Genomic DNA, 65,452 nt, shown 5'->3' with positions numbered 1-65,452 from the left:
TTTCATCATTCCTCCACTATTATTTTATTGACCGAGCGAAGTGAGAAGATTCAAGTCGACGGTTTTGTATTTCTCTTTATGTTTATATTTATGTTCCGCATTTACGGCGAAACGCGGCAATAGATTTCAATGAAATTTGACGGGTATGTTACTTTTGGAATTTCGCGTCGACATAATTATGTATAAGGTTTTTTGAAATTTTGCATTTAAAGGATAATACAAAAGAAAAAGAAGTCTCGCCAATATTACCGTAAAAATCAGACTAGAGAATTATTCATCATAAATTAGCTGTCGTGTGGACTATTAACTGAAAGTAACATAGTATTTTCTCTAGACCTTTCTCTGCTTCCAACTCGGGCTGACCTGTTGCCAGTATGTCTTGATGGAGATTAGCTTTTGATGTTAGCATTTTTGATACACCAACCCCAACAGCCATTAGCCGTTTTCACACCCATATCTTGCCGACACGTCATACAGACAGGATTTACTCTGATGGGCAGTATAAGACGAGCCTGTGGTCTACTGTTCACAGAACTACTAGTTAGAGGGTAAGTTGGTCCAATCTTGTCAAAAGAGGAATTTTCAAGCACCAGAACAACTTGAACTCGCTAGATTTCTTGCTGAAGTTCAACCTTGAAGCAAAACCTTTATAACGTTGTTTTTATTTTTACGTCCTATGAACAATATTTAGAAATATTAACAATATTTAAAAATCAGTGGTTTTTGACAATTTCTTAGTCTTTTTTCATTCAATATTTAGAGGATTCGTTAAAAGCGAAAAAGTTTGAACAAAGGTCTGAAAAAATTTAGAACCAAATAGAATGGAAATCTGAAATCTCAAAAGTGGTTAATCAAGTTCTGATGATATTGAATAATTTAATTAAGATCATAATTATAAAATATTGACAATTACAACAGAATACAATAAAAAATGACTTGACATGACATAAAAATATGACAACTGAATAGTTTTATTTCCTTGATAGATACCTATTAAAATAATATTGTACTTTCAAGACTGGAATGATGAGCCCTAATGTCTGAAAGGGAGAGAATAAGTGATAGAACCTAGTATTATAATGATAATTTTTCTATATTTATCAAGCGTTGAATACAAAGCTCCACTCAAAGCACAGTATATTTTTCATTTACCTATAATATCCGTTTATAGGCCAATGTTCAGCTGCAAAGATAGTTTAAGTGTCATAAAAATGGGAACCAATAGGTTTATACGCCAAATTGAATATAATAATAGCGTAAACCAAATTCACAAGAATGTCAGATGATTGTCAAATGAAAAATTAATGAATGAAGAAAACTTGTATGCAGAAATACTCCGAAACGTTAACTAATCTGTAATGTTTCAGAGGAAATATTGCACTATAGTGAATTTCATGACTAAAGATCTCAGAGCACAGAGACGGAAACTAGCGAATCAGTCGCTCAACTGGCAGCTTAATAGCTTCAACTTTAATCTGAACACTTTATATAGGCTAGCAACGTTACGGTACTATTCAGGTATAAGAGCGCTTTCGTAAGTATGTGATTATTTATTTGAAATTTAGACTGCTAGGCCGTTAAAAAAGTGTTGCAATTGATCCATTAAAGTTCTTTTTACATTACGCTACGCCTTCGGAAGACGTAGCCGTCATATCTCCCAACATTGAAAGCTTCAGCGTAGCTTTCAATGTTGGGAGATAGGAGAGCTACATCTTCCGAAGACGCATTTCAGCGTAGTGAGTGTAATGTGAATAGGCCTGTACTAGCTCGTAAATGAATGTGAACTTGAAGAATTTAATTAACATTCAGATGATTATACCAATATCAATTTTTTATTACGCTGACGACAGAATTATATCTTGCTGAAGGCGAACACACACAGCAGTAGTAGTCCAGTCACTATATACATTGGTGCTTGCAATTCATATCCATCATTCCAATTTGAACCTGATCCGATAAAGTATTGAAAAGTTAGGTTGATTTTAAGGGTAAAATTTTCGAATAAAGGGCCGCCATCTTGAAACGGGGATGAGTTTAAACATTTTAAATATATACGTTCCTGCGCCTTGTTTTAAAGTACCTGTATACCAAATTTTATCCAAGTCGGACCATAACTGCGACTGTAACTGCAGTACAAACAAACAAACAAAACAGACAAACGCCGATTGACTTGAAAAAATAGAATTCGCTTCGCTCATTCAATTATTTGGATACTTGAGAGAGTCCAGAACGAATTTCTTAATGCAAAATTTCCTTGTGCTAGTTACAGAGTGGCCAACAACCTCTTATTTTCAGTTGATTTTCCAGTTTTCAGCTATTTCTGCCAAATCCAGTAATCGTACAGAAAAAATTGCTCTTGCCTTTTTTTAGATTATAACATTTTGCTTAAAATGAAATCATACGGAACTCTCTATCTCCAATGAGTACTGAGTTATGATTTTTCAAAAATGAGTAATATTTAAAGAAAAAATCAATTCTGATGAATTTTAGTTTTTGATCAACAATATCTTCAGATTGTAACCATTTAGATGCATAATTCAAAATCACTCTGGGCGTATTTTTGTGATCTAAAATCTGCGATCAGGTAGAGCGATCTCTCATATTCCCAGGTACACCTGACAACAATGCTCCTTGTATTGTGAAAAACACCTAATTTTAAAGTTCTTCCGTCATCACCAACTACATTGTCCTCACATTTCGCACAATGACATAAGTTCATGAGATTATGCTCTATGAGAGTCAACTGTTAGACACACTTCATTTTAGTATTTCCTAGTAGAGAGGCGCGCATAAGGACTTCTCATGGATCAAAATTTCAAACACTCAATTTGCCAATTTCTATATTCAAAGCTGCATATCTTGTGAAATACTTCTGGTAAAATTTCTAAATCTAGTTAGGAAGTGGAAATTTTCCCCCTCTTCTCACTCCAATATATAATATTTTAGATTCCAATACCATTTGAAAGTTACAAAAGATTTTAAAAATGGCGATTTCAGTTTTGACATTTTTTTCATGATTCTATTGTTGATAAAGAGTTCCTGGATCAAGTCTGATGCATCATAGAAACTCACGATTGAATCCAAATTATAGAAAATTCATCCTCTACGAGCTCAGTTGCCTGAAATCCATTTTGAATCACTTTTCCCTATCATAGAACTGCCAAAACCGTTAAAATGAGAAAAATATCTAGAATCTCCGGTTCTTTCTCAACAATCGAATCTTACTTTACGAACATATTTTTCCATAAAACGTTTACAGCAAATGAAGGAGAAGGGTCTATTGTACATTTCAAAATCAAGTAATGTTTTTTTATAACAACGGGTTACCGAGATACATAGCTTTGAATATAGAAATTGACCATTTTTTGGTAATTGGAATATGGGCTTAAGTACACTCAAAAATTTTCCATTTTTCGACCGAATTTGACTTATGATACGTGATTTTGGACCGCCTTGACGAGCCGAGAAGAATAAAGTGAAGTACGATGAAATCCGAGCTCTGTGTCAAAAGTTAAAAGTGTTTGAAATTTTGATCCTTGAGGTGTCCTTAAGCGCGCCTCTCCACTAGGAAATACTGAAATGAAGTGCATCTACCGGGTGATTCTCATAGAACATAATCTCATGAACTTTTGCCATTGTGCGAAATATCAATGTGAGGACAATGTAGTTGGTTATGAAGGTTGAAGATGAAAATTAGGTGTTTTTCACAATACAAGGAGCATTGTTGTCAGGTGTACCTGGAAATCTATATGAGATAGAGCGCTCAACCTGATCTCAGATTAAAGAGCACAAAAGTACGCCCAGAGGGATTTTGAATTATACATCTAAATGGTAACAATCGAAAGATATTGTTGATCAAAAACTAAAATTCATCAGAATTTTTTTTTAAATCACTACACTTATATATGGGCTACTTTATTCAAATTGATAAAAACAATGTAAAACTTGTAGTACCCTTTTTTATTTAAAATTGAAAAAAAAAAACAAAGACTAGTTTTGACCTACTTTGGCCATTTTCAAGTTAAAAAATGCCCAAAGTAGGTCGAAACTAGTCATTGAAATGTTTTAAAGTTTTAAATAAAAGAGTACTAAAAGTTTTATATTATTTTTATTAATTTGATTTTTTTTAAATTTTAATCATTTTTGAAAAATTATAACTCAGTTTACTCATTGAGATAGAGTTCCGAATGATCTCATTTTATTCAAATTTTATATCTAAAAGAAGGCGAGAGCAAATTTTTCTGTCCGATTACTGGATTTGGCAGGAATAGCTAAAAACTGGAAAATGAACCGAAAATAGGAGGTTTTTGGGCCACTCTGTATCTAGCAAAAGGAAATTTTGCATGAAGAAATTGGGTCTGGACTTATCTCATGTATCCAACCAAATAATATATTTAAATATCAGAACTACAATATAAATTGCAAGCACACCCCCTTTTTTATGTATATAAAAATTGACTGGACTATAGATAGACGGAGGAGAAAACTCTCCGCCGGTGTTCAACTGTTGCAACGCACACAGATATCCATCTGTCTGTCTGCATATGTCTGCTCTGCTCACGTCTGCATGCTGACGTTTGATTTTTCTCTATCTGTCTACTGCTTTGTGCGTTCGCATCAATAAGCATGCGTTCCCAGATGATGAGGAGTTCTATTGGATTACGCACCAAACAGGCAAACGTTTTTGAAACGCACTTTAGTATTTTGAATTGATTGGCATTATGCCCGGTTTCTCAGTCGTTCAATGAACAACGCTAAAGCTATTGATTCAATAATATTGGTTTCTTGAACATATTTATAGAATTCATAACTATGGAACGATTTATCTGTTCCATGAATCTTGCAACATGGCATGATCCCAAACCCGGCCACTTTCGTAAACAAACTTTGTGCCGGTTGCACAAAAGCAGGTTAAATTTTAATCGTGATTAATCTCACGAGAACCAATCAGAGAAACAGTCTTATCAAAAATGGCTTCTCTGATTTGTTCTCGTGGAGTTAATCACGGTTGAAATTTAGCCGGCTTTTGTGCAACCGGGCCTTGATGTTATGGTAACCAACCAAATCTTGGTTGTTTATTCCATGCTGCTTGTTGTGAGGTAAAGTTGAAGGTTATTTCCGACGGTACTGACATCTTTTGGCTGATGTCAACAAAACAAGATTACTGACACCAGATAAGGGCTAGCAATGCTAAATATAGTGAAACTTTGAATCTTTTTTATTTTGAAAATACTGGTGACCTACACTTCATTTTTCAATTGCAACCGAAAATTTGATCCATTCCGAAAACTTTACACATTTATCCATTCCATAGACTGGATTTTGGCACTATAGTTAATCGAGAGATTTATGGATTTAATAAAGTTTATGGAGCGTTCTAGAAACGCATTTCTCATGTTTATCGGTTCAATAAAGTTATAGAATGGATAAACAGTTTATTGAACGACTGAGAAATTGGGCATAAGAGATTGAACTAGTGATTGGAGCAAGCTAATTGCCTTACATCTGGCCTCGAGTGGAAAACTCCACATCAACTAGGTATAATATGTTCTGCGCACACAAGTAAGCGCAGATAAAAGGCAGAGGTATCTAGCCATAGAAACTGATGTGAACTAGGTTTATAACTCAGATTAATCACCCATCAGCGCTAAGGCCAATAGAAAGTCAACAACCAAATACCAAATCACTTCAGCATATATAATATTTTGGTCAATTCACAAGTAAAGAGAATTGAACTAAGCGAGCTAAACTTAAATAATGCTAAATTAGCTTCAAGACGTCTTTTGAAATCATTTGGTAGGCATGAAGATGGTTCTTGTTTGTATAATATGAAAATAAGAGGCGAATTGAGCCAAGCTGAATTGTTCTTTTTAGCACATAATAGTCAATTTTCACAGGAAAATATTGCATGAATATAGCAAATTAAAATGTCCAGAAAGGACAAGTAGCTTGAGCCAACCAACTTACCAACTTTCCTTCCAACTGGCTTCATATGACCAGAGCTATTAAGATTGTGTTAATAGCATAGTATAAACTTCATTAGGCTACTTTGCTTTTAGAAGTTGACAAAGTACATCTAATATAACATGATGGCGAACCAACTTACTATGCAACCAGCATTAGTTTGGTCCAATACCGTTGTAACTTGAAAAGCACTAAATCCAGACTTGAAACAGCCAGGTCAAACGAGACGGTTGATGGTCTGATTTTCATAGGCTAATTCGGCATCGTTTATTAATCTATTGTTTACTAATTATGATTTATATAATAATCAATTTATTCAAATTTAGCTTAATGAACAATATCGACAATATCAAAATACCAGAAAAATAGACGCAGCGGTGTGGTCAGTTGTGTGGCGGATAGTAGGGCGCTCTCACTGCCCCGCCAGTGGGTGGCGCGGGAGGTGGAGGGGGGTAGTACTGGGTGTGGTTGTAGGCGGGGGGAGGAGCGGCGGCGTAAGGGGGAGCCGGGTAGCCGTGAGGCTGGTAGGTGGGGGGCACGGAGTAGGGGGGTGCCACTGGAGCACTCGAGTACTGGTAGGTGGTGGGTATGGCCCCTGGCACCGCTGGAGGTGTGCTCTTGTCGTCCAAACCCTGTAGCACTGCCGCCTTATCACTGCCGTTTGTCATCATCGCCTTTGCGTCCACCACTTTGGACGACGCTTTCACTGTTGTCTGCGATAGCAGTGCACCTGCAATTACATATTACATTACGTCACAACTACTGTAAGGCTTGTTTACTTGGTATTATTGCTTATGCTCCAAACAGAGTTGAGAAACAAGTTACGAAATAGTAGTTCATACAACACTTTTATAATAAGGGTCTCTAACGCACGAGTTGGATTTAGAGTGACAAGTGAGCGAGCGCAGCAAACGAACGCGTGTCTTAAACATCTCACAAGTGCTTTTAAATAAAGACCATAGAAAACTGTTGTTGTGTACAGTATTTTTTCTACTACCATTCAAGCAAAGTATCACATTGCCAACTTGTTGTAAGGTTAGGAATCAACCAACTAGCCTATATCGTAGAAAGATTGAAATAACAATAGGTAAAAAGCTACTCAGAGTAAACAGTAAACTGAAAACTTCATAAACTGAGATCTTGAAATTGAATTGAAAGCTTGTCAAACTGAATACTTGATTTAGTGAAAACTTGACAAACGTAAACCTGCTGCCAGCATCAGAAAGCGTGTTTTAATGTTGATGCCACCAGCATCAGAAACCGTGTTATAATGTTTAAATCGTTGCATAATGTTTGCATTATAGTATAGTATTGGAGATGCATTGCGAAAAGACCCCTGTTAAGGGATTGATTGTGAGGTTGTAAAGTTTAAATTACAACATGGTCCAAGATAATAGTTATTTGTATATGAGTGTAAAATACAGCTTTTTCTCCCTGAGGAGAAAGTTTGATACCCGAGGCGAGGCCAAAGGCGACAATTTCGCTCAGGGTGAAAAAGCATTTTTCACTCGTGAAGTACACACATTTTTCCTCCACCTACATTAATTATAAAAGCTGCAAATAAAATAATTTCAATAACTAACATGACCCGTAACAATCTGTTACAACATAACCTAAAAAGTAATCTGTCTTGGTGGTTCTGGATTCTGGCAGAGTTCACTGCCGACAGCGCTAGCGCTATTTGTCAGCAATGAATGATTTGTTGTAACAATGAAGGGATTCAGGGCCGTAGAGAGCCGTGGCGGGCCCCACGACTAGACCCATAACGGGCCCCTACATATTTATACAATAATTGATATAGTACTTGATCATTTAAATGAAGCCCCAAATGGCCTACACACGAGCACAATGTTTTACAACGTTACTTATGATACACGCATATTCTCTCTTTTCATTAGGATAATCGAATTACCTAACACTTATTTTATATTTTAATTCAAGTAGGTGTCTATATTTATTACACATATATTTATGTTCCATGTAATAGCAAAAAATATGTTGAAGGATTAAAAACACAGAATACCAATTTAATTATTTGAAACATATACCATATATTTATTTACAAATTGAATTTCCTTGCTTTACAACTAGCAAAAATATCAATGGCTTTGCTGAAGTCCAACTTTTGCACTAGTTCACTTTCTAAGCTGACCCCTAGGCTTGAAAGGCGATCTTGAGCCATGGTGGATCGTTGAACATTTTTCACACGTGCCAGCAAACTGAATGGCCTCTCAGCCTCAGCAACAGTTACTGGCGAAGTAAGAGAATTTTTGAAGCAATCATTACACTGGGAAAAGACTGGAAATCTTCTGTTGAGCGAGGACATTCAATAATTCTAAAAATTCAGGTTGGCATCAAAGTTTGCTGGCTAGATGCATTTGAGATGTCCCATCTCTGAAATGAGCTCTTCTTCAACAACATCATTTTTACTTTCCTTGCCCTATTACTATAGGTAAGGAAAGTATTGCTTTCCGAGAGAAATTAAGGTACCCCAATTTCTACATTTTTATATGTTTCAAGGTCCCCTGAGTCCAAAAAAGTGGTTTTTGGGTACTTGTCTGTATGTGTTAGAGTGTATAAGTGTATGTGTGTCTGTGTACACGATATCGTATCTCCCAATTAACGGAATGACTTGAAATTTGGAACTTAAGGTCCTTACACTATAAGGATCCAAAACGAACAATTTCGATCAAATGCAATTAAAGATGGCGGCTAAAATGGCGAAAATGTTGTCAAAAACAGGGGTTTTCGCGATATTTTCGAAAACGGCTTCAACGATTTTGATCAAATTTATACCTAAAATTGGCATTGATAAGCTCAAGTCCCATATCTGTAAAAAATTTTGGAGCTCCGTTGCTCCGTATGCAAACTTTGATTTTAGATTTCCAATTATCAGGCTTCAGATACAATTTGAACAAAAAATTTCAAGTGGAAAAGATTGAGCATGAAAATCTATACTATTAATGTTCAGTAACATTTTCACCTGAAATTGAAAATAAGCTCGAAATTCGAGAAAATGTGATTATTCAATTGCAAACTGTTGATTCTTTTAAATCATTCACTATGAAGAGATAGCAGACCTCGTGTGTCTCCAGCGTTATTGTCCTGTCACCAACTGGCTCAGATCTTTGAATAGTAGACTTGAGATGCGCGTGATCACTAGCGTCAGGTTTTCATAACGGCAAGGAAAGTTGTGTGAGTGCGCCACACCAGATTTTTGTACAGTGCAGTCCATGTTTTAATCTGGTTACATAGCTCATCTGTTTGGAGCTTCGGATACATCCACAGAAAACTGAACATTTTATTGATTTTATTAACAGCTGTAAACCGAGAAGTCACACTTCCAATGATGGTGTCCATTAAGGACCGAATTCGCCAAAACGAAAACTTGGTTTGAACGCCAGTTGATTCTAAATAAACAAAAAATCATAATACGAAACCAATTCAAAATCATCTGACTTAGAACCAACTGCCGCTCAAATCTAGTTTTCGTTTTTGGTGAATTTAGGCTTAAAACATGAACCTTGAACTGATCTTCTGGAGTTTTATTCAAACTGGGTGGCTATACTGGCCACCCGACCAGTATTATAATAATAATAATATCGAGTGACCTGGCTGGCTCAGGTCTGGTGTCAGAGTTTTCAGGTCGCAACTGATCAATTTCAGGGCCTCTGACATGACCTCACGACTGCTTTTTAGGCAGCCGGGACCGACGGCTTAACGTGTCCATCCGAAACACGGGAGTGGCCCGAGATAAATATCTTGCCCGGGCCGGGATTTGAACCCGGGCCTCTGAATCATAAAGCCAGCATCTGATCCACTCGACTACGGCCACTCACCAATATTGAATCAGGTGCTATCAAATAGGAAAAGTTTCAATACAAATTATTATTTGAGTTAGGCTGCGTTTGTATTGCTGCTTCAGTCATTCTATCAATAGCTCATTATAATAACTCCAACTTATTCGTAGTTGTTTTTATTTCTTACACAGTTACAAACAAAAATATATTTCTTCATGGATGGCCGCCGGGCCCCCCGGATCCAGCCTTACCTGCCGTACCCTCTCTACGGGCCTGAAGGGATTCAAAAAAATTACGGCCGACTCCAAGTTTCTGATTTTATTAGCTGATGAGAAATATTCGTTGGCTAGTATTCTGAATAACATGAAATTTTTAAAAATATTTATATATTTTCATAATCTACTAATATTAAGTATGTAGCCTAATACGTTTAGCATACAAACATATATTTCATAACTTGATTAAATTTCTGGTTCAGCTCTTGAATTTAGTTGGCTCAATGACAACACTCTATATGCTTCCTCATCGGAGCTTCGACCTTCCAACCTATTTCTAATGTGAGTTTTAAAAATAGCGTTGCTTCCCATGCTATTTAAATGGTGTTAATTTTACTCCCTTGGGAGTTTTTCTTATTTTTAGACTAAAGGGCGAAAAAGTGACATTTTAACAGTATGTTCGAGGGAGTAAGTATGTGGCGAATCATATGATTGCCACTGCCACCCGTGATGTTTTCAACTAGCATTGTTTATGACTTGTAACAATTTTATTTTCATATTTATCCAAAGTTCAATTTTGTCATTCCAACATTAAAATTAATTCATCAATCATTTAGTTCCATTTAATCAATTTCAACATAGGAATAATCAAATTAAATTCGTATAAGTTATTTTGGACAGTAGGTGGAGGAAAAATATTTTTGGTCATACTAATGTAATAATAATAATATTTGTATGGATTTTATTGGTGGGGAGTCCCTGATGGGAGTTCCACCTCGCCTGAATTAAGCCTTACGACTGTCATACTTCAGCGGGGACCGACAGTACTTTTTAGATTTTTGACTTCAACTCTGACAACTCTTTAAGTTAGAATGACAACTGAAGAAATTGTAATTATCAAAATTGCCCTGGTAATTAAAAATCTCAAATTTTAACTGTGTTTTCTCATCCAGTAAAGTGATAAACTTTTAATATTGTAGGAGCTTCTGTGATGAATGAATAAATGATTGGAAATACATTTTTCGAAAATGTTGTAGAGGCAGAGACTGACCTGGAGCTAGTGGCATTCCAACAGGTGTGGTGGGCAGTGGTCCAGGAGGCAGAGGAAGATCTTTTTTGGGCGGAGCTCTAGTCATTGGAGGTGAATCGGGAGCTGAATTGGTTTGAGGCTGTGAATACAGGTCCAAAACCTGATGACAAATATCTGCAAAACAAGCATGAAATTATCAACAACACTAATTCATAATTCATTCATAAATGAATTATAGTTAACAACTAATTATTATTAATTTATTGTCATCGTAACAATATCATGAACAAATTAGACATGTTGAAACATGGATGAACATAATAAATTATCTTTCCCTTATTTTAATTTTGAATTTGAATTATTTATCGTGAATTATTAATAAAAGAGTCAATGTTGCACCCCCTTCAACCTAAAAAAGGACAGAAATTACAACGGTACTGTAACATTTTAGTAGAAGTACAATTTTTCTCAAAAGCTTTAGAAGTAATATCAAATCAAGAGATTGGGTCTCTTCTAATGTATTCAACCTTCTTGAAGGTTGATTTATTGGATTGAGAATGTCCGGGACTATACTCCAAAATGCATGAGAAATGGGTAGTGCCACGAAAAGAAACTAGAGTTATGTTGTTCAAGGGAAAGTTTTATATCTACATTCAACTAAATTACATTTTCATAGGTTCACCGACATTCTATTTGCAGGAAAATAAAAATCTCACATGTCAGGCATTTGGAACAGAGAACCGGAGATAATGCGATTTGTATGCAGACAGAGGTCATATGCAAGCACCATAATTACTGGCAAGCATATTGATTCGATAACCGTAATCAAAAGTTTATTGACAACTCTGGCAATACCAATACTAATTCATGTCTAACGAAATGTTCCTTAAATTCAAAGCTTGATAATAAATTAGAATAGCCGGGACGAACCTGCAGTCTGCTAGCGCTACCTTATCGTAGGGCTAACCACAGAGGTTTGATTATCTCATAGAATCACAAAAGTACTTCACATTACCCACGCACAAGCTAAAAGCTCATGTGGGCATCATCAATACCTACTATTACTTAGTAGTAATAGTAGGTATTGGCAACATCCGCAATATAAAAATAAGATTAATGCCTCTAGATGGTCGGTTCAAGTATTCACCGACTAAAGCTAGGCTCCCACATATCAGTGACAGTGAAAATATGACTCCCACCAGTTCTCATTGGACTCAACGAGTTCCCATTCAGCTCAGCTGAGCGTATATGAATAATCCCATTGCAACTTATAGAAATAATATTTTCACTGCCACAGAATAAACGTCTCAGCTCGCTTTGGCTGCGATCGCCAATGTTCAGGCGAGGGCCAACTCTTCCAGAGAGCTTCCTTGGCTTCAATTCACTGCAATGAAAAAATGAACCTACTTCCTCCAACCCGACCACTCCTTCGAGAATAGCAATGCCGTGATAGGCTACTGGACTGTCACTCAGAAAGAGCCAGGTCTGGATAGGCCTATTTGGCCTCGTCGCGTCACATCGTAAACGCTCAATTTAATGTTAAGACATGATAAATTATAAAAAGTGATGAATGTTGTTGGTTACCCTCGAGGAGATCCATTGTGACATCCTCAATGAACATGTCCCACCATCTGAGGTGTTTGGAGGTGCGGCCAACCCAATCCACCACTTCGAATTTACTCAACTTGCCAGCCAAGTACATCAACGCCACTGCTATGATTTCCGGCTCCCATTGCAGGCACAACGTCGTACATAAACTGACAATCAATCCATAAAAAGCTTTCAACAAATATGTTCAAAAATATCTCTAGAAAAGAAATTCATATAATGTAGAAAGATTTTAAATGTATGAAAACCTTATCTACTGGTTTATAAACTAATAGTAATAAATTCAAATGAGCCTTCTTATTTCATAGAAATTAATTTTTACTGTTTTATTTTAAAAAACCTATAAAATCATTCATTTTATATCAAATGATTAATAATTAGTGCATAGAGAGAACAGTAAATAAATAATAATTTAGAAAACATAACATAAAACTAGGAGACTATGAAACTAATGAAAAAAATGAAATTGCTGATGAAAATTGTTGCTTAAAAGTGAAGTTAGGGTGAAGGGTGAATATAGTGAGATTCACGTTACAAAGTCAGCACCTGATTAACATTGGTTTGCTGTCCTTGTATGTTATTGGTATGTTATCAAATTGTAACGTAGTTCTATTGTTTCCAACTCCGAATTGCTGCCAAGTTGTTTCTACACTATGTAGAAATATGATACATCAATAATAATTATAATGACAATTTATTATTAAATCATGAACAAATATCATTTATTGGCTAATAAAATATACCCTGACAAAGATATCATCATTACTAAAAAGAATATTCGCTCAAGTCCCAACATGACTACACAACCAGGAGCTCAGTGAACGTTGGCATTGTTATTCCTAGAGTATCCAAATCAATCAATAAAACAGATTCCTTCTATAAAGTAAATATAATATACTTAAAACTCCCCCAACACATTAAAGACATTGAAGCAAGGTACATAGGTGTCTACAAACGCCACATTAATAGGTGGTTATTGAATGTTGTGGGATAAGAATTTTAGACTTTCTTAAATCAAACTATACTTTTTGATAAGACTAGCCTCAATGCATGCAGAGACGGTTGGTCATTGTTCTGATCCGTTTCTCTTGTTCTTGGCTTGACAGTGTGTTTTCTGCCTCTCATTCATTTTTCTCTCTTTTATTCTCCACATCATACTTCATTTTTCCATCTCTCATTTCAATCTCCAAAATATTTGGATATGTGATTTTGGACAGATTGATGAAGCATCTTAAAAAGGTCAATATACTGTCACAGTCTCAATTTGGTTTCAGACCAGGGCACTTCACTTGTGATGCTCTTTTTTCTTTCATTGATGAAGCTCTATCTAGTCTGGATAAAAGTGAAAGGGTGTGTGGGATCTTTGCTGACTTGTCTAAAGCATTTGATTTCATTAATATTGATATATTAATATCCAAATTGAAATTCTATGGTATAGAGGGAACTGTGTTCAGCAGGTTCAAATCGTATTTTGAAGACAGGTTTCAGCAAGTTGAGATTAACTGAACTGCACATTTTTAGCTCAGGATGGTTGAAGGTTAGGTTTGGTGTTCCTCAGGGCTCTGTCCTGGGACCCATCCTATTTCTCTTATATATAAATGACCTTTCTTTTTATCTAAATCCTACTCATAGTGTAATGTATGCAGATGATATGAGTTTTCTATTAAAAAGCTATTCACAATCTTCTCTAATGCTGAAAAAATGCATTGCGTCCAGAGGCGAGGCGTCCGGTCATCTCTGGATTCGCCGATGACTGGACAGAAATTTATATGCAATGTGTATATTATTAAATTGGAAATATTAAAAATAAATATTAAAAAAAGGTGAAGAAACCAAAAGAGAAACGTTTTTTTTGCGAGCGCGCCAAGCTTGAATAAAGTAGACTACTGCATCATCAGATCCATTTGTTCAATGTGATTCTCAAAAACATGCGATTCCACTAATGCTATTTAACATTGGTTACCACCACTCTTCTGCATCAACACTCTCCCTCTCCCCGTAAACGATGGTGGAGTAAACGGTCAAAGACATCGCTATTTTCTGCGATTCCACTGTTCCGCGCCAGTGTTGCAAACCGTACGATAGTTATTTTGTTTGCATTTTGTGATTGATAATTATTATTATTTCTTCTATTTTTGGTTTTGAAGCATCTAAATTTAAAAATCTACTTTGTGAAAATAATCAAGAACTGAAAATTTAGTGAAGTGAACAACTACAATTCTTGACCTATTTCGGACTGTGTGTAACCTTATCTAAATTTGAGAGAGGAATAGCACAAGGTTACCTTATTTTTTCTCTCCCTGTCATTTTTGATGATGTACTTGTTGTATGAATCAATAAAGAATAAAGAATTTCATTTCAATTTTTTTAATTAATTTGAGGGCCAGTTTCCGAGCTTGAGATTTAGCCAAGTTCTAGACTTTTCAACTCTGGGATTTTGAATAGTAAGCTTATCTTATACTAGATGTCATCTTGCTCGATAAATAATCGTCCAAAATGAAACATAATCTTTAAAGTAGGAGAGGGGGTGCAGCTTTCATTCAAACTTTCAACTGAATTGTTCCTGGAGATGACTGAGCCAAAAAGTCACGCCTCGCCCCTGATTGCGTCAGTGAAGAAACTTGAAAAGTTGCTTGCAGCAATAATGTTGATTCTTAATATAGATAAGACAACAAAATCTCCCTTTCAGATCTACAGACAGCTTCAATGTTGAATTGCAGGACCACACTATAGAACATGTAAGTGAAATAAAAGTTCTTGGTATAAATATTGACAACAAACTTTCTTGGAAGCCTCATCTTCAGCATTTGAAAAAAAGGTTGAGTTCAGCCATCTTTGCATTAAGGTCATTAAAACAATTTCTCAATTTGGAGTCCCTTAGAGAGATCTATTTTGGTCTTTTCCATTCATTACTGTCTTATGGAATAGTTTTCTGGGGGAGTTCATGTGACTCTGTTGAGGTTTTCAGGATTCAAAAATGGGCTATCAAGGTAATGGTTGGAGAGTCACAAAGGAATAGCTGTAGACCCCATTTCAAAAGTCTGAAAATTCTTCCTTTACCCAGTGCCAACATTTTGGAGGCCCTTTGTTTTGTTAAGAGAAATCAATGTTATTTTACTCGTGGTGATGATGTTCATTTTCATAATACCAGGAATAAACACTTGTTGAGAGATGAGATGCATCGCTCCACTTTCTATAAGAGAGGCGTCAGAAGCTCTGGTATCCAATTATATAATATTTTACCTGATTTCATAAAGAGTATGAATGAACGCGACTTTAGATCTCAATTAAAGATAGATTTTTCCAAGAGTGCTTTCTACTCAAAGGAGGAGTATATTCAATATTACTCCACATGAATGGTATAATGCTTACTTTTCCTGTGTCTTGTGTATTTGTTACTGTGGGCTGTCTTTTTTTCTTCGACCATATAGAGTTTTTGACTAGTTCCTGATCCCCCTGTTTTAGGTGGGCAGTGGATGCTATTTAATCTATCCATCTGATATTTTCCAAAATTCAATTTTTGCTTTCACATACTGTATAAATTGTCATGTTTGTCATTATGTTAACTTCAGATTGCTACTCTTTCCTGCACACAGACATTTTGCCCATGCATGGAAAATGTTTTTTAATTATTTTCAATTGAAATGTATTTGTTTTGTAACATAAATAAATAGATCATCAATATAGACCGTGATTTAAAAAGAATACCACAACTTTGAAAATCTGTATTTAATCAAGGAAACATAATAGAAACTTGGGTTATAAATCAAAATGAAGAGTATTAAAATAAGTTTTCCCCACTAGAAAACAAGTTCACAAATGTTCAATGTGACCCCCCCCCTCCAGACACTCGAGTGATATCAATGCGATACTCGAACTCGTTCACACCCTCAGTAGCATATCGGGCGTAACAGTTTGTATAGCTGCTGTAATTTCTTGTTTGAGCTCCTCAATGTTAGCTGGTATAGGCGGTCGATACACATTATTTTTAACGTACCCCCCCCATAGAAGAAAAATCGCAGGGGGTGAGGTCAGGGCTTCTTGGAGGCCAGTGATGAAGTGCTCTGTCTCGAGCTGCTTGGTGGCCGATTCATTGCCTCGGATAGTTTTCATTCAAATAGGTACGGACAGATGAGTGCCAATTGGGTGGTGCTACATCCTGCTGGAATATGGAACTAAAAAAAACTTTAGAGCTTCCTCGAATTGATGACAGATAGTGCTCCACTCTCCGTTTATTCTTTGCAGAGTTATTAATTTTCAAAGTTGTGGTATTCTTTTTGAATCACAGTGTAAGATAAAACAGGATTAACTGAATCACAGCAACCTGCTATAGAAGGTGGTGGAAAAGGAAAAGTACCATCACTACTACCATTCTATCATTTCCACTTTATAACATGAATCTCACAATAAGTTCAAAATTTGATTATGTATACCTCAAATGTAAAGATACACCGATGAAGTTATAGTATTATGTGTGGTTATGGTTAATGAAAGTATGATGATAAAAGACAAATTGTTATAATTTTCAGTGGATTCCGAACCACCAGCGATTGGTTTTGGAGATCATAGATGTCTGTTATCATAGCTGCTCTCTAGTTGATACTCTTCCAACAGGAGATCGGCGCTTACATAATAAATAGCCGAATGCCAATAATTGCTAGTACTAACAGTTATAAGTTACAAAAATTATTTGAATTGAATAACTTTAAAACTGTAGTAAGTTCAAAGGATCATTGATAGGTATAGAGACGAATTAGCACTAATTTTAAATCAATAATTATTGCATACCACTATTGTCATCTACCATGCTACTTTTATGTCTTGAAAGTTAAATTTGTTTTCTATCAAATGTCTGCCAGTCTGGTAACCATAGTCAAAACAAAGGTACACAACATTTTCGGTGTACTTCACATTCTATTGCACAGGAAAATTGACGGTACAATAATGATAAATAATCGATTACAGTATATAGCTTTTTACAATGTCATTCTAGTCATTATTATTATTATATATAAAATTATATGCATAAATGAAGCATGAGAGTTATTGACTGTTCCTATGAATGGTTGGTTTATTGATTATCATGTCAAATTGTGACTAAAATTGATCAATTTAAACTATTTTAATGGCCGGTTTCCGAGCTCGGGATTTAGCCAAGTTCTAGACTTTAAACAGCTGGAGTCAAAAAATTGGTTTTCCGAAACGGTGAGTAGTCGCAGTCCACGTTTAAATTAAATTTCGAAAAACTAGAAAATTGAACAGAAAATAAAATAAGGAGTAAATAGTGTAAAAGTTTCAGCTATTTTGAATTATTTAGGAATGTTTTATTTTGTCAACGAAAAACGTTTCCAATTAGGCTATAGAAATAAGTAAATAAATATTATCATAAAAACTGTAACTACGCCCCGTTTCGGAAAGCCAATTTTCTGACTACAGCTGTTTAAAGTCTAGAACTTAGCTAAATCCCGAGCTTGGAAACCAGCCCTAAAAGAAATTCAAACATTCCAACAAACTTATAAAATTTCTTGTCTATAGTGAGGTCCACGTTATAATGACAGTATTTGATCAACTTTGGTTTTGCTATTCTTGTCTATCATTCGACAAAGACGATGTTACTATCCTTTTCTAGGTCCTCAACGATGCCAATTATTTTATTATGTTTTTGACAGTGTAGAAATACAATTAATTATTCCAGAGAATCGTCATCGCTATTCTTCTATCTTTATCCACTGCCATTATAACGTGTTTCTCACTATAGGGAAATATTCCCAAATCATAAATAATGTTCCTTTCCACTGGGAATATTCCGAACTTCCGAACCAACATCACTACTATAGTGACGTCCACGTTATAATGGCAGTATTTGATTAACATTGGTGTTGCTATCCTTGTCTATCACACGACAAAGAAGATGGCGCTATCCTTTCTAGCTCCGCAACGTTGCCAGATCGTTTATTAACAATGTAGAAATATCAAGGACGTCCACGAAAACGCTGGCTGGAGGATGTAGAAAATGATCTTCGGAAAATAGGGGTTAGGGAATGGAGACGTAAGGCTGCCAACAGAGAGGAGTGGAGAGGCATTCAAGAGGAGGCCAAGGCCTTAATGGGCTGTAGCGCCATTAGTCCAGTCACTATATAAATTGGTGCTTGCAATTTATATTGTAGTTATGATTTTTCAATACATTATTTGGATACATGAGAGAAGTCCAGAACCGATATTTCTTCATGCAAAATTCCCTTGTGCTAGATACAGAGTGGCCCAAAAACCTCGTATTTTCGGTTTATTTTCCAGTTTTTAGCTATTTCTGACAAATCCAGAGATCAAACAGAAAAAAATTATCTTTTGATTGTTACCATTTCGATGTATAATTCAAAATATTTCTGGGCGTATTTTTGTGCTCAACAATCTGAGATCAGGTAGAGCGCTCTATCTCATATAGATTTCCAGCTACACCTGACAACAATGCTCCTTGTATTGTGAAAAACACCTAATTTTCAGCTTCAACCATCATCACCAACTACATTGTCCTCACATTGATATTTAGCACATAGGTTCATGAGATTATGTTCTATGAGAATAACCCGTTAGAAGCACTTCATTTCAGTATTACCTAGTGGAGAGGCGCGCTTAAGGACACCTCAAGGATCAAAATTTCAAACACATAACTTTTGACACAATGCTCAGATTTCATCGTACTACACTCGTTCTTCTTTTGTTCCCACTTTGTCGTCAGCCCAGTTTGTCATCGTCCCAGAAGAACAAGTGCGGACGATGACAAACTGGGCTGACGACAAAGTGGGCTGACGACAAACTAGGCTGACGACAAAGTGGGCTACCGACAAAGTTGCACGCCGTCAAACTGGGCTGCATTCCTTAGAGTGCCAGTTTGGCGGTGCATGCAACGACAAACTGGCACCCCTGAGATTTTGTCACTAAACTACAAAGTTGCACGCCGTCAAACTGGGCTGCATTCCTTAGAGTGCCAGTTTGGCGGTGCATGCAACGACAAACTGGCACTCCCGAGATTTTGTCACCAAACGACAAACTTGCACGCCGCCAAACTGGGCTACTTTTAAGTCCTGATGTGATTAGTTTATACATAGGTGTTTCACAAACAGATACATGCTGGGATTATGAAGACAAAGTACTCTTCATATTTGCAGAAGACATAGTTACATTATACATGATAAATAATTATTATTGATAATCATAACAAGGAGGGGGCCACTTGTTTCAAGATTAGATGAGTTCCATCTCATATGGATAATGAATCAACGTGGGCGCTCTCTAGCCGAGCTTGAAAAGTACACGAGCCGGACTCTGGAAGTTCATACACGTTAGTGGTGATTTTCTTCTGAGCCCAACTCGCCGGATGGGGCCTGTGAGCCCGATCCGCAAGCCGGACTCGTCCTTTAAACAAAGAGGGTGTTGAAGATCTGTTGTAATTACGATTTCATAAAAATGAATGTTGAAAATAATAAAATTCGAGTTCGAGCAACATTTTACTTAGCTATTATTAATATCAGGCTATATTTCACCCACCTCAACTGGTCTCAGATTTGAGTTGCCTTTAGTCTGAATTTTTACTGGTGCAGAAAGTATAATATTAAACAATAAACTATTGTAATGATTTGAATTACAATAAGAATAAGAGTGTAGAAATAATTGGCTAATGAGAAATTTTAAAATTTGAATAATATGCTAGTGTTACTTGGACTTTTATCTTGTAATTTTTGTTGATAATCTGTAATCTGTTATCAAGGCATGAAGCGCCAACCACCATTTAAATGGAGGTTTAATATTGTTAAATTATTAATAGGTTAGGGTTATCAATAAAAATAATACACAAGAAATTATGTCAATACAATATAATATAAAACATAATTATATTAATAATTGGATAGTGCTTGATTTTATGAATGCGTATCCGAATTTATCAAGGAATCTCTCTCTGAAAAACCTAGGCATCAATGTGGATAAAAACCTCGACTGGTCAGAACAAGTCAGTAAAACCTGTAGAAAGATTTTCTCAGCAATGCATTCACTTAAAAAATTGCTAGATGTCCTTCCTAGAAGTATACGATTATTACTGGTCCAATCTTTGATTTTTCTACATTTCACGTACTCTCTGTCCTCAATGGCATGCAAGTTACACTCAATGACAAAATGCTGCGCTGCAAAATTATTGTCTACGTTTTGTTTACTCTCTTGAACGCCATGAACATATTACCCCAGCACACATTGCTAGTTCTACCCTGAAGCTCCCCGATCAGAGACGTTTCAGAATAATCAAACTTGTTAGAGATAATTTAAAATATAGTTCGGGTGCAAATGTCATGAATAAGGCACTCTGTGGTCATTTTTGAGTAACAGCCGTGGAAGATGTCTCAATTTCTTCATTAGGTCTAGCATAATAAGGATCGTAATGATGATAAGTCGAAATCACAGTCAAACACCTCGGAAACAAGATGGCCGCCAAAATTTTCAGGGTTTTACTATATCGCTTGTACTTCAATAACCGTTCAAGATATTCAACCGTTTTTTCTAGACGAAAATATTTTTAAAATCTTCCTCTACAGATTTTGATTCTATAAAATTTTCCTCTAAAACGCATATTTTTTTAGTTATAACCTTCAAAAGCCCAAAAAACGTTTTTTTCTAAATTTGTTCAAATTTCATTCCATTATAACTTTTTTCTGCAAGAGATACAAAGAAATTTTCAATCTTTGTAATTTAGAGCGTTTTTTCAACTTTGGAACGATATATCTTCGTGCGCTGTACGGTACATCGAAAAATGAGTTCTCCAGCGCCCTCCAAAGAAAATCCTGCATGATTTCTTGTGCGTTTTTCCATATGCATGAAGTAACAAGCTAGAACTATAAAATCGATTTTTTCATGACTACTTAAAGATAGAGACTTGCAAATGGTCTCAATCTCCTCGTTACAACAAGACGAAAAAGAATATTGATGATGGTAACAACGAAAATATTCGACATCATTGAAAAATACAAGATGGCTGTCATTATTGACAGAAATTTTTACATCTCTTGGTATTCAGTTATTGTGACAGATATCGGATTGGTTTTACCACCAAAGTGTTTAGAATTAACCAAACAATGATGTTCGGAAGAATCATCTCATTTCAACCACTCTTTCAATTATTTATTCAACTTCAAAAACTTGAAACATACATTTTTCGGGGACAATATTTCACTTTCAACTCTGTATATGTATTCGCAGTAGACAAACACTAGTATTATTGGCACATTGTTGTAGAATATTTTCAAAGCTCAAAAATGACATCTGGTTGGAGGCTGTAAGTCCATATTTTATGGCTGGAGCGTCATCGGAAAAAGAGTACAAAGTACTGTTTGCAGCGGAAAACACGCTTTTTCCACCAAATGACAATCTCAACAATTAGAAAACCGTGTAACTCATGGCTCTTTGAAGGTACATACTTGGGAATGCTATCAATCTCTATATAATGATGTGTAGAAATAGATTATCCATGATGGCAATCTTAAAAATGTTTGTCATCATGAAAAAAACAAGATGGCGGCAAAAATATGTCGATTATCAAGAAATCATCTTTAATTCTAGTAATGTCGAGGATATCGGATCAATTAAGTCATCTGGAAGCTTCAATACAATCATACTACAATATCCGAAAGATTTATCCAATTCCACCAACTTTTACTATTGTGAATTTAACTACAAACTCTTGAAATCAGATTTTTGGCTGCCATCTTAGATTTTTCTAAGATGACAAACATTTTTGAGATTGCCATCATGGATAATCTATTCCCATACATCTTTACGAAGAGATTGATACCATTTTCAGGTCTGTACCTTCAAGGGGTCATGAGTTAGTTACAAGGTTTTCTAATTGTTGGGATTGGCATTTGGTGGAAAAAGCGTGTTTTCCGCTGCAAAAAGTACTCTTTTACTCTTTTTCCGATGACGCTCAAGCCGTAAAATATGGACTTACGGCCTCTAACCAGATGTCATTTTGAAGCTTTGGAAATATATTCTACAACAATGTGCCAATAATACTAATGTTTGTCCACTGCGAATACATATACAGGGTGGAAAGTTTCTGTTTTCAACATTTTCTATTCTTCAGTATTGTATATCGTCATTATTACTTAATTAATTTCTAAAATCTTAATTAAATCCCACCCTATAACGTTTGTTTCATTTATCTATTTTGAGTCTTTGAAGCAATATTGTATTCACTATTACTCATTCTAATAGCATCCACCTTATTCATCAATCCCATAATTCTAGATTCAAATCATATATTCACATGTTATAATACTACTAACAGCTCTATTCCATCACAACCCGGTCGTGTATTTATGGGAAGGATATTATTTTATATCCTTCTTAGAGAATCGACAATTATTTGTTGAAACACCGCCGATTTATGAAGTTAAATTACAATTTTATATTATTGTTATTCTAATTGCATTTAATATTTATTTTTATTGATCAATTTTTTATACTTTGTCAAATTCGTTGAATAATTAGCTTCACCGTCATTTAATGTAAATTAGTGTAGAAGCCAGTAATTATTGTAACATACATAAATAAAGAAATCTAATCTGATAATAGATAGTAGACACAAACTAGAGTTTGGAGAGTGGTATCTCTCTAACTAGTAGACACAAACTAGAGTTTGGAGAATAGTATCTCTCTGATCGATAGTAGACACAAAATCTTGAGAGTGCCAGTTTGGCGGTGCATGCAACGCCAAACTGGCACTCCTGAGATTTTGTCACTAAACGACAAAGTTGCACGCCGTCAAACTGGGCTGCATTCCTTAGAGTGCCAGTTTGGCGGTGCATGCAACAACAAACTGGCACTCCTCAGATTTTGTCACCAGACGACAAAGTTGCACGCCGTCAAACTGGGCTGCATTCCTTAGAGTGCCAGTTTGTCGTCAGCCCACTTTGTCGCCAGCCCAGTTTGACGCGGTCCTGTTCTTCTCGGCTCGTCAAGGCGGTCCAAAATCATGCATCATAAGTAAAATTCGGTTGAAAAATGGAAAATCTATTGTTGAGTGTACATCGTGAGTTAAGCCCCATATTCCAATACACAAAAATGGCTAATTTCTATATTCAAAGCTGCATATCTTGTGAAATACTTCTGATAAAATTTCTAAATCTAGTGAGGATATGAAAATTTTCCCCCTCTTCCCACTCCAATAAATAATACTTTCGATTCTAAAAGTATTCGAAAGTTACAGAAGATTTTAAAAATTGCGATTTCAGTTTTTATTTTTTTGTGATTCTACTGTAGATCAAGAATTTCTAAAACGAGTCTGATACATCATAGAAACTTACGATTGAAATTGGCCATTTTCTGTGAGTTCCGAATGATCTCATTTTATTCAGAATTTCATAATCTAAAAGAATGTGAGAGCATTTTTCTGTCCGATTTGGCAGAAATAGCTGAAAACTGGAAAATGAACAGAAAATACGAGGTTTTTGGGCCACCCTGTAACTAGCACAAGGAAATTCTGCATGAAGAAGTTGGTTTTGGACTTCTCTCATGTATCCAAATAATATATTAAAAAATCAGAACTAGAATATGAATTGCAAGCACATCCCCTTTTTCATGTGAATATTGACTGGACTACATGGGATAAGTAAGAAATATCAATAAAATATTAAACCTCAGTTTTGAAAATTCATTATTCAATCATTGAAAAACATATTTTATTGGCAAATGAAATATTATTGATCATTTTGAATAAGAATTTACAGTTGACAGTACATCAGATACACCGGCATCAGCCATTCCTTATAGAAGGCAGTGGCAAGGCAAAGAATCGGCAACGTTGTTCTCATATCTTTCTTGATATTCATCTATTTATTGATTCAAGATGCACAATTATTCATTAAAGTAATTGGGGGAGGACCAACAAGTACAACCCAAAACTGTTCCTCCCTCGAATTTTGATCCATTATTATACTAGTCCAGAAAGAAGGTTATGTAGCCTATTCCACTTTATAAAATTTTCAAATAACAAGCCTATTCCTGGACATAAGCAGGAATTTGGAATTTAGTGGCGAAGCAGTGATGCGTGATTCTTCACTGCCATTATAACGAGGCACTATAGTAAATATTCTCAAATCTAACTCAATTATATTGATAACTTTTTATGGTGCCTTTTACCTTTTAGCTTACCTAGTCAACAATGGCCTCAAACGTAATTACAACTTATGGCTCCAAAGCGTGATGTCAGGTTGACACAAATACAATTTTTCATTAGATAGACTAATAATCTTAATCGTATAATACATACATACATATGTATGTATATATATATATATATATATATATATATTATATATATATATATATATATATATATATATATATATTAATATATATTATTATATTATTAATATATATTAATATATTGCGTTATTTCAAATCATGCTAATTGATCCATTTAACAGATAATTTTTGAATTGAATTATAATCTTCCCTTTACTTATTATTTAAGCATTCTGCCTGTTTATGATATAACGCTCTTCCTTCAGACAACAACCGCCATAATATTATAATAATCATTACACTTGGTGCTGAAGGATTGAGACCTCTCACTTGAACCACAAATAAGATGTAAAAGGGATAACACTTTTTCCCTAAACTAAAAACTCCAAATAAATAATGAAAAAGCCTACCTGTCATTAACGAAAGTCCAGGCCATTTGTACCATTTTATGAAGTTTTGTTTTGTCACCTGAAAAGTTAGAAGTACTTGTAAATTCAATATCAATAGCTCAATTTATGAAATAGCTTGGGCATTAAGGATATTGAGAATCCTGTACATACCTTTCAAGCATTTAGCATACTTCAATAGAAATCCGTAAGGGTGATCTACTTGAAGATCAAACTTGATGGTCTGCAACAGAATACGTTCCAAAGTCATCACTTCTTCCTGAAAATGAATGATTTATTAGAATACAACAATTAGTAATGCGAAAAATGAAGTCACACAGGTAAAAATAAAAATGAACAAAAAATAGAGCAACTTCAGTCTAACAATAATGATAATAACAATGAACTTAACACAATATTTCAAGGTAGGCTACCTGATGATAACTTTCAGTTATTCACGGCAAACAAAACACAATATTATTGCAATTGAAAAACAAATAAAAATTATTGTATTAGGCTATAAGTTATAGCTTAGAGGTGTTTATAAGAAAGGTCAGTAGATTGAATGGTGGTTATCGAAAACCTCACTCAAGCACAATAGTCCGTTGTTGTCTGACTATAAGGTGGGCCGTCCACTAGAACCGTTTTCGTCTGAACTAGCATCGGCCGAAAACTACCGAATGCGACCGAACGATCCCCCAACAAATAAAGGAATAAATGCTCGTCCATTGCAACAAGTTCATACAACCGGGCACGGCCGTCTCCGGCCGATCAATTTTTCGATCCGAATTGAATGGGATTTTCCGGCTCTATCCGGCCGAACTAACTAGTCGAGTTGAGTGCTCCTAACCTAAAATTGTTTCACAGTCTTGTTTTTTTGAAGTTGTTCGGTTGTATAAAGTTATAACTATGGACAATGAAAAGTTGATAGGTTTGGTTCAAGAGCAAGTTCCATTGTGGGATATGCGAGACAAAAGATATCATCGTCGTGATGTTCAAAGGAATCTGTGAACAAAGATTGCCTAGTAATGAATAACTAATTTAGTGAATATTTGTTGAAGGTAAGATTATTGTACCGGTAATGAATAACTACTTCATTTGTTTATTCAATTTTCAAAATCTCAATATAATCATTGTTTATGAAAAATGTTGGTGGCTATGATAGTAGTTAATTCAATAATTGGCAACTAGACTGACGTAAACGGTCCTAATGGACGATCATATTCGGCCGAACGGTTCGGTTGAATACGGTTCCAGTGAACGGTTACCCTTATGCAGTCGATCAGATAAAAAATTGGAGTTAAAAATGTAGTAAAATGAAAGTGAAAATGAACTCTATAATTCGCTCTCATGTTGGGTAACTAAGTCTTTACCTCAGTCGGTCTGCTTGTATCTCTATATTTCGTGATTTGAAACTACTAATGCAGTATAACAAAGGCACTAGACTGCAGTTTATTAGCGAGGAAACCTAAGGCTCAACTCACACTTACGCGACTCAGGGTGAGAAGAGACTCGACTCTAGTCGAGAGCATATGTTTTCTAATGGTTACAGTAGCAGAGACTAGAATCGACTGGTCTGAGTGTCACCATTTGGAAACACATTCTCTCGACTAGAGTAGAGTCTCTTCTCGACCTGAGTCGCGTAAGTGTGAGTTGAGCCTAAGGCTTGTTTCACACGCATATGGTTCCGTTCGGTTCGTTTTCAGTCGATTCCTACAAATGAGAAACGGTAATTCGGTTTGAATTCTGTACCGAATAGAAACCGCACAGCACCAAACACACCCTCGACACGAATAGGTTTTAATTCGTTGCCAGGGGACAGCAGACAAATTATGTGTTTCACACACACTCGTCGCTCGATTCAGTTTCTGTTTCAACCTTATAGCGAGTGCATTTGCTTAAAAATCTTTCAACTCAAAATCATTTCTCGCATTTAACTTGAAAACTATGCATCATAAGCCAGTTACACACACATCGATTTTTGGACGTTCGATTTATTGCCGATTCGATTTGACGTTCGATTGGGTAACACTTTATCCAGCGTTGAACCTCAAACAGAAAGTGAACAGGAGAACTACCCTGTTACTACACCTCAGCCACCAAAGAGACGAAAGAAGCCAAACCGACATAGGAATCGAGTGCATTCCAACTATCCTACGAGATTAAAAGGAACTTGATAAGCATCATCTGTTTCATCTAATAGAATTTGTAAGGACGACAAAATATCGAACGTTCAACTATCAAATATCAATCGATGTGTGTGTAAACTAGCCTTAAGAACATGACCTTTGGACTAACTAATAAATTCTCTTCAACTTTTGTTGAGTGGAGTTTTGTGATATTCCCAACATTTCTCAAGACATTCGCTCTTGAAAGTGTAAAATAACAGGTATTCATCCAATAACTCTCCATCAATGCATCGTAAAAATGAATGCTTCTGGTACGTTTTCAAACATTAATCTTCAATCTGATGTATTATTACAAAGTATTGATGTAGGCTAGCCCCAAAGTTAGTAGACAGAAGGTTGGTCACTCATCTGTAGTATTCAAGTTGACATGCAATTGGAGTGGGGGAACTGCAGCCGTGACATAGACTGTAGTACAGAGTAGGCAGAATATCGCATTCTTGAAAATCATACGGTCAAATTACACAAAACAAACATTTATTCTGACATGCAAGCTTTCTGTTTCTGCTTTACAATAGTTATTATCAAAACATTCAAATAATACAAGCATTTTGCCATTTAAAAGCAAAAACCCCACCTCCTAACCTTCCCTTTCAAACCCTCAAGATTTCTTCATCTTCTAGGTCGCATTTATATCTTGTAGTTTTGGCTATACATCAGCTTGTGAATTTCGGGGATGAGATATTTTGATTCTCGTAGAACATGTGCTCGATACCAGCACATTGTGTTCAGTGCATTTATATGAATGAAATTCATCTGATTTATCGGGATCGGTTTATTGCAATGTATTGGTTTATCAATATTTTTTATGGGTTAATCTGAAGTTATAATAGTATAACGTTGTCTACTAGCGTTTTCCCAGCTTATCAACTTTTAAGTGCCACGTTTTTAGATTCTTGAAAAACTTTCAACTTCATTTTATTCATACAAGTTGAATGAACTTGAAAAATTTAACAACATCATTAGAATCAGTGATTCATTTGCTATAAGTATGGAGAATTTTACAGTTCTAGGTCAATCTTGAGGGGATTAAACGACGATGTATTTGAAGATACAGTGAATAAACTGCATGCTCAGTGTGGTTACTCTATCACATTTTTACTACACGTGACGTCACGCTGGCGTTCCCCCCACCACTTCGAATCTTATCCCTGTGAGTGATCAAGCTTCTGTCTACTAACGTTGGGCTAGCCCTACATGGATACTTATCATGTGAGCACGGTTGTCAAGGTGACTGATTTGGAAACAAACTGTTTATAAAAAGATAAGGCCGGTTACAGAGCTCGACCGACCGTCAGTGCGTATGTACCATCCTGACCATACGCATCCATAAATCAGTTTTACACATTCAGAGCTCGATCGACCGTCAGTGCGTATGCACCATCCTGACCATACGCATCCATAAATAAGTTTTTCTGACTAACAAAATGGACGCCTTTATTGTTTAATTGCAGCTTATTATCTTCGTAAACGGAAGATTAAAAGACGTAGATATCAAGTTCACACGATGGTCGCCCAAAGAGCATTTCAAAGGGAATTTAGTACCATTATATACATTATTGCTTGGGGATGAAGATACATTTTTTAACTATTAACATTTTTTTAACTCAGAATGTCCATCAGAAATTTTGATGAGTTATTTCGAGTTTGTATCACCATTGGGAATACTTGCAGTCACTTTGAGCTACGAATCAAATAAATGTAGATAATATTTTAGATAATATTGTAGATAAGACAAGCGCGACTGACGTACTCACTGACGGTCGGTCGAGCTCTGTAACCGGACTAACAAGTGAGAGTTTTATGATGAACGTTCCAAATTTATGTAGTATTTTTTTTTATCTTGTTCATGAATGTAAACTTTTAATGAATAAAGTGTTAATTACAAAAGCACATTTAAAACAATATATTAACTATAACTATTAACTAGTCTACTTATTAAATATATTAACAATTCAAAAATGAAGCTTGATAAATTCTCTTCAACTTTTGTTGAGTGGAGTTTTGTGATATTCCCAACATTTCTCGAGATATTCGCTCTTGGAAGTGTAAAATGACAGGTATTCATCCAATTTTTTGCTCTTTCGGAGCTAATAGCTCTCCAACAATGCATCTTAAAAGTGAATGCTTCTGGTACGTTTTCAAAGCATTAATCTTCAATCTGATGTATTTATCAGGAAGATTTATGTCCGGTGTTAGTGGATAATGAGTGGAGAATTCGGAACAACATTGAAATGGACAGCATTCTCCAAAAATAAGACATTGTTCGTTTGTCAAATCAAGGCGAATCTCTTGGTTGGGACATGTCCAAAGAATGCCTCCTACACAAATGTCGAGGCAGCTGCTAGGATGAATGGTGGAAGGGACATGTAGGAGAGGAAGACCAAGAAGGCGATGGATGTATTAGGATCTAATTGAGGAGGACCTATGCTCCATACGTTTGGGAAAACGTAGATAGAGTCGTTTAGTTAATCAGAAAACAGATTGGGGGCGTATTATACAGGAAGCCAAGGCCCACCCAGGGCTGTAGAGCATCGAAAGTAAGTAAGTATGTTTTCCTTTCATTTTTATAGCAGCAAAAATGTTGGGGGGGATGAAATTTTCAATTTTTCAACAGGTGTCAACTTAGCGGTTGTCACCTTCAACAGACGGGCTAGATTTGCGCACTTTTGCTATGTTTACTTCCTAAGCAGCCCCAATTGAGCTGCAAAGTTGAAAATAGTGTTCCAGACATTCCCCTCAAATCTCAAATGAACAACTGTTGCAAAATTGGAAATTCCACCCCCCACATTGAAGCTGCTATAACAATGGAAGGAAAACATGAAATTGTGAAATAATACATCAGATTGAAGATAATTTAATGCTTTAAAAACGTACCAGAAACATTAATTACTACGATGCATTGTTGGAGAGTTATTAGCCCTTGAAGAGAAAAAATAGGATAGATACCTGATACCTGTTATTCCAACAATTTTACACTTTCAAGAGCGAATATCTCGAAAAATGTTGGAATAACACAAAACTCCACTCGACAAAAATGTTAGAAAATTTATCAAGCTTCATTTATGAATAGTTTGTCATGTCGATTAGACGAAGATATAAGTTTAGAAGCAAAAAACAAAAAATGCTACTTTTAAACCACCCTCATCCCTTTAGCACAAGGGATAGAGATGGGGTCTTTTGATATGTTTACCTACTAACTGGTCTCAAAAAAGCTGCAAAGTCAAAAATTGTGTTCAAAACATTCCCTCCAATTTCCTTCGTTAATTATTGGTCTATTGTTGCAAAATTGGAGATTTCACACTCCAAGCTAAAGCTGCTGCAACAGTCGTGGGGAAATGCGTAAATTTGTGAATTTATACATCAAATTGAAAAGAATCTGATGCTTTATAAGCTCATATATATATGGATTTTTTCAATCAATTTTTAAAAAGTTGCAAATGTAGCAAAAAATTGGAGGTAAACATGTTTTTTTTTTAAAAATGTCACACTTTCAAGAGCGAATATCTCGAAAACTATGGAAGAAAGGAAGATATATAGGAAAAGTTGTTAAATCAACATTGTAGAAAAGTATGTGAGCTTTAATTTTGGATAGAATAGTCATATTCGTAAGATGCATAGTTTTCGAGTTACATGCTAGAAACCAAAAAAAATGGTACCTTTGAACCACCCCCACCCCCTTAGCACAGTGGGTAGGAGTGGGGATTTTAGAAATGTATATGTCTTTACTACCCTAAACAGAACTGTGAGGTCAAAAATTGTCTTCCAAACTTTTCTTTCTATACTCCTTTTTTAACAACCATTGCCTGGACTAATTTGTTTTTGTGCGTTCTAAAAATGGCAGGAATATGTAGTGCAGAGAAGAAAAGGTTGAAGTGGAATTGTGATGACATTTCAATATTTTTAAATGCATTTCAAAGTCATGAATTATTATGAAATTGATTTAAAGAGGGTACTGTACTGGATATTATCATTTTATTTCAACTGTTTTTCTTTTTTGCAATTAAACCAAGCCAAACTAGAAAAAAACACAGTTATCACTGTTATCTCCAGTTCTTATTGAGCTGTGTGTACGAGCCGCATGCAACATTCCTACTCCTATTCATTCCCTGTCAATAAGCCCCTTTACTGATAGAAAATGTAAACGATTTCATCATTGCGAGGCACCTTGCTGTGTACCTTGACGTGTTCTCCTTGCTGTGTTAATTCTATGTATGGGAGACTCACTGCACAAATTCAGTAGTATACTAACTCAGATAATAATGGTCTAAATATGAGGTTTCAAATGATAATATCTAAGACTTATAGGGGCTAATTGAATTATAATGAATATTAGCCCAGTAGTTGATGAAAAAATGAATTTGAAGTCTGACCACAGTGTAACAAATTATTCACAAAATACAATAGGCTGATTAAAATTAGCAGCTATGCATTAAACTCTTACCTTTGGATCGTCACCGAAAGTTGCAAATTTCTGATCAGTTAGAAGGTCACTTGCTGTTTTTATAATATCTCTACATTTTTTGGGTGTTTCCTCAACTTTCCCAGCTAGGAACAGGCAGCAGCAGGCTGTCACCTTGAAAAGTAAATTTATGGACTTTCACTGGCAATGGTAAATCATCTAATAAGATTAATGCAATAATGAGGCTCTACGAATACATTTATTATTATAGAATCTTTGGCAAATGCATAGATATTATGAAATAGTGAGCCAGCTCGTTTTGATTTGGTTTAAATGAATAAAATTTCCTTGCATTAAAGAAAAAAAGTTTGGATCCACTATAAGAATGTAGACTACAAGAACAGAAACTTGTATTCATTATACCAATGTAGACCTTCCATCAAGTTTTATTAATCCAAAACTTAAATCTTCATTTTTTCTTATTCAAGTTGATGTTGAACATGTTTGATTTTTAGATTCAAATTGAATCTTGAAGGTACAATCCAACCTACAAATGGGAAAATGATATAAAAACATTTGTCAGTCAATATAGAATGTATAAAAAAAAACTATATGATGCACGAAAAGTATAAAAATTACGAAGAAAACTTTGTGATTGATTACATTTTTAATTTATGATCTATACTACTTGTAAGATTATGGAATCTTTAATTCAAGTAAACCTGACAAATGTAATGCCTAATCGCTAATGTTACGGCATTGCGTATTTATTATGGTGGCAGATGAATTGCAAAGAACCTGATTCCTTCTTCATCCATTACCTACACTTGTCAGATTCATGGGCGTCGTCACAAATGACAAAAAATACTATTGATCAAGATGGCAGTGATCAATAATTTAACTCACATTTGGAAACATCTAAGGGCCGGGTTCCGAGGTCGGGATTTAGCTAAGTTCTAGACTTTAACCGGCTTTAAACACTGGAGTCAGAAAATTGGCTTTCCGAGTAAGGGCGTTAACGTAGTCGAGGACTTGAATAGATCCTGGAATTTAGAGTTCACATTAGACTCTGGAGTTTATAATTTCGCGAGTGAAGGGCTTTTAAGTCCAGGACTTGAATTAGATTCTCGTCTCTTCCCGAGTCGATGATGTATAAAAAAATGTTAAGTCCAGAACTTAAAACAGCGTGATTTTAAACACTTGACTGGGGTGGGGTTTAAATTTAAGTTCTAGACTTAACTGAGAAAAAAACTCAGTTATTGTTTTAGAGTAGGTGAATAGACAAATAGATATGGAATACCTAAATTATTCGGATTAGTCCATCTAAGTTCATAATTTGTAGTTTGCAAGTTTATTGTGGAATAAAGTTCTATCAGAATATTATGCGTAAAAAACTAACCTTATTTTACGACTGTGACATAACCTAAAAATGTTCTAGAAAAATAATACAAGGATTGCCTTGGAATTTTATCTTCCAATCGGAATGTTATTAATCAATGTCATATTCAACATATTAGTAAAGTAGTATATAACAATAAAAAAATATTCCAGTTTTTTCAAACAAATTAATACGTTTTCCAACTCAATAGCCTACTAAAATGTTTATTCCAAAATAGGATCAATGATCAATAATAGCATAACGTGAAATGTAGCCTAATGTGTGAATTCATTCATGTTTCAAAAGGTTAGGTCTTGCTTTGAATAGGTCTACAAAGAAATCAAAACGTTTTTTAGAAAATAGTTTGGAGAGCATGCTTATTTGAATTAGCCCGCTTCAATCAACTGTCTCCCATTGCCAAAATAACAATATAATATTGTGAATTTCACTCATGTTTACTGCGTTGTGCAAGTCCTAGACTCAAAAAAGTCGAGAACTTAATAGACCCCGGAGTTTAGAAGATAAACCCGTGACTCAGAAAGTCGATTTAGACCCGAGCGCTTATTTTAGTCCAGGAAGTCCAGAACTTATAGATCCCGGGCTCGGAAACCGGCCCTAAATGTGCAATTCCTTAGCGGCGTCTCGAAACGCGCGGCTATAAACAGGCGTCTCAAGAGGCGTGGTTAGAGCCGCCGCGGCAAGAGAACATGACCTGTAAATTCATTCCCTTCGATGACTCATTGGATTTCAATTTTGTATGACTGATATGGCGGTGGATTAATTAGAAATGTCGGCTACTATAATGCTTCAACGATTCATATCTAATGAATCATAAAATCTAATGAATTTATAGTTTAGGCTTATGATTTATTGGTTTGCTCTAGCCGCGGCGGCTCTACTAACCACGTGTCTCCGGACGTCACTATAGGAACAATTTCTTAGCGGCGTCTCGAGACGCGTTGTTAGAGCCGCCGCTGCTACAGAAAATAGTCTGTAAATTCATTAGATTCGATGACTCATTTGATGGTTTTGTTGTATGAACGTTAGTTACATGGCGACAGATAAATTTGGAGTGTTGGCTACTATTGTATGTTGCTTTTACGATGCCTAATAAATTTATAGATCATGTGCTTACTTACAATCACTATCGGTTGTCTCACTTCAGGTTTTATACATAGTGAAGAAGTGAAGGAATTATCAGCTATCTAATTTTTCCGCTACCCTCGAGGTAGCAAATGTGATTATATGTTCCATACCATACCTGATGTACGTATAAGAAGTAAATTTCCAAAGAAAAATCATTAGAACAAAAATTCGATACTTTGTATATTAAAACACTTAACTTGGAAAATTGCATACGTTAATATAACACTGAGGAGTCACACAACCCCGAGCAGACAGTTCCTTTTGCTGATGAGTGAAGTAACACACTGACAGTCAGTGCAAATAAGAAAAAGTCTACCAACTTTTAAAAATCTTCATTATTGTCAGGATTAATTCACAATTGATAGCTTTAATGTTGAATATACTTTATATTGTTTATTATATTAAGATTCCATTTTAAATTATTAGCTTAAGAATTAGAAACAGCAAATAAGCTTTTACTCCAACTGGTAAACAAGTGTTTCACTTGTACCGGTAGTCGTCGCCTCCAGCCGTATAAGAATAAGATAATTAATGTGGCTATTTGGAATAATAATTATTGTTTTTGTCTAAGTGTCACAATTTTGTACTATTTTTGTGTTTGTGGTGGTACAAAATTGTATTGAAAAATACAACAGAATAATGCCGCATGTACATATTGGCCCAACAAAGGCAAACGTCGGCGTCGGCCAGCTCCAATGTGTGGATGGGTGGTTTGTAAGCGCTGGGTATCGCTTCGATTTTTTCCGAGCGAAGGCCAGCCCTTTCCAAACTAGTCGACCATTGCGTACTGTTTAGTTGTCTGCCCGTGCCCTGGTTTGATTTGTGTACTGTGCAATTGAAATGTGATTCTGAGTTATTATTGTGTGATTCGAGTTATTTTCCTGTGAGTTATTATTGCATTAATTTTTTTGAAAGTTCATATTCTGTCTCTTCTAGTTAATATTTTCAGCCTCAAACTTTATTTTCAATTTGGCTCTCCGTGTAGGGAGCACTTGCCAACGTTGGCCTTGATTAAGTAGTGAACAAGCAGTGTGGATGGCAAGACCAACGAGGCCAAGCTTACCAGGCTGGGCTAGCTACTGTGCTAAGTGTGGACTAGGCATAATGTAAATTGAATTTACACAGGTGTGAAATATCCTTAAACTTTCTTTCAAAGGAGAGAGAGCTCGAAAAAATGGTTATGGAGTCGTACAACCAGTGATATACTAAAATGTCAAGATTGATAGAATGTAAATTGGTTTTTACGCTCAAATCATCCAGTAAAACATTACCAGCCCCTGACTGTTAGTTTTATTAACTTGATTTCGTAATAACTGGACTGAACAAGTACTTACATATCGAGGAAAAGTCCGGAATGAGTGATACATGTAGAAACGATGAAAGTAGACAACTCCGGTGGCCATAGTATTATAACCAAGATCCATTTTAGTACCAGTGTCAATAATAAATCTTGCTCCTTCTTTTCTGTAACGACATTCTGTATCGTAATCAATTCCATCTTGGGCTGATGGAGTATTTCGCAGTTCCTTCTTTTCATAATACCAGCACGGCATTTTTGGGAGCCAATATTCACTTTCCTTTAAGATAGTTTTTATCTTATCAAAGATAAAAACATTTGATTATTGATAAGCATTGCAATTCAATGGATAATAACATAATTGCTCTGAGGACATTTCTAAATATAACTCTACAATAAAAAACAACCGATAACTTTTATTGACTCAACATAACCTACAACATCTAAAGCGAAGCCATCTTGATCTTAAACAGCAACAGTGTTGCCAAAACAAAAGCAATGGACAAAATTACCCAAAATTTACACCGGAATCAATCCCAAATGACTTTACATTATTTATCTCTTACATTGATATAGAGAATATTATATCAATGATCTCTAATTTATTATCGCAGTGGCTACAGTTACGGTAACCGTAGCTCCAGTCACTGAACTCTATACTAACTGGAATGGACTAGCAACACAAAGAAAGTGAGACAGCTGGTAAAGATAGGCAACCCGCATTGCTGTCATTTTGTAACACATTGGCTCTTATGGAAAAATACATTGCGCAGTTTCAATTTCTATTTTATTTCTATATTGTATGTCTTATTCCATGGAAGCGTTATTTTTCCTTTATTAAGCAGTTCATTGTTAACTTTTTGAGAGCAAAAATAATGAAATAGGTTGAATATGAATAAAGAAAAGATTTTTTTCATTTGTGACTGCAGTAGTTTTAGTATTGTCAACTTTTCACAAGCAAGGGAATAACTATGGGCCAGATTTCAGAGAAGCGTATCATCTATTTATTTTTATTTATTCAACAAGGACAAATATATAAACTGTCATGGAATGATTGGGAATGAAAAAACAGGCTCATAGTCCTTATTATTCCAATCCCGAATTTTGTTTGTACACAGTCCAAAGGAGGGCTGTGTTTAATTGAAACTATTAAACACAGTCTTATGTTTATTTTGATAGGATATATTATTGTTTTTTGGATTATATGATTTATTTTTATTGTTAAAGGGAAGATTTATGATATATTGTTTAAGGAAATATCTCAATTTAATAATATAGGCCTACTTACAGCAGGCTATTAATGTAGAATTATGTAGGTGTGCATTGTTGTAATTTCAAATCATGTAAGAGTGGGAGTTTCAAAAATGAAGCAAATAATGAAGAAACATTTTATTATATTATATGACTATGATAAGCAAACAGTTAAATATGCTACATAATTACCAGAGTAAAATGAACAATTTGAAATTGAAAGGTTTCAAAAATTAATTACAATTCAGCTGATAACAATCTCATATTTTTCACAATAAAAGTAAGTAAATAAAATGAATTATGTTGACTCATGATGATTATTAAATATGATGATTATTAACACAGGATTATTGAATATATAATAATAGCAATGCACTAGGTATTCTGATAACATTTTAAATCATGTAAGTGTGGGAATTTCAAAAAATGATGTAATTACAATTCAGCTGATAACAATCTCATATTTTTCACAATAAATGTATGTAAATAAAATGAATTATGTTGTCTCATGATGATTATTAAATATGATGATTATTAACACAGGATTATTAAATATATAATAACTCCGCCTCTGCCGGTCACAAGCCCAGGGCCTTATCAGGCAAGTGATAGGGAAGGAGGAGCGGGAGGAGATACACCTCGTTAAAAAACCAGGGTCCATCTGGCTCCGGATGGTAGCACCCTGTGAGGGCCCCTGCCTAGGGTTACTAGGTGAAAACCGGCCAACGACCTTAAAGGCGGATGAGGAGAAATCCCAACGGCGGAGAGGGCGGAAGAGCCAAATAGCATCTGTACCCAGATTGGGCGGCTGATATTCAAGGGAATAAACCCTAAATTCTGGTCCTCCTAGCAAGGGGGTTTTGCGATAGGCCAGTACCCTATTCATAGAAAAATTTATATCACTTGCAGTACCCAAAATAGCCTCGGACAGGACAGGATTATCGGAAATAATTCCTGTTGCTGACTTCCTCAATAGTTTTTCGAGCATAATAGCTGGAATAGGTACTAATCGTACCGCAATATGCATAGGTGATTTCAATATTGATTTGAACTTGGATAATAATGAGATATTTGATAGATATAAGAGTATTTTTAGTGGCAACGGTTTTGAGAATATGATTAACTTAAATACGAGAGTGACAGACACTACTTCCAGTTGTATTGATCACTTATTATTCAGAAGTAATAAGCCACTTATGAATGAGGCCTTTGTAATTGATCCTCAAATAACTGACCATCGAAGCATTGGTTGTTTATTGGCATGCACTTATGAGCATACTACCCACAATGTCAGTGATGAGAGAGTAATAGTTGATTACAATATATTGTTAGATATCCTTACTGGGGAGTCGTGGTCGTCCGTGTACTCGGCTGATTGTTGTAATAAATCATTTGACTCTTTTATTAAAATACTGGATGATTCGATTGCTGAGAGTAAAGTAACTTTTGCTCATCCTAGTGATCGCCGCTTGAAGAAACTGAAACCTTGGATGACGGATGGGCTATGTCTGGCAATATTGAATAGAGATAAGCTAAGGAAAAAAGTATCAAGGTCGCCTGACGATGCTCGACTTCAGCTTCAATATAATAATTTCAAGCGCAAAATTGATCTTTGGATTAAGGAAACAAAGGAAAGATACTACAGTAGGCTGTTTGAGAAGGTCAAGGATAATTCCAGAGCTCAGTGGAGGGTCATTAACTCTTTAGCTGGCAATAATAAGGCGAAAAATTGTGTAAAGAGTCTCCAGATTAATGGTAAAACTGTTGACGACCCAAAAGTTATTGCTGAACAATTCAATGAGTATTTTGTTAATGTGCCTAATTCATTGTCGACTTCCCTTATTGCTCCCAGTACAGACCAAAAGGAAGCATATGATAGAGTTTTTAATGCAAATCACGTTTCAAATTCTTTCTTTTGGTCTCCAGTTTCTTGTGAAGAAGTAGAATTATTTATCTCAAGACTGAAAGGAGGTACAGCGACAGGTGATGATAGTATTTCTACAGCTCTGGTCAAGACAATTTCACATGTTATTTCTCCTGTGCTGGCTTACATTTTCAACAAATCATTCGCAGAGGGCATTTTTCCACAAAATATGAAAATCGATAGAGTTATTCCCATCTTCAAGAAGGGACAAGCTGCTTCTATTGGCAATTACCGACCAATATCTTTGTTGTCAGTTTTTTCAAAGGTGTTTGAAAAAATTGTAAAATTTAGATTGTTTAATTTCATGGATAAACTGAATGTGATTTCTGATGTCCAATTTGGTTTTAGGGAAGGTCTGAGCACTGAGATGGCACTTCGGAGGTTCATGATGCTGGTTCATAATAGTTTGAACTCTAATGATAAAAACCGAGTCACAGGTGTCTTCCTTGATATAAGAAAGGCATTTGACACGGTTAATCATGATATTCTCCTCAGGAAGATGGAAAGGGTTGGAATAAGAGGACTGGTACATAAGTGGTTTGCATCGTATCTGAAAGAAAGGCATCAATATGTTTTCCTCAATGGTCAAAAAAGTTCACTGAGGAAAATTAATAGTGGAGTACCACAAGGTTCGGTCCTTGGGCCAATATTGTTTCTTATCTTCATTAATGATCTGTACTCTTCATCATTCAAAGGAGAGTTTACAGCTTTTGCGGATGATATGGCCCTAACCTATGGTGAAAAAACAACTCAATTGCTGATGGAGAGTGTTACTTACAATGTTAAAATGCTGACATTGTGGTTCACGTGTAATAGGCTAAGTCTGAATATTGAAAAGTCTGTAATTGTTAATTTTTCACTGTCTCAAGGTTTTCAAATGCTCACTCCCATTAAATATCATTCAATTGATTGTCAGGGGCGGCTAAATGATTGTCCTTGTAGCAGTTTTCTACAAACGGATGTTGTAAGATATTTAGGTTTAATGGTCGATGAAAAGCTCAGTTTTAAGCAGCACATCCTATCTCTTAAAAACTATCTATACATTTTCATGCACAAATTCTATTTTTTGAGATCTCTGTGTCCATTGAGTGTCATGAGGCAGATTTATTTTGCATTTGTGCACTCCAGACTAAACTATGCTATTACTTGTTGGGGTAGTACTTATCATACTCATGTGAAGCCGCTATCTGGATTACAGAAGTCTTTTGTAAGAATAATGATGAAGAAAACAAGATTGCATGAATCCTTTCCTCTCTTTTTAAATTTAAATATTCTGCCACTTAGATATATGTACATTTTTAGAGTTTTGCAGATGTTCTTCAATAGGAGTGGCATTGCTGGGGCAGTTGTGGATACTATTCGTTCTTCATCGCGACATGGTAATAGAGCTCAATTGCCAAGACCAAGATCCACCATGTTCCAAAAATCTTTCTTGTTCTTAGGTCCAAAATTCTTCAATAATTTGTCTGACAATGTAAGATCTTGCCAATCGTACCCCTTGTACAGTAGATTGATCAGAGAGTGGTTATTCAGTATTCTTCCGGAGGCGGTTGAAGCTGTGTTTTTTGTTGTTCAGTGAGAGATCACATTTCTCAAATTCTAAAAGTTATTTTAATTACTATTTTCTCTGTTGTTAGCTTTCATCTTATTCTTTATTTGTTGTATGACTTTTATTTTTGTTTCACAATGCCTTTTTTCATTACCTAGTTATAATTACTGGATACATTATGTAAGGAATTCGATAAACAAAATGATTTTTTTACTATAAGAGAGTTTCTAGGGTCTGCAGCAACTCCTCCATGCATACAGGGAAGCTTCCCTTGCATGAGAGTATTTATTGTCAAGAGAATTAAATGTATATAATATTCATAATTATATTATTTTTATTATTATTAGTTTATGCTCTAGTTGATTAAGTATTATTTTTTATGCATTTTTTTGGCAATAAAATTTATTATTATTATTATTAAATATAAACAGGATTGCCCAAAATAAAGAACGGAAATGGATTGCTGAAAATTAAAAATAGCCACATGGAATGTAAGAGGAATAAGGAATAAAGAAATATAACTCTGCAAAGTGTTTAAGATTCAGAAAATAAAAATTGCCACTGTAACAGAGACAAAAATGAAGATGACTGGCTCAAAGTATATTGAAGATTATGCTATGTTTTATAGTGGTGTGAATCAGGAGAGCAGGGCAGCCAAGGGTGTGGCCATTTTTGTTGATAGAATGTGGAAGGAGAGAATTGTAGACTACAATTTCATTAATGAAAGAATTCTCACTATCAAATTCAAGTATGGTCGTGGCCACCTAGTGATAATAGGAGTCTACGCACCTGAAGAGGGAAAGGATGAAGAAACTGCCACATTTTATGACGAACTACAAAAAGAATTAGAGAAGTATAAGAAATATGGGGTAGTTATAATGGGAGATCTCAATGCAAGAGTTGGAGTAGAACACAATCAACAATGTAGGTAGTTGGAACTTTTGGTGAAAATGTGAAAAACAGAAATGGAGACAGCCTTAGAGAATTCTCAACTTTTAATGAACTGAAAATTATGAATACTTTCTTCTGGAAGAAAGAAAGACACAAGTTTACATGGGCAGCACGTGGAACAAGATCTTTAATAGACTACATGATAGCTAATCAAAATATAGCAAGACAGATTACTGACGTGAATGTGCTCCGTGGCTTCGATATCTTTTCAGACCACTATTTAGTTGTTGGTAAAATTGATTTGTTTACACGATGGAAGAAAACCCATACAGAAAAGGAAACAAACAATACAAATAGAGACGAAGTTTTCAAAGTGTATCTATTAGAGGAAGATAGTATCAGGCATCTCTATCAACAACACATAAATTCCTACATCCAGGACACTCCAACAGAAGAAAATATTGAGACTGAATGGAACAATATTAAAAATATAATAGTAAGAAGTGTGAATGAGGCTGTTGGTAAGAAAAGGAGATATAGGAGTCAGAAAGGTTTAAAGATTTGGACAAATGAGATAGAGGAAGCAATTAATGACAAAAATGAAGATGACTGGCTCAAAGTATATTGAAGATTATGCTATGTTTCATAGTGGTGTGAATCAGGAGAGCAGGGCAGCCAAGGGTGTGGCCATTTTTGTTGATAGAATGTGGAAGGAGAGAATTGTAGACTACAATTTCATTAATGAAAGAATTCTCACTATCAAATTCAAGTATGGTCGTGGCCACCTAGTGATAATAGGAGTCTACGCACCTGAAGAGTGTAATGTTAGAAAAAATAATAAAAAATGTCACATTAAATATTATCAGTTAACTTGAGAGAGAATTGATTTTGTAGTTCAAACTTGTCGATCTTATACCGCCAAAACAAAATTTTAAACTTGCCGCCTTTTAATGTCAATAAATCAGGTTGAATAAATGAACTCGTTTGAATTGTAACAATAGTTTATTTAATTTTTTATAAAGTTTTGACAGTGTACAAATTAAATAACCAGATTATAACTTAAATTTAACTTTTATTTGGTTGATACATTGAATTATATAACTCAGATTTCAGTAGCATTGAGATTTATTTGCTCTAGGTAAAGGAAGTTTATAATATATCCTGTTTGATTCAGTACCTTTTTTCACCTGAGATTCCACGAGTTAGAACAAAAAATTTGGTTGCTCCACATTTATTGGTAAAATTCTAATTAATAGCTTATTATTTCATTTATTTGTTCAATTAAACATAAAGTAGAAAATTTGTTTGTTAATGTAACTTTTGAAAGTGTCAATTTAAATTTTTTAAGGTGTTTAAAATTAAAAGTGGAATCTTAGGCTAAATTCACGTGAGTAAAAATTAATTAATCTAATCTATTTTCAGAAAATCAGTAAAATTTGTTCATTATTTTAAAAATTAGGTCTTGTCAAAAAGAAAACATATTTCAGAGTATAGGTTTGATAGTAATAAGTTTTTTATTGTGTAACATTCTTTTATTTTGTAAACTTGAAAAGTTTTCAATAAAAGTAATCAGATGCAATGTATTTTATTTATTGCCTACGCATTGTCAACTTAATGAAAATAGTAAATTTGTTAGTTTAGGATCCAGAGTAGAATGATGAATATTTTTATTAGACAAAGAGGCAAAATCCTTCTTGGAAAATAAGAGTATCAAATGATTCTATCTCTGAAGTGGGGTTTCGGTGCCGATACAATAAAAGTAGACACACGAAACGCCCCAAAAGGGAAAGGATGAAGAAACTGCCACATTTTATGACGAACTACAAAAAGAATTAGAGAAGTATAAGAAATATGGGGTAGTTATAATGGGAGATCTCAATGCAAGAGTTGGAGTAGAACCAATCAACAATGTAGGTAGTTGGAACTTTTGGTGAAAATGTGAAAAACAGAAATGGAGACAGCCTTAGAGAATTCTCAACTTTTAATGAACTGAAAATTATGAATACTTTCTTCTGGAAGAAAGAAAGACACAAGTTTACATGGGCAGCACATGGAACAAGATCTTTAATAGACTACATGATAGCTAATCAAAATATAGCAAGACAGATTACTGACGTGAATGTGCTCCGTGGCTTCGATATCTTTTCAGACCACTATTTAGTTGTTGGTAAAATTGATTTGTTTACACGATGGAAGAAAACCCATACAGAAAAGGAAACAAACAATACAAATAGAGACGAAGTTTTCAAAGTGTATCTATTAGAGGAAGATAGTATCAGGCATCTCTATCAACAACACATAAATTCCTACATCCAGGACACTCCAACAGAAGAAAATATTGAGACTGAATGGAACAATATTAAAAATATAATAGTAAGAAGTGTGAATGAGGCTGTTGGTAAGAAAAGGAGATATAGGAGTCAGAAAGGTTTAAAGATTTGGACAAATGAGATAGAGGAAGCAATTAATGAGAAAAATAAAACATACCAGAAATATTTGGGAAATCAAAATGAACAAAACAGGGCCATATATATCGAGTTGCAAGAAATAAAACCTCAAGAATTGTGAAAAAAGCTCATCAGGAAGCATGGGAAAAATTTATAACAACCATTGAACATGATCTACATGGACGTCAGTCCTAGGCATACAAAGTTATGGAAGTTTTGAATAAAAGTGAAAGAGACATGGTGAAAACTGATTGTATTGGAACTGACGAATGGATTAAACATTACAAAGAGCTTTTGTGTGAAGAAGTAGAGCCAAATAGGTTGGAGTCCATATGTGAGAACTGCTGTATTGATCCAATTACAATAGAAGAGCTATTAAATGCCTTGAAAAGCACAAAAAATAGGAAAGCCCCAGGTTTGATTGGGGTAAATATGGAACTGTTGAAGTATGGAGGAATCCTTCTACACCATAGAATACTACATCTTTTCAATATGTGCTGGAAACAACACCAAGTACCTAAAGAGTGGTTGCAGTCCCTGGTTATATCCCTATTCAAAAAAGGAAGTAGAGCAGATCCTCAAAATAATAGAGGTATCAGTCTTCTAGATACAACATACAAAGTCTATGCCAGAATTCTAAACAATAGATTGAGAATAATTACTGATGTACTTCTCCTGGGAGTACAGATGGGCTTCCGAAAAGGTAGGTCATGCACTGATGCAGTTTTCGCTTTGAATCAAATTATATCAAAACGAAGAGAATATAATCTAGAGACACACTTAGCTTTTATAGACTTCACAAAGGCTTTTGATTCAGTAAATCACAACTTACTATGGTCAATTCTGGATTCGAGAGGATATCCCAAGCATATAATTCAATCTTTGCAGAGCCTATATGTAAAAACGACCATCCGTTTACAAGTAAAGGACGGTTTGAGTAAGGTCATTGATATAAACAAGGGTGTAAGGCAAGGATGCTGGATATCTCCGACATTATTTAATATTTACGTGGACGACATGTTACGAACATGGAAAAATTTGGCTGACTCAGGTATACAGCTATCAGCCCATACATCTGTTAACTCAATCATGTATGCAGATGACCTTACAATAATTCAAGAGAATGAGGACGCCTTACAGAAAGCGATGTTCAAGCTGGACAGAGTTTCTCAGAAATATAATTTAAATCAACTTTCAAAATTAAATCAAATTTATATCAACTAAGAAAACAAAATCAATGGCTTTCAAAGGTAAATATCCATCCAGAACCAAGATAGAATTGAATGGGAAGATAATAGAACAGGTGAAAAATTTCAATTATCTTGGCAATGATGTAACCTATGATACAGATAAAGATATTCATAACAAAGTATCAAAGTTCCAACGAATATGTGGCAATATTCATAGCACTAGAGCAGATAGAATCAGAAATGAGGAGATAAGAAGAGCTTTATCTATTACACCTTTACATGGAAAAATCATTCAAAATCAAAACAGAATGAATTGGTGCAGTCATTTGAATAGAATGCCTCCTGGACGAATACCTTTGGAGGCTAAATGCTATAAACCTACTGGGAAAAGAGACATGGGAAGACCGAGGAAAAGATGGGTGCCAGAACAGGTTCTTTAACAAACCTAATCCTTGAAGTGAAGAAGAAGAAGATAATAATAGCAATGCACTAGGTATTCTGATAACATTTCAAATCATGTAAGTGTGGGAATCAATTTCAGAAATGATGCAAAGAAATCTATGAAGAAACATTTATATTAATTGTATTATAACTTAATTATGACCATATGATAAGCAAACAGTAAAATATGCAAAATAATTATTATAATATTGTAAATTGAACGATTATTTATTTGAAACGGAAATGTTTCAAAAATTAATCACAATTCAGCTGATAGCAATATCATATTTTTCAAAATAAAAGTAGGCTACTAAAATAAAGTAGGTGGGTATACCTAAAATAAATTATGTCATCTCATGATGATAACACAGAAATTATTTAATCATTTGTATTTATTCTTTTTTGAATAAGGATTCATTTGTTCTTCAACTATGTTTTTTTATTTTAGATGCTAATAAAGTAGGCCTAAATTTTCAATTAGCATAGAAACTATCACAGTATACTAGGAATAAAACCAAATATGTTGTTCTATTTTTGGTCAAATAAACTGATCAATATTGAAAAAAGTATTGGAAATGCATGTAAAACAAAAAGGTTTCTTCAAATTAATTAATAGACTAAAAATGTTTGACTTACCTGTGAAATGGTATTTCATTTCCTTTAACATGCCCATTCTTGCATCCAAATGCAACACAATACATCACCATTTTTCGGTCATATTTTTATTCAATTCTACGCATTTTACAACAAATACATCACAATATTCAAGAGAAAACGTTGTGATCTAATTCTGATAGCACTAATACTCATTCAAATCCATTTTTCAACTTCAAAAATAAAAAATCGTACTCAAGAGCTGCAACAACCTGCTTAAATGTATAAGTACGAGAGAGAAGGGAATCCCACACGGTATGCCTGTCTCACTCACTCCGCCTTACACACTTTTAGCTGTAGCTTAGCATTGGACAGTCCGTTCTAGTTAGTATAGAGTTCACTGGCTCCAGTTCGCGTTCCGGTAAAGTTATGACTTTGTTTGCACATGCGCCAACATCAAAGACCTTAAAGAGATATAGACCCACAATGCCCAAAGACCTTAAAGAGATGCATCTTTAAGGTCTTTGGCCAACATACTTCGTTTGTCACAGCACTCATTACCGGAGCACAGTATACATACAGTACGGACACAGAATATACAGAATGGAAACTTGTAATCAATCGCCTATCTAACCAATGCTTTTTACATGACCCCAATACTAAACACGTCACATGACCTTGGGAAGTTCCAATCTTGGTCTTCTGATTGGCTCGTGGCAGTGAATGAGATCAATTGATCCGGATCATTGAAGTGATCCGAACCTACCATCAATACTATTACAATGCGGCGCTTCCTAACAAGATGGCGGATTTTGGCGTCAGGGTATAGCCAAGTTTCCGTACTGTATGTATACTGTGGTACGGAAACTTGGCTATAACCTGACGCCAAAATCCGCCATCTTGTTAGGAAGCGCCGCATTGTAATTATAGTATTGATGGTAGGTTCGGATCACTTTAATGATCCGGATCAATTGATCTCATTCATTGCCACGAGTCAACAGGAAGACCAGGATTGGAACTTCCCAAGGTCACGTGACCTGTTTAGTATTGGGGTCATGTAAAAAGCATATTTAGGTAAGATAGGCGTTTGATTACAAGTTTCCATTCTGTATCTATTCTGTGACCGGAGCTTACCTTGTCTAAGGCCGGGATTACACGGTCAAATGTCTTATAAAAGATCTTTTATAAAAGATGATGACCATCTTTTATAAAAGATGATGACCATCTTTTATAAAAGATTTGAATACTGACTCTTTTATAAAACATTTCGGACTGAAACATTTTACACTGTCAATAGACCATTGTCAAAGATCTTTGTATTTTTTAATTCAACTTATCAAGTATAAACTTTTTATTTCAATTGTTGTTGCAAAACAATGGATGATGAAGAATTCTATTCCTGTGCAAGTATACTTAGTGCTGTCGTGTCAATATCACTTATCCTGAAAAAAAGACAACGTTGTCGTAATCGTCGTGTTTGGGTTAGACCATTGGATTGGAAGACGTAATTGTAGAGGAATTCATCATAAGGAATTGATTTATTTTCTTCTTGATGTCATCATGTGTACATCCAGGTCTTATAAGGTTTATATATTATCGGCAATTCTTTTATAAATTGATTGTCTTAATAGTCTATTTTTATAATATTGATGTTTAGGATTAAATAGACTTTCATGATTTTCATATTCGGAAATAAGGAGCATAGTGGTTTCAACACACCAAGTGTACTTCGAAGACATTTCATTCAAATTAAAAACTAACCTGAAATAAAACTAACCTCAATCAAATTAACATCACCTGAAATTCAGAATCTCAACTTTTATAAAAGATAATGCCAACCTATTATCTTTGATGAAAGAAATTTTATAAAAGAAATCTTTTATAAAATATGGCCTATTAGACTATCAAATATGTTTGTCAAATATCTTTTATAAAAAATCTTGTTAGGTCAGTTCTGGTAGTCAGTCAGCACACACAAATCATTATCAAACTTCATTTATTAGAATCAATAGTAATTTATAAGAACATCAGTAATAGACATACAGTACAACGCAATCATTGCATAGCAGAACAAAAACATAAGTAAGTTTTCATGGTTAGGTTACAGTGCAGACAAAAGGCGCGCAAAATCAGGCTGCCAACATTACTAAATTAAATAATATAAAATACAATATAAAATGATAATCATATATGACACCTCCCCCCGTAATGAACACTAAGGGGAATAGCGCTCAGGAGGTCTCCTACATCGAACAGGCCTAGCCTGTGGAGTACAAACATCAGTAAACCTATTGCTAGAAGCATTCCCAGAAGCAATTGGTGTTGAATGCAAAACATTTTTGAAAGAGAAATTAGAATCAACCTCTTCCTGGCCTGTAGTGGTGGTTGAGGTGTCAACACTTAAATCTGACCTGGCAACAATGTCACCATTGCAATAATGAACATCATTAGGAGCTTCTTCAGTAGAGAAATTAATGTTACATTTTTTCATTTGATTTGCATGTCGTTTTACAGAAAAATTATCATCAGTTGTAATATTATACATAGTAGAACCAATTTTTGCATTCACAATACCAGTATTCCATTTACCCTTATTATTGTAATTTCTGAACATAACTCTGTCATTTACATTAAAATTCAATTCTTTCATTGCATGTCTTTGTACATCATTTCGTTGTGCCTCAACAACCTGATTTATTTAGAATTAATGCATTTGGATTACTCCTACATACTTTTGCTATGTGACCGATCTCAAGACAAAAATTGCAATTGGACCCCTTGAATCTGCAATTAGTGGCAATATGCGAGTTATTTCCACAACGAAAACATATGAAAGAATTTGTATTAGTAGATTTTGAAACATTTGAATTGTGATTATTGTATTGAAATCTTGAATTTGAACTTGAACCAACCTTTGTGTTTTGCCTTTGAAAACTTGATGTAGAAGTAGATGTAGTATTGTTAAACTTACCATTTTTGTACATAGAATCTATTTTATTTACAGTTCCTTGTGTATCGTTGAACGATCCTTGACTCTGATTCAGTAGGGTTACACCAACACTTGCTTGTTCATCGGCGAATGCTTTGTCATGCACCATAGAGTAGGTTAAGTCTTTCGTACGCAGAAAATAATTTTGTGTTGTGTTGCCTTGTCACATATACCAAAGATGATTTGGTCTCATAATTCTTCTTTTAGTCGTTCCTCGCCCACAAATCCGCAAGTTGAAGAAAGTTTTTTAAGATCTGCAAGAAAATCCAAGTAGGTTTCGTTGGGTCCTTGAAATCTTGCCCTGAATCTTTGATGTTCAATACTGGTCACAGGAGTTGGTGATAAAAATGGTTTTAGTAAATTAACGATTTCAGTAAATTTCAATTCCGTGGGTTTTTGTGGCCACGCTACAGTTCGCAGTTTTGTGTATAGTTCAGGTCCAATGCAAGTTATTAGAAAACGTACCTTCTTTCCATCATCAAGATTGTATACCTCAGTATGGCACTCAAAACGTTCTAAATAGAGTCAAACGGCTCTAGCTCACTGTTAAAATGTTCAAAATTTGGTATGAACACATTCATCATTGCTTGTTGTAAAGGTCTACTCGGCTCAGCACTTTCCTGTTCGTGAGACAACATTTTCAATATATTCCATTGCTTCCATTTGTTACAGCTGTAACAAATCCCATCCTCGTCACCAAATTGTTAGGTCAGTTCTGGTAGTCAGTCAGCACACACAAATCATTATTAAACTTCATTTATTAGAATCAATAGTAATTTATAAGAACATCAGTAATGGACATACAGTACAACGCAATCATCGCATAGCAGAACAAAAACATAAGTAAGTTTTCATGGTTAGGTTACAGTGCAGACAAAAGGCGCGCAAAATCAGGCTGCCAACATTACTAAATTAAATGATATAAAATACAATATAAAATGATAATCATATATGACAGATCTTTTATAAAACATTTGACCATGTAATCCCGGCCTAAATGCAGCATTTTGATGCTCATATATTATTATATATCCATATACGCATTAGAATGTTGTATTTAGACAAGGTGAGCTTAGTGTGTATATATGCGGATGTATGGTGTAGCATAATATCTGAATAGAGCATAATTATATTAGAGCAGCTTGTATGATCTGGATGACGAAATCTGACACAGCTGAAAATGAACACCAACTGAAACTGATAAAGTATCACTTCTGAAGCTGTTTTCTAATCTATCTTGCGGGGTTTCGGGTACAGAACCCCCCACGCCCCTCTCCAACACAACAAAAAAAATCGGGAGTTTAGGTAATAAATAGCTTAAGTCTATAATGATTCGTTTAAAGGCTTTTCGCATATATTTTCCCTCAAATTTACTTTTTTTTGGTCGATGTCACTTGGACTTACTTTTCATTACACCACCATAAGTACATTTATACTTCAATATTCATAATATACAAGCTGATCCTTTAATTTTTTTTTCTTTTTCGTCACTATATTTTTTCAAATCCTGGAAGGATGTAAACTTCATGATTGAAACATTGAAACGATAGGTTATCATAACCATGTGACAAAAAACCAACACCACAGTGCACATTTAAATAGCAGTAGCCGCACATGTGCAAATGTTTACCGGAACGTGAACAGAGCTACAGTTACCGTAACTGTAGCCACAGCCATTTATTATAGAGAAAATCAAATAGACCATTGACTACCTTCAGTTTGACCAACCCAATGGCCCAACAGCTTAGCTATTTTCATGTACTTTTCAGGTTATGGAAATAAATTATTCGATTTTATTTCGATGGAAGCAATGCTGGTCATGAGGGCCAGTGAATATTTTGGCAATCCTGGTTGAAATAAAATTTAAGCCAAGTCCGATTGAATCTTATATTTTCAACATTAAAAATCAATTTCATTTCTGAAGTTACAAAATATTCAGTTTACAAGTTTTGATTATTAAATCTATGTTAGTAACCCGGTAGGCCTACAACTGAAGCTTCAGTGTGATGTGGAATCGTAGATAAGCGACGATTAACGAAGTTTGAAACTCATAAAATTCGATGGACTTGGTTGAATTAGAAGCCGAATTGTAAAACAAGTGTTCTGCTTACCCCACTTCGAATTGTAAATTGAAATTTAATTTTCATACTGTACTGGAATTCCAAAATATTTGGTTGAATTTGCTTGAGTTTATGGAAAATGTGTAGTCTCCTTCATCCTGTATTTATCCTGGTATTATATTTGTCCGGTCATTCAAAATTAATGGTAAAATAAAAAAAACCTGTTTGGAACAAAAGAAATAGAATAAAATCTAATAGATACAAGCATCATGTTGATGTTAACCAGAGTGGTTAACATGCAATGTTGGACAGGTTAATTACAGGATACATTCTGTAGAAACATGGTACCGTAAGAACAGCGGTAATAAAATATTATTATGACAAATCTCAAATAATTTAATAATAATAAATCTCAGAGGAATACGGTAAAATTAGTAAGCAAAATAGTTCAGATGAATAAAATAACAAAAGGAAATTATAAAATATCAGAAGGCTTAAATCAGTTACACATGGAGGGATAAAGTTGATTCAATTCTAACAGCTTCTTTACGTTATTTGATAAATTTCAAAATAGGATGTAATCAAATTTATATTGAATTTATAGATGATAAAGAATTAATTAATTAAAAAACTAGGCAAATATGAGATTTTCGATAGAATAGCAGAATAACCTACAACATAGAGACAGTTACAAGTATAACTTACCCAACTGGGGTTATTCAAATATAAAATTCAATCAGGCATTGTAGATTTACATTTTATGCTACTTTAGCATAATTTAAAGAAAAATTTTGTAGTAAAAAATTTAGATATTTCATAATTCAAATCACATGCTACATTTTGAGATGCCACAGCTAGGCCTTATAGAACAAGAAGAAGAAGGAAATCGCTGGCTGGTCAACCGACAAGGCTTCGTCCAGTTGTACCAATCCAACAAATCAAAATTATTAACTAGAAATTTAATAAATGGATATTCAAAGTTATGTCCAAATAAGGAGAAAATAAAATAAATAAAATAAAATTAAGTAATTAATAAATTTTTGGTACAAACCTCCACAACTGGGGGTATTTAATTTAGGAACCAAATTGTACCAGAAATTTATTCAAGATAGAAGTTAAATAAATAGAAAAGGAGAGTAATTGGTCGGCCGCCCAAAGAAAATGGAAAGTAGAGGGAAGAGAAAGAGAAAGAAGAGAGATCATTGTCAATTGATCAGGTCGACAAGGCTCAAAGAAGAAAATAAAATCTACAAGCATTGGACAAAACTTCAAAAATCCAAATTACCAAAGAGAAAAGCAAGAGTTAGCATGAGTTACCGAGAGAAAACTGAGCAATGAGTTTAGTGAGCAAATAACACATTATCAAAATAACATATACAACTAAATTGATACACTGTAACTTACTTAGTTACGAAGCAATAATAATTACAATTCTTAAATATACAGTACATTCTTCATCATACCATGTTACAAGAAATCAAGTGACACAATAATTGTGCAGAATCACAAGTTTCCAAAGAACACAACAAAATTTTACACAAATAGAATAGTTACAAGAGTAACTACCACAAACATATGGGTGCGTCCACCACATATGTGTATTACAATAAAAATCTCATTATGAGAAAAGTCTACTTAAGGATTATTTCCCATTTTAAGTTGACTCACATGTGCTCGTCGCACAAATGTTTGTCCATCGGTTGAAAATAATTTCACACTGACTGGACTAATCCATTCTTTTATCAAATAAGGTCCAGAATACCTGGGAAGTAATTTGGCAGTAATCTGATTACATGCTTTACTAACAGGATTTGATTTTAGGAAAACAATATCACCTATCTTATATGGAATTGGATTTCTATACATATCATACCTCTTTTTACTGGAATTATGAGACTTCAATAAGTTATGATAAGCATCTTTCCATATTTTGTTAGTATCTTTAACAAACTTCGTTGGTAGTATATCATCAATTTTCCAAATATTGTTTATAGGATTATTAACCTTATGACGAAACATCAGTTCATGAGGAGAAAACTTGCTACTCTCATGGAAAGCACTATTGAATGCTAAGGGAAGCCACTGTAGAGTTAAATCCCATTTATTCTGTTTGTCATGATTAAAGCTAATAAGACAAGATTTTAAATTACGATGTATTCTTTCTACTTGGTTAGGTTTAGGATTATATTCTGTTTGAGTTATATGCAAAATTCCCTTTTGGAAACAAAAGTTTTTAAAGAAATTTGATTTAAATTGAGGACCGTTATCAGAAACTACATATTTAGGGACACCAAAGTTTACAAATATTTTCTGAAGCTCCTTACATAAAGACTCAGAGGTTGCTTTTCGTAATGGAAGTAGCCATGAATACTTAGTGAAAGCATCCATACAGGAGAATATCATGGTGTTACCACTTGTTGTCCTTGGTAATGGCCCTACAAAGTCTAAGAACATTTTTTCCATTGGTTGTGAAGCAATAGATGAACAAAGATAACCATAATTAGTTTTTTGTGCTGGCTTACTCAATGAACATAACTTGCAGGACTTGATGAAAGCAACTAGATCTTTAGAAATACCCTTCCAAATAAATTTTTGTTTTATTTTGTTTAGTGTTTTCAGAAAACCAGAGTGACCGCCATAAGTAGTTTCATGATAATATTTGAAAATCATGGGCTTCAAAATACTAGGAAGAACAATCTTGGGTTCCTGATTATTTCTGCTATTATAAAGAAGTACCCCTTTAGAAATAGAATATGGAAAAATATCTTCTCCAGATTCCTTCTTATTCATTATCTCTATTATGAACGGATCCTTTTTTTGATAATCAGAAATCTCAGTAAAACATAGTGGAAAGTCAGATAGAGCAACGTTACACAAAGCAGGAGAATCAAGACTTTCAAATTCATTAGGAGAAACATTATCAGTAGATTCCTTATCAGGATTTTCATCAAACATCCTACTTAGATAATCAGCAATCACATTATCAGTACCCTTGATATGTTTGACATCGAACTGGAAAGAACTTATTCTAAGAATCCACCGGCCTATCCTTCCTAATGGCTTGGGATTCTTAAGTACCCATTGCAGAGCACTATTGTCAGTATGTAAAGTAAATTTCGTATGCTCTAAGAAATATCTGAACTTTTCAATACCAAATAACACAGCAAGTGCCTCTTTTTCATACGCCGAATATTTCCTTTCTAAAGTGGATAATGTTCTGGATGCAAATGCTATTGGGGCAAGAGTACCGTCATAATCCTGACTCAAGACACAGCCAATACCTACACTAGATGCATCTGTTTCCAGAACAAATCTACGATTAAAATCGGCAATTTTTAAAACAGGAGGCTGGGTAATTATCATTTTCAATTTGTCAAATGCTTGCTGGCATTCAGTACTCCAAATGAATTTTACATCTTTCTTTCGAAGTGCATTTAATGGGGCTGCAATGGTTGCCAGGTCGGGAATGAATTTATGGTAAAAATTTAACAAACCAATGAATCTCTGAATGTCTTTCACCCTTTTCGGTACAGGACTGTTTACAATGGCCTTAGTTCTATCAGGGTCGATGCTAATAGAGTTGTGAGAGACAATGTGTCCAAGAAAAGATATTTTTGGAACACAAAATGAGACTTTGGTAGGATTAACAGTTAGACCTGCACTACGAAGACGGTTGAATACCTCTCTCAGTACTTCTAAGTGGGATTCAAGAGTTTCAGTGTATACAATTAAATCATCAAGATAGAAATAAACGTTTTTAAATCTAAGGTCACCAAATATTTTCTCCATTAGGCTGGAAAGTACTTGAGCTCCAGAAGAAATTCCATTTGGAATTCTTTTATATTGGTAAAGTGCAAAAGGAGTAATGAAAGCAGTTAACTTTTTAGAACGTTCGGTAAGAGCAATCTGTCCATAAGCATTATTCAAATCAAGAGTAGAGAAGTACTTGGCTTTCGAAAAATGATGAAAGGATGTATTTAGATTTCCAATTGGTGCAGAAATTAATTCAATATTTTGATTTAGACGCCTATAATCTACTACCAGTCTGAAATCTTTCTCTTCAGTGGGATTTTCAGTTTTTGGTACAAGAAAACAAGGGCTGCTATACTGAGAGTCAGAGTTTTCAATAACTCCATCATCCAATAATTTCTGAATTTTACTTCTCATAACCTGAGTTTTGAAAGGAGTAAGAGGGAAAGGTTGACATCTAACAATTTTATTTGAAGTCAGTTTGATATCATACTGTACTAAATCAGTACTCCCTACTCTACTGGTCAATACATCAGGAAAGTCAGCAATGATTTTGTTCACCCTTTTCAATTCAAAATCAGAAAGATGAGAAACATCTCCAGGAATAATTTTTTGAATAACATTACTAACCGAGAAATTTCTTTTATTAGCATTGTTGTTTGCATCACGAATTAAAGGAAATGTAGTACTAGGGTTGAAGCAAAAGAAGTATCGATTATTAGGTAAATCAATAATCATATCTGACATTTTTATAAAATTAGCACCAAGTATTATCTTGACTGGCAAATCACTACTCAAAAGGAATTCAAACTTCCAAGTCATATGTTGCAATCTGATTTTCATAATACAAGCCTTTTTTATAGTCATATCAGAAGAATTAGCAGCAGAACAAATCAGGTTTTTATTGAATACATTGAAATCCACCTCATTACTTTTAGTCAACTCATGAAATAAGTTGTATGAAAGAAAGGAGTAAGAGGAACCAGTATCAATCAAAGCAGACTGAGTTATTTTGCTATTTCCAAAGCTAACAGGAATAAAAGGCAGATTATTATTAGAATTGATAACGCCACAAAGTCCTTTTTTAATCTTTCCTAATTGGTTTTTGTGAGTATAATTCTTTTTTATTTTTAGACTTGCATTAGAAATCAGGTGTTGTCTTTTGGAAAACCGCGCCGCTCGTTTTTTGAATAACAATTACGAGAGATGTGACCTTTCTGATTGCATGTGTAGCATACACTATCATTCCTACGGTTGAAATTATTTTTATTGGGATTTTTATTATTAGAATTGCCAAAAGCATGATTTTGAACAGAAGTATTATTGTACAAATGCATTCTTTCATTATCAATGAAGGCAATATTTTGAGAATGAACTGCAAGCATATTTAGGTCATTGAATGATTCAGGTTTTTTCATGAATACTAACCTACTTCTCTCTTGAGGATTAAGACCAGATATGATTGTACTTACAATTTCAGCTTCACTCTCATCCAATAATAATAATTTCGCTGCTTCTTTGATACTTGTCACGTATGATGATAGGGCTTCACAAGGTCCTTGCAATCTATCAAATTTATCTCTCTTAATTGTTGAGAGAAGACGCTGAGGGATAAAATATTTCAACAAGTCAAGGTGAAATTGTTTGAAGCTAGCATTAGAATTCAAAGAGTACAATATTTTATCACCTAGAGGTCCAGTTGTATAAGGAACAAGAATTTGCAATAGGCTTGTGTCAGACATAACTGATAAATCATGAATTTTTATAGCAGCTTCCAAGAATTTCAATAAGCTATCAATATTTAATCCATCACAAGGCTGAAGATTTTTCAAGAAGCTTTCTACAGGATTTCTCAATTTATTGTAGAAACTTGAATCAATTTCCAAAGTTGGTCTAGGGATCAAATTATTAACTTGATAACCATGATTGAGTTTTGATGGACCAATATTTTCAAATTCAGTTGTAGACTCACCACTTGTACCAGGTTCACACAATGTAACAGCACAAGTATCCTTTGAACTAGTTCCTAAATTTTTATTAATTACAACTTTAGATTGACTAGGAAAAGGTTCCAGTAAAGCAGCTGGATTCGGTGATGGTGGTCTAGATGGAGCAATCAAGCTTTGTAGTTCAATAATTCTATTATAACAATCAATAAAATGTTTTGCAAATTTCGAAAGCTCATCCAAATTTTCAGTTAAGACAAAAGTTTCTTCACTCTCAGTTTGTAAAAATACAATAATTTGTTTCATCCTATTTAAATAATGCATAAATATTGACTCAATTTTTACTACATTAGCTCTGATTACAGTTCTGTAATATCCAGTTTGCACACCATTTTGTACAGTGTCAATAAGTTCCATTACTTTTGGAAGTTTTTCTCTAAGACAATTGACTGACTCATTATAACTTGACAAATTATGAATAATTTGATTGGTACTATTACCTGCTAATGAACGATAGCTAGATCTAAGATTACTCACATTGCATGACTCAAGACTTGACAAGTCTTCTCCCAAGGTCATGAGTTCAAAAACAAGGTTAGGTTTCACAAGATAATCAGGAATAATTTTCTGAGTTAAAAATTTACTCAGATCAATTTCATCAGAAATAGTCTGATTTAGTTTTTCCATGATTACAAAATCGATGGTTATAGCAAGTGAAACAATTCAATACGGTACAAAATACAAATCATGAAAATAATTGCTCAGTACTAAGCTCTCTCTCAGTAACCATACTAAATAAATTATGCTTCAATTTCAACCAAGATTTCCATATAAATTAAAAGGCAGAACCACATTAGAACCACGTTCTGCTACCAATTGTAACCAACCCTATTTGAGTAATCTCAAATAAGACTGCCTAACAAGTAGGAAGCAATGCTGGTCATGAGGGCCAGTGAATATTTTGGCAATCCTGGTTGAAATAAAATTTAAGCCAAGTCCGATTGAATCTTATATTTTCAACATTAAAAATCAATTTCATTTCTGAAGTTACAAAATATTCAGTTTACAAGTTTTGATTATTAAATCTATGTTAGTAACCCGGTAGGCCTACAACTGAAGCTTCAGTGTGATGTGGAATCGTAGATAAGCGACGATTAACGAAGTTTGAAACTCATAAAATTCGATGGACTTGGTTGAATTAGAAGCCGAATTGTAAAACAAGTGTTCTGCTTACCCCACTTCGAATTGTAAATTGAAATTTAACTTTCATACTGTACTGGAATTCCAAAATATTTGGTTGAATTTGCTTGAGTTTATGGAAAATGTGTAGTCTCCTTCATCCTGTATTTATCCTGGTATTATATTTGTCCGGTCATTCAAAATTAATGGTAAAATAAAAAAAACCTGTTTGGAACAAAAGAAATAGAATAAAATCTAATAGATACAAGCATCATGTTGATGTTAACCAGAGTGGTTAACATGCAATGTTGGACAGGTTAATTACAGGATACATTCTGTAGAAACATGGTACCGTAAGAACAGCGGTAATAAAATATTATTATGACAAATCTCAAATAATTTAATAATAATAAATCTCAGAGGAATACGGTAAAATTAGTAAGCAAAATAGTTCAGATGAATAAAATAACAAAAGGAAATTATAAAATATCAGAAGGCTTAAATCAGTTACACATGGAGGGATAAAGTTGATTCAAATTCTAACAGCTTCTTTACGTTATTTGATAAATTTCAAAATAGGATGTAATCAAATTTATATTGAATTTATAGATGATAAAGAATTAATTAATTAAAAAACTAGGCAAATATGAGATTTTCGATAGAATAGCAGAATAACCTACAACATAGAGACAGTTACAAGTATAACTTACCCAACTGGGGTTATTCAAATATAAAATTCAATCAGGCATTGTAGATTTACATTTTATGCTACTTTAGCATAATTTAAAGAAAAATTTTGTAGTAAAAAATTTAGATATTTCATAATTCAAATCACATGCTACATTTTGAGATGCCACAGCTAGGCCTTATAGAACAAGAAGAAGAAGGAAATCGCTGGCTGGTCAACCGACAAGGCTTCGTCCAGTTGTACCAATCCAACAAATCAAAATTATTAACTAGAAATTTAATAAATGGATATTCAAAGTTATGTCCAAATAAGGAGAAAATAAAATAAATAAAATAAAATTAAGTAATTAATAAATTTTTGGTACAACAGAAACGGTAAGATACAAATATAAAAACTTAAAAAGCTTGGCATCAGCTGATTAAAAGTGAATTGCTCATGTTCGCAGTGCCTAAATCTGTATGCACCTTTATAATCATTGCGTCATCCAACAGCCGCCGGTAGATAGTGGACAAGAGTGTGTGCTGCTCTGCTCCATAACCACCCATGTATTTTTTTATTCTCAACAAAATGATTATTCTGTGCCATCCAGCAGTGCGGCCTCAGGTTAAAGATTTACATGCTCTAAAGACATTTTTGCTTTGTTTTGAATAATTGAGCTGTCTTTGGTGTTTAGAATTAATTGATTTTTAGTATATAGTTTATTTTGCAGTTGGAAAATTATCTACATGAATAAAATCCATTAAAGTTAATAATTGGAATAATATGAATACAGTAATATCATCTGAAGTTATCAGCTGTACACTAAGCTAATTTTGAAATCTGAGGAGGCATGGCTTGGTGATACAAAGTGTTGATCTTTTGGAGATTGCCTTACCACACCGTTCCACGCCATTCCCGATTCAGTGTGTGTTAGTTCTTTCATTCAAACCAATATGCAAGCAGCACCTGGATGCAAAATGCCACATCGTGCCTCCTCAGGTGTGCATTCAGCTAAAGTTTGTCATGAGATTCATCAACTATTTGGCGGTATGAAATTCGTTGGGCCAGCCAGTATGAAATAATTATCCAGTGAAGTACATAATACCTTTTAATTTTTTCAAAACATGCAAAATTGCGAAAGTAACAATAAATTGGTAATTTACATAAACACATTATTATTCATGACAGAACACATGCATTGTAATGTTCAAAATTATACAATGGAAGTGGTATATACTATGATAATGGTAAAACGATGTGTACAGTGTCAAACTATGGGATTGCATGTTCACTGTCTTTGCAGAATGAGAAACACACGATGGCCTTTGCAGCCTTTGTGACATATTTTGGTGCCTGAAATGAAAAATAAAATAAACTATTTTCAAAATCTGCAATTGATTGGAATGAAAGGAATACCACTTAATAACAAAAGTAATGAGTTATACAGAAATGTTGTCACACAATAGTCCAGTCACTATATACATTGGTGCCTGTTATTAATATTGTAGTTATATTTTTTAATATAGTCCATTATTTGGATACAAGAGAGAAGTCCATAGGCAATTTCCTTGTGCTAGATACAGAATGGCCCAAGAACATCGTATTTTTGGTTCATTTTCCAGTTTTCAGCTATTTCTGCCAAATCCAGTAATCAGACAGAAAAATAGGCTCTCGCCTTTTCACAGATAAAATGAGTACATTCTGAACTCTCTATCTCCAATGAGTACTGAGTTATGATTTTTCACCTTAATCAAAATGATAGTGACACTATAAATCTGATCACATGCAAAGATCTTATTTGGTTATGGCTGCCAAAGTTCAAAAGTCTCAATGACAGTCAATCATTTACAAGTCTAAATAACTCTATACTGACAGATATGCGAGATCCAATTGAAGACTTGGATGGGGTGAACAAATAATATTTGGAAAAAAGATTCCGAGAGCTTTTCATTGAAGTCGTAGAGAAATATATCAATGCTATATTCATCAGTATACCTGATTTACAAAACATGTTGAAGAGAGCAGGAGGTTGGGATCACACTAGATTGCGCGTAACTATTTATTATCTATTAAAACATGTATTATTATTCCCCATTGTCTTCCCATCTATATATACTGAGTAAGAACATATTGCAAATCATTGTGCAATAGTACACTGAGCAATCAAGACCATGATGCTTTGCTTTGGAGGTAATACTTCTGTGCTGAAAAGCAACTTTTACCCACCTCTTGATACAAGCACTGGTGAATGGGAGGTTGGTCTTATCAGCTTCACCAGCTATAATTCAATACCAAATGTTGAGGTGGGCTACAACAATACACTGCACTACTATGCGCCAAAGCTGTCAAATTATGTTGTGAAGAAATCGGCAACAACTGACCCAGCACTGACACATCAGGAGCTAACATCAGTTGACAATTCAAATATGACAAATCATTGGTATGATTATGTATGTAATGTTGGAACCAGAAGTAATAGATGGAAGATTGGAGTGGAAGAAGAAGAGAAGAAAAAAGAGGATATTGTATCCAAGGTGATGCAGAGGCTGAATTTGGGTCAGATCTCCAGCATATATCATTACCAGAGGGCAGTTTTGAATTTCAAACTCTTGTATTCCTTCTCAGGAAATTCTCTAACGGTAGGTGGTTATAAAATATGATTGCTCAGACCTTGAAACTAGTATGACTAGATCTATAATAGTAAAATTCTCTTTAGATCTGTAATCAGTGGCGGCTCGTGCAAATACTAATGGGGGGTTCACATTTAACATGAGCAACAAGATCTAGATCTTTAATAATTTGTTAAACCCCATGTTTCAAGTGAATTTTGTTCGTTTCACGTAGTAGAATGTAATTTTTTATTCCTAGAAGAGTACTAGGCCTATCATATTATTACGTAGGTAACAAAATATTCTAATGGGTTGTATTATATTAAGTACCTATATAATAATTTGGATTTTCGTTTAATAATAATAAGTATTTAGATATACTCAGGATTCTCAACCTAGAAGATGTACTCCCATACTCCCATTGAATAATTCATGTACAAATCATAAATTATACAGAAAACAGCAATAATTTTTCCTCGATGTAAGATAATTTCCAATCAAAGAAATAAGGATTAACATGCTTTTAGAGACTTTGTTAACACTCACCCTCCTTCTAGTTGGCATTTACAGAGCATTTTTTGAAAATAAAATCCATCCTCCTCTCCTTCCTTGCTGCGAAAACATCGATCACCTTCTCATTGAAGTTAATGATATTTGCTATCATTTCCTTCTCAATAGTCAGCATTGCTAATGCTGATAGCCTGTCCTGGTTCATTGTGGAGCGCAAAAACGTCTTGATTCGTTTTAGTGTAGAAAAACACCTCTCAGCTTCAGCTGTTGTCATTGGGATGGTTGAAATTATCAACAAAAGTTTATAGGTTTCGGAAAATGACGAAGTTGAGTTATTTTCAATGAAAAATTGTAGCAAACTGACAGCACCAAGCAAATTTCTGAAGTCTACTCTTCTAAAAATTATTTCAAGTTCTGTTTTTAGGCGATTTTTCTCAAGAAATGAGTAAACCTTAACAGTATCTTCAAGCAAGGTATCTGGGAAATCCTTATTGAAATGTTCAAATTTTTGTGAGTCCAATAAACAGATTGCTGAATAGAATGTTGTGAATGAGAACCGGGTTTTGATTTGAGTGGTGATGATGTCACAGGTTTCCTTGGCAGCCACTGTTCTACTGAGGTAGGTGTCCTCTTCGCGCCTTGAACGTTTGGGCACACTTCCTGCACAGTCTGCTACCATCTCCATCAAATCATTCATTTTAGTTCTTTCCTCTTCAACAGCTTTGATAAAATGTTCAACATTTGATTTGATTTTCATAGCATCTGTCTTAACTGTTTGTACAGCTGATTATATAAAATGTCAACATGAGGCATTAGCCTGTGAAAAACCGAGAGCCAAAAAATGAATCTATTATCTTTGAGAAGACGAGCAATAGCACCTGCTTTTATAATACTAGAAGGTTGTTTTGATGTGGATTGAATCTCCTCCATACACTCGATTAGCTCTTCTCTATATTCAAAAACTGTATTCACAGTTCTACTTTTAAAATTCCACCTTGTTGCTGACGCCCTAGGTACACGTTTGCCGACTACTCTGTCTAAAACATCTATTCTTTGAGGAGAATTTGAAAAAAAATTAGTAATATCACTCAAATCTGAGAAAAAAATTCTTACATCTTGATTTTGACTCGCTGCTTGTGCTACAATTAAATTGAGTTGATGTGCATAGCAATGCACAAAAAAAGCATGCTTATAGGTTTGTTGCACAATTGTCTGCACACCAGCATGTTGTCCACTCATCACATTCGCACCATCATAACTTTGAGAAATGAGTTTTTCTGGAATTGTTATGACAGTATCCAAACTTGAAAAAATACATTTTGCAATCCATTGTGAATCATGACCCTCAGGATTATCGAACTTCCAAAATCTCTCTACTGGTTGACCATTTGATAAAATATACCGAAAAACTAAAACTAACTGAAATGCAGACGAAATGTCAGTTGTCTCATCTGCTATTAGAGAAACATATTGAGCATTTTTAATCTCTTGTTTGATATTTTCTTGGCACACAGAAAGCATGCAGTCCGGCAATTCATTTTGAATGTCTTTGGAGGTGCCTTTGAAAACTGTAGCACTATTTAAATGTTCTTTCAAAGCCGAATCAAGCTCTACAGTAAAATTCACAAGGCCTTTGAAAATTCCCGGATTTAAAGCATTGTCGTCCTCTCGATGACCCCTAAGAGCTAACTCAAATGCACCACAAAATTTAATGCAGTCTATAAGTTTGGAAAGCACATACCTATTTTTGGTGACTTGCTCATTATGTTTTCTGATGCTCAAACGATAAGCACTATCAAGCTGTTGACGAACATCAATTTTACCAACTAAATTGAAATCCAATGAAGCACTAATATGCGCATGTGAGTTTTCATGCTTTTTAATTTTTTGAGTCAAATGAGCTAAATCACACACACCGTTCTTAATCCATGCTGGATCGCCTTTTTCGCGAGCAAACAACAAGCACAGAAAACAATAAAGTTTGTTAGTTTCTTCACAACCACACAGCCAAGATGTCTTTTCATATTGTTGGTCTTTGAAATCTCTCTTGTATGTCCTGGATTTCGATGTAGAAGTCTGATGTATATCAATTGTCGGTGTAGGCCTACCACTTTCCTTAATCGATATTTTTTCCTCGATTGATAAATTAGAGAACACTATCTCTTTTAAATAGCTAACTGAAACCTTTCTTGAACCCTCCATTCTCACTTTTCAAAACACAAGAAAGAAGAAACAAGAATTAACCTCAAAATCGACAACACATGTAGCGCGAACGCGAAACTGCAAACAGTAGCCAGTGCCAGCTAGAACAGTTCATAAGTGGAAACGGCTCTAGAAGGCAATGGCGCCAATGCAAAGCACACTATCACCACAGAATAAGTACAGAATGGAAACTTGTAATAAATCGCCTATCTAACCAATGCTTTTTACATGACCCCAATACTAAACACGTCACGTGACCTTGGGAAGTTCCAATCCTGGTCTTCTGATTGGCTCGTAGCAGTGAATGAGATCAATTGATCCGAATCATTAAAGTGATCCGAACCTACCATCAATACTATTACAATGCGGCGCTTCCTAACAAGATGGCGGATTTTAGCGTCAGGGTACTAGCCAAGTTTCCGTACTGTATGTATACTGTGCTATCACAGCTATGAGCTGCTTCGAAAGCAGCTCTCCGTAAAGCTAATGTAAATAGTCTCCCACCCCCCACGGGGAGGGAATTGAACTCGCCCAGCTACCATTTGAACCCATACTATCGCTTGGAGCAGTGATCCTGCTTGCTGTAGCGCGTAATTCAAAAGGTTATCTCAATGCGTGTACCTTGCTTGGTGCGCTCCTTATTGTTTTAATATTACAAGAAATTTGAGTATTACTATTACTTCAATCAATTTTCTATTGATTTGAACTTTAATTTATTGTAGCAATTTCATAGGGGGTTCACGTGCTCTTGTGCTCTCATGGACACGCCGCCACTGTCTGTAATTGATTATGTGTGTAATGAGAGTGGACATTCTTAAGACTGGAAAATACATTTAAATTAGACTTCACAAACAACAAGCATTGGAATATCAAAATACATGGTAAATTCATAATTCCCAGTCTTATGAATAAAAGCCTGCAATGGGTGAGAGGTGGTTCATTTTAAATTGTTCTATCTGCTCTTTTTTGCAATAGAATATAGAAATTGGCTATTTTTTGTGTATTGGAATATGGGCTTAAGTACACTCAACAACATTTTTCCCATTTCTCAACCGAATTTGACTTATGATGCATAATATTTGGACCGCCTTGATGAGTCGAGAAGAATGAAGTGTAGTAAGATGAAATCTGAGCATTGTGTCAAAAGTTATAAGAGTTTGAAATATTGATCCTTGAGGTGTCCTTATGTGCACCTCTCCACCTTAATCACTCGCCTGTGGTGAGCGTTGATATTACCCAAAGTTATTATCCATAATTCAACAAAGATATTATCCATAATTCTTCCACCCATAGGAGCCATTGTATATGGAAGGCAGTGTGTGGTAGAAACACTCTCAACTGTATGTCAAGTTGGAGTAACAACCTTCTTCTCATATTACAACTAGTGTGCAGGCTTGCCAACTATGTAACCACCTTCCACCAACTCTTCTAGAATGGAAATGATTTCATTCTCATGTCCAGTGTTGCCAACTGCTCTAGATTGGTCCAACAGTCTCAACCTGTCTACAAGTTCATTAGGATTATTGTGGTAGATGTATTCAATTTCAGTAGCA

The 65,452-nt window shown here is 34.7% G+C and overlaps 2 protein-coding genes across 3 annotated transcripts in view; both read right to left on the bottom strand.

Annotated features, from left to right (window-relative positions):
- Positions 1–5,676: 5,676 nt before the first annotated feature.
- On the bottom strand, positions 5,677–36,182 carry LOC111047298 (cyclin-K). The gene is made up of 7 exons (XM_039432372.1): positions 35,738–36,182; positions 31,922–32,053; positions 25,466–25,571; positions 25,316–25,373; positions 12,594–12,766; positions 11,031–11,183; positions 5,677–6,694 (listed from the first exon to the last, which is right to left on the bottom strand). Exons 1-7 carry the CDS (start codon positions 35,954–35,956, stop codon positions 6,348–6,350), a joined length of 1,188 nt encoding a protein of 395 aa, XP_039288306.1. The 5' UTR covers positions 35,957–36,182; the 3' UTR covers positions 5,677–6,347.
- Positions 36,183–65,111: 28,929 nt separating this feature from the next.
- Positions 65,112–65,452, bottom strand: part of LOC120352331 — a 4,846-nt gene continuing 4,505 nt past the window's right edge. For both annotated transcript variants that reach the window (XM_039432373.1, XM_039432374.1), the window contains exon 2: positions 65,112–65,452. This exon is cut by the window's right edge. In XM_039432373.1, the coding sequence (XP_039288307.1) occupies positions 65,281–65,452 (172 nt within the window). In that variant the 3' untranslated portion in view covers positions 65,112–65,280.

The sequence above is a fragment of the Nilaparvata lugens genome, chromosome 7 (genome assembly GCF_014356525.2).
Source record: "Nilaparvata lugens isolate BPH chromosome 7, ASM1435652v1, whole genome shotgun sequence".
Taxonomy (NCBI): Eukaryota; Metazoa; Arthropoda; class Insecta; order Hemiptera; family Delphacidae; genus Nilaparvata; species Nilaparvata lugens.
This window is presented reverse-complemented; position numbering and strand designations above follow the sequence as displayed.

What these genes read in the sequence shown, in the direction of transcription:
- LOC111047298 (XM_039432372.1), bottom strand. Translation starts at nt 35,956, where the DNA reads ATGCCGTGCTGGTATTATGAAAAGAAGGAACTGCGAAATACTCCATCA. An exon ending in GTATGCTAAATGCTTGAAAG is followed by an intron (nt 25,374 to 25,465) that starts GTATGTACAGGA and finishes CTAACTTTTCAG; the next exon opens with GTGACAAAACAAAACTTCAT. An exon ending in TGGAATGCCACTAGCTCCAG is followed by an intron (nt 6,695 to 11,030) that starts GTCAGTCTCTGC and finishes ATGTAATTGCAG; the next exon opens with GTGCACTGCTATCGCAGACA.